At 41.0% G+C, this 60,948-nt stretch overlaps 1 protein-coding gene and 1 non-coding gene across 3 annotated transcripts; one reads left to right on the top strand and one right to left on the bottom strand.

The window, feature by feature from the left end:
* Positions 1–254: 254 nt before the first annotated feature.
* PECR (peroxisomal trans-2-enoyl-CoA reductase) lies at positions 255–51,123 on the top strand. Of its 2 annotated transcripts, XM_052635674.1 has the most exons (8): positions 255–392; positions 15,839–15,972; positions 17,946–18,111; positions 27,341–27,422; positions 34,866–34,962; positions 38,183–38,293; positions 47,548–47,659; positions 50,740–51,123. In XM_052635674.1, the coding sequence occupies exons 1-8, from the start codon at positions 269–271 to the stop codon at positions 50,823–50,825; spliced, it is 912 nt and encodes a 303-aa protein (XP_052491634.1). In that variant the 5' UTR covers positions 255–268; the 3' UTR covers positions 50,826–51,123. The 2 variants fall into 2 exon arrangements, with proteins under 2 accessions (XP_052491634.1, XP_052491635.1); XM_052635675.1 differs by lacking the exon at positions 38,183–38,293.
* Positions 51,124–54,786: 3,663 nt separating this feature from the next.
* On the bottom strand, positions 54,787–54,909 carry LOC128044068 (small nucleolar RNA SNORA40). The gene has a single exon (XR_008199046.1). It is a non-coding gene; the product is annotated as a small nucleolar RNA SNORA40 (small nucleolar RNA).
* Positions 54,910–60,948: the final 6,039 nt, after the last annotated feature.

The following is a 60,948-nucleotide window of genomic DNA, read 5'->3' as shown; positions in this document are numbered from 1 at the left end:
GGGGACCCGGGCAGGCGGAGAGCACTGAGCGTCAGGATGCAGCCGCTGGGGAACTGTTCTGCACTGGAAAGACGGAGACCCACTGCGGCGGGCGTGCCAGGTTGGTGATTGGGGTGGGGCGGGGTGACGGAGAGGGGCGGGGCGACGGTGAGGGGGCGGGGCGACGCGGGCCACCGAGCGTGTTCGGGGCGGGGCCCTGGAGGTCACGTGGGCGGGACCTCAGTGGCTTAGCTTGCCCTGCTCTCCATTGCTCAAACGCGTTACGGCCATGAATTCTTGGGTTAAGGGCAAAAGCTGCTTAGCACCAGGCTTGCTGCAGCACCAGGTGGCCATCGTCACCGGTGGGGGCACGGGCATCGGGAAGGCCATCGTGAACGAGCTCCTGCATCTGGGTGCGTGAGCAGGTCCCTGGGCTAGGGTATCCAGAGGGAGGGGTCCTCGGAGGCTTGTTTAATCGGGAGCGGGTCGGGCAGCGGGCAGGGGGCGGGGGCGGTCGGGAGCCAGCGGATGGTAGCGGATGGAGAGCGTTGCGTTGCAAAGCAAAGGAAGTGTAGCTGTGGGTGGAATTAGAACCGCGAGCGCGAGTGGGGAGAGAATTCTTTCTAAAAAGTTATGGACAAGCATTGGATGGACTATTTGTAAACTAAAGGGGAATTTTCGAGCCAAAGATACAGTGCCCGAGGTGGGGATTAAGGAAATGTGTGGAAGCTTGCTATGGAATTAATTATGAAACTGTTATCACTATTAATATGTAATTATGGAGTCGTTATGGTCAATTAATTATTCATATGGAATTGGTTATGTATTTTGAATTAATTCTAGGGAATTTCCTGACGGTCCAGTGGTTAGGATTCAGCGCTTTCACTGCAGTGGGCCCAGGTTCAATACGTGGTCAGGGAACTAATATCCCGCAAACCATGCAACTGTGGCCAAAAAACCCCCTGTTTTTTTTCATTCTATTTATTGCCTGATGAATGATTAGGAAATTTGGAAAGACTACTGGAAAAGTTTTTAACATGTGAAGAGGCTCCTATCATATAATCTTGAATCTCTTAATATTTACCTTGACTTTGGGGTTAAGTGGGCTTCCCTGGTGGCTCAGAGGTTAAAGCATCTGCCTGCAATGTGGGAGACCTGGGTTCCGTCCCTGGGTTGGGAAGATCCCCTGGAGAAGGAAATGGCAACCCACTCCAGTATTGTCTGGTGAATCCCATGGACGAAGGAGCCTGATGGGCTACAGTCCACAGGGTTGCAAAGAGTCAGACACGACTGAGCCACTTCACTTCACTTCACTTTTGGAGTTAAGTAGGTGGTAATGGCCATGAAGTTTCACCAGGGTCAGATTACGAAATGCTAATCTCGAATCAGGGACAAGCACATATATGTGTAGAAGAGTGTAATGTTCAGTAGTGAGACGTGATAAGGGAAATGAATAAATCAGTAACAATGAAATATGCTGCTATTTAAATACCTTGCTATTGAAGAATTTATGTTGTCAAGTGCATATCATATAATTTAAAAAGTAGGATTCTAAACAAAATACAGCATTCCAGTTTAATTGTTAATGAAAGATGTATATGCAGAAAAGACTGGAAAGAAGTTTACAACATTGTTAATCAGCAACTGCTTTTTCTAGAAATGATTTGAATGATGAGTGGTTAAATTGTATTCATTTTTCAGATCTTTTTAATGAACACATAAATTGTCTTTGCTTCCCATATGTTTCTAATGCTTGGCACATAGTATGAGCTTAAAAAAATGAAAAAATACATCTCAATTAGAAAAAACAAGGGAAATTAGCATTTCTTAAAAGTCCATCTAGTCAGGGCTATGGTTTTTCCAGTAGTCATGTATGGATGTGAGAGTTGGACTATAAAGAAAGCTGAGTACCGAAGAACTGATGCTTTTGAACTGTGGTGTTGGAGAAGACTCTTGAGAGTCCCTTTGTAGGAGGAAACAGACAGAACAGGCTCCGTCTTGAAAGCAGGACTCCATTTTGGCCTGGACTGTGGACTTTGAGCTATATGCCCAGTATCTATGGAAACAACATACCAACTGGAAAACCAGACCTCCTGGATGGAAGAACCCCAGGGCTCATAGCTAGACTCTTCATTGCCTAAAAGAATACCCTAATTATCTGTGTAACCAGATAGAATCATAAATTCTATTACGCTTATTGGGGTATGACCACAGGCCTATTGATAATTGTCCACTGTTAACTACCTAGGCTTAAGGCATATGAATCACGGGTTAACTTTGATTGCATCTTTCTCTTCCTTTGTTCAGACGAGTTTCAGGGAATTTGGGGAGGTGGGTTTGGGCACGTACACTTAGGGTATATAAGGTTTTCACAAAAACTGGTTGGGGTCCTTGGCTAAGAGGAGACTCTGCCTTGGGCCCTCCGGTATAATAAACTGCACTTCACTATCTGCATCATCCTTCTGAGTTTGTTTCCAGAACGCGTGGCTACAACATTTGGTGCCTTGTCTGGGAAACTCCTCACTTTGAGGAGACCAGTCTCATTTGAGGCCACCCCGAGTCTTTGTGGCTTGAATCTCCTAGAGGGGGGAAGGCACCTTGCCCCTCTGGAAGAATTCAGCCTTTCAATGCCTGGTTTCTTCGCTTTGGCAGGTAGTGAACGGCAGCAAGGGAACTGAGCGCTCAGGTGAGGAGGAACCTACCCGTCAGGGTGGAAGAGGGGGCCTGATCACCCCCCCTGGGAGGGACTAGAAGGAGCTGGGACCCACAGGAGCCTGGAATCGACAGGCGGCAATTGCTTGGTACACAGGTTGACAAGCATGTTAGGGCGTAGGAAGGAAATTTGTGAATGTCATTTAGGAGGAGGTGTCCATGCTGTCTTAGGGAAAATTATTACCAAGCAATCGCCAGGGGATTGTTAGAAGAAACTTGGTCTTTGTGTGCTCATATTCTGCCCTCCCCAAGGAGGTGTCCCATCTGCTGTGAAACTCTTGACCCCCTCAGAATTGTCAGGCTAGAAGGTGGAGTATACGTAAGTGAATACAAATTGGCTTTTCTGAAGATGGCCTGGAATGTGAGATATTTAACCCATCTGTTTTCATCCACACCTGATCAAACCCACCAAGGCAGAACAATTTTTAAAAGTTAAGTGAGAAACAGTCTTGGACCACGTGGTGTTCTAGTTTGGCCATGCCAACTGGCAGGTGAAGACACACCGATCCCCCTTCTCCTTCTGGGATCTGACAAATAAGGCTCTTCTCACCCCAGTCAAGAAGGAGACGGAATGGCAATATAAGTGTTTCATTGAGTGGAAATGAAGTACATAGGGTACCGAGAACTTTGTAGACAGACCAAAAAGGAAAAGTAGAAGAAGGTCTGAGAAGGTAAGCAAGATGGGGGGAAGTGAATCTAAGCCAACTGTATTGGAGTGCATGATTGCCAGAGTTCAGCTCCAGCAGCCAGGGATTCAACCTGAAGGGGTGAGCGGTGTCGGTGAGAAACTGAGGCAGCCTCTCACTTTTTTTTGGACTGCCTGTTTATTTCAAGCTTATGATTCTCTTTTATACTTTTACAAAAGCATTAGGTCAGAGGTTTGATATTTTTAGCTCCCATAGACCCAGATTTATTTTTCTCCAAAAATCATTGTTGCCCCTCAGAAGGAGTTCCTTCCTCAGCGATTCTCTTATCTATTTTTTCTCATGTGTCCTTGTGAATACACTGTAACTCATGCTAATGTCTGGGCTGCATACCATGTTCCTCAGTTTAATTCTTATCTTTCTAAGTCCTGTTTGCCCCTAGTATCCTAAGCTCACTGTTTCTAAGAAAGGGCTTCTAGCTATAAATATCTCTAAAGTCCCTAATCTCTCTAAGCTATAGTAGAATATGCTAACATTACAGCATCCCTTAAATCTTTAGCTTCTAACTATTTTAATTATTCCTAAGCCCTAAATTCAGCAAACGCCTTTGCCATAAACACTTTCCTCACAAATAGGCTTCAGATAGCAATCCCTCCCATGGTTTCAAGCCTCTGTGCTCACTCTGGAACACTCTTTTGTAAAAGTTCTTGAGCAAATGTCAATGATTAACTTTATTCTTTGAGCACAGCTGCAGAAGGCTTTATGCCTTCTCAAGCTCCTCTCAAAAACAATAAGCACCTTAATATTCTCTTCAGTCAACTTAGCTGAGGAAAGGAAAAAACAAGTCAGAATCACAAAGCCTAACTCCTTTATTCTGGGTCCGTGCCTGCGGAACAAAGGGAGGGGGTTTAGGGCCGTGCTTCCATTTTGTCAGTAATGCCTAACGTGTCTCCCGACACATGATGAAAAATTTAAAGAAGGGATTTGGAGGAGACTGTGGGGTGAAGTTGACACCTAACCGCCTCCACAGACTCTGTGAGGTCGAAGCCCCCTATGGGAGTATGATGCTACCAGAGGACCCCATGAACTTAAAAACAGTGGAAGCAGTCTATACAGTAGCCACAGGAGAGCCAGAACATCTGGATCAGCATCCATATACTGACTCATGGCTGGGGTTAGCTCAAGACCTTCCTACTTGGACAAGCTTGTGTATCCAAAAGGGAAAGAAAAAAACATTAATGGCACAAAAATTGACTGGTGATAAAAAAGGAAATTCTACAGGATTTGGACAGGGCTGACCTTCCCCTCCCCCATAGTGGATAATGATGCGCCTGCCGCCCAGTGCTCTACCAGGACCGGAGGCCACCTTAATGCCTGATCCAGGGCCAGGTGAAGTCCTGCAGCAGCCGCTGCTCCTCCGCCAGCTCTCCCCAAGGTCGTAGAGCCACCACCTCGGCAGGTTCTGATCCCGATGACAGAAGCCTCTGGCCAACACTTCCAGGATCCGGCTCCAGCTGAACCGCCCAAGCTATACCTGCCTCTCCTGGTTAGTACTGACAAGAGGGGGAGGGAGACATTGGAATTAAGCAGAGACTGCGCTGTGCTAGAGAGCCGGAGGGAACGAAAGAGAACAGACGAGATTTACAATGCAAGCTGCTGGTCTGGGAAAGTCTATCTCGGGCCCACCAGGAAACCTCATCTGCCCCAGGGGCAGGACAGTTGTTCAACCGGTCCCAACGGAGGGCCTGGGCCCCATTACAGCCAAACCAGTGTGCCTGGTGCCGAGCTTTTGGCCACTGGAAGAAAGAATGCTCTAAGGCAAGGAAGGAGAAGGAAGCTCCCGCAATTGTGGGGCTTGCTGACTTGGAAATTAAATAGGGCTGCCGAGGCTCAGAGATATTAGGTCCCCGAGAACCCATGGTAACCTTAAAAGTGGGGGACCAAACATTCTTGAGTGCCCAGTACCCCTGTTGGGAAGAGACTTGCTCTCCATACTAGGAGCACAAGTGACTTTCTCCCCGGAGGAGAGGCCCACCTTCTGGATGGACACTATGACTTATTTGTTCTCTCTCTCAATACCCCCCAAGATGAGTGGAGGTTGCATGAGCCTCTGAAGGAAGAACCAGGTGGGCTGGAAAGCATGAGAGAGAGCTAACTCAATTATTCCCTGAGGTCTGGGCAGAAGACAACCCCGCCCCCCCCAACCAGGCTGGCTAAATAGAGTCCCAGGCCAGCATACTGCCCCACATCAATAGATTAAAACAAGCGGGCATTCTGGTAGAGTGCCAGTTGGCTTGGAATATACCAGTCCTGCCAGTAGAAAAGGAAGGAGGACAGGATTATAGGCCTGTACAGGATATCTCAGGCTAGTCAGCCAGGCTACTGTGATTTTACACCGCACTGTTCCAAACCCCCATACCTTACTTAGCCTCGTCCCACTGAGGACTAAAGTTTATACTTGCCTAGATCTCAAGGATGCCGCCTTCTGCATACACCTTGCCCCAGCGTCAAAGCCCATCTTTCCCTTTGAATGGGAAGATCCAATTAGGGACACCAAACCACAGCTCACCTGGACTCCCCCACAAGGGTTTAAGAATTCCCCAGCCATCTTTGGGGAAGCCTTGGCTTCTGACTTGGAGTCATTCCACCCGGAAAAGTACAGATGTTGGCTCCAACAATACGTGGATGACCTGCTGCTGGTTGCTGAGACCAAGAAAAAATGCTGGGAAGAGACAAAAACACTGCTCCAGCTGCTGATGGAAGCAGGTTACCAGGTGTTAAAGAAGGCACAGATCTGCAAGGACGACGTAAGATATCTGGGGTTTGTTTTAAAGAAGGACACACGATTCCAGACCCTAATTGGGTCCTATATACTTATGGCACTGGCCTGATAAATCAAAGACAACGGCTGTCAAGTTAGCCAAAGCAGAATTATTGGTACCAGAGAAGCTGGCACACACTCTGTTAAGCCAAACACACCAAGCAACACACCTAGGCTATGCTGCCTGCTCACAGGTTAATGCTGCCTCTTGGCACAGACAAAAACCTCTGGAGATTCAGCTGAAAGGCACGCTGCCCTTTGAACACCTGGGAGTGGACTTGACTGAAATGAAACCTCACTGACACTAGTTACCTACTGGTCATGGTATGTACGTTCTTGGGATGGGTAGAAGCTTTTCCTACTTGGACTGAAAGAGCATCAGAAGTAGCCTGGTGCCTGCTTAGGGAAATAGTTCCCAGATTTGAATTTCCTACCAGCACTGGATTGGACAATGGCCCATCTTTCGTAGCTGATTTAGTACAACAAGTAAGCAAAACTTTAAACATCAAATAGAAACTGCACACTGCATATAGGCCCAGAGTTCTGAGATGGTAGAATGAACCAACCAGACCCTTAAAGAGACTCTCCAAGTGGATCATAGAGACTGACTGCTCCTGGGTAGACTTGCTTCCTATGGCTCTGCTCAGACTCAGGATGACCCCACAGTCGCAATTGTGTATGGGAGGCCCCCTCCCATAATAAAACAGATGTCAACAAATTTGCTTCAGGTAAGGGGAGATGGGATTTCACAGCAGATGGAACTGGGTAAGGTAATAAATTGGGTAACTAAGTTTGTATAAGAAAGGGTGCCGTTCTTCCTTGGGGAACAGATTCATGATTTTGTGCCCATGGATCAGGTATAGGTCAAGGACTGGAAACACGACTCCTTGGCCCCACATTGGAAGGGTCCATATACTGCTGTTCTAACCACTCCTACGGCAGTTAAAGTTGCAGGTGTCACTCTCTGGATCCTCCACATGAGGGTAAAGAGAGAATACCACGCAGACCCAGAGGACGCCGAGTGGACTATACAAAGGGACCCCACTGATCCCCGTGAAACCAAGATCATCTTAAAAAAAAACGAGGTGAAGCTCTACAATCAACTGCTGCTACAAGGACTTGCTGGTATCATCTTCAGACTAACCATAACAGCAAAAGGAGGGACCTGTGCTATAATTAATGTTGAATGTTGTGTATATATTCCCGATTTATCTGGCAATATATCAGCCACCCTAGATGACATGAAGGGTAAAAGCTATGTCTGATGATCTTTTTGGACTTTGGTCCTATCTTGGGTGAAGGGTGATTGGTGGAAAACTATATTTACCATTGTTACAGTTGCCTTGATAGTTCTGCTTTGCGTATTCTGCATTTTACAATGTATTATGAACTTTGTAACCCAGAGGTTGGTGTCATCCGGCTCCTTCTTGGGCCGGACTGTGGACTTTGAGCTATATGCCCAGTATCTATGGAAATGACATACCAACTGGAAAACCAGACCTCCTGGATGGAAGAACCCCAGGACTTATACCTAGACTCTCCACTGCCTAAAAGAATACCCTAATTATCTGTGTAACCAGATAGAATCATAAATTCTATTATGCTCATTGAGGTATGACCACAGACCCATTGATAATTGTCCACTGTTAACTACCTAGGCTTAAGGCATATGAATCATGGGTTAACTTTGATTGCATCTTTCTCTTCCTTTGTTCAGACTAGTCTCAGGGAATTTGGGAGGTGGGTTTGGGCACGTACACTTAGGGTATATAAGGTTTTCACAAAAACGGGTTGGGGTCCTTGGCTAAGAGGAGACTCTTCCTTGGGCCCTCCAGTGTAATAAACTGCACTCCACTATCTGCATCATCCTTTAAGTGAGTCTGTTTCCTGGAACACGTGTCTACAACACCTTGGATTGCAAGGAGATCCAACCAGTCAATCCTAAAGGAAATCAATCCTGAATATTCATTGGAAGGACTGATGCTGAAGCTGAGACTCCAATACTTTGGCCACCTGATGGGAAGAGCTGACTCATTTGAAAAGACCCTGATGCTGGGAAAGATTCAAGGCAGGAGGAGAAGGGGACAACAGAGGATGAGGTGGTTGGATGGCATCACCGACTCAATGGGCATGAGTTTGAGTAAACTCCGGGAGTTGATGATAGACAGGGAGGCCTGGTGTGCTGCGGTCCATGGGGTCACAAAGAGTTGGACACGACTGGGTGACTGAACTGAACTGAATCTGACCCTGTTGCAACTTCATGGCCATTACACTCTACATTACTCCCAACACCAAACTATATCCCTGTTCAGGAAAATCCCTAAGAAAAGTAGTCTCGGTTGTCATTTTCTGTGAAGGTCAGATACCAGGGCTTCACAGCAGATTCATCAGATCCTGGCTCAACCTTCCAGTGTACTTGTAAAAAACAATAGTGTTGTATTGGAAATACATTTCCTTCAATGAAAGAATATGCAAATACTTTTTACTCTGACTTGCTCAGCTTAATTTTTTTCTACCAGAATTAATGGCTGTTTCTGAAAATTGTTACAGAAACCCAAATCGGGCAAATTAAACAGTAGTCAATTCTCTTTCCAGTGAGAAGGCTACTATTTTGGGGGGTGAAATACAAGTTGGATTTTGAGGCAAGTAGTGATTATTGTGTTGTCTTTCACATCCAAATGATTTTGACTGTTCCTTTTCGGTGAGGATGGTGAAAGCCCTAGCTCACAAGAGTAAGATGTAGTGAACAGAGCTGGAACTCTCTTTCATCTATGTAACAGATGCTGTTAGACAAAAGGAGCCCTGATTCCATCAAGAAATATGAACCTAAGACCATTCACATTGAATTCAAGCCAAATCCTTGTCTCTGTCCTCAAGTTAGTCATTCCCTTTCTGTGACAGTGGCTCAGCTAGTAAAGAATCCGCCTGCAATGCAAGAGACCTGGGCTTGATCCCTGAGTTGGGAAGATCCCCTGGAGAAGGGAAAGACTACCCACTCCAGTATTCTGGCCTGGAGAATTCCATGGACTGAATAGTCCAAGGGTTCGCAAGGAGTCAGACACGACTGAGTGACTTGCACTTTCACTTTCTGTGACAGTGGATGAAATGAAAGTAGGCATTGCAAGTGGAAATTGTGGGCAAGACAGCACTTTTCGTTGCTCTGGTGACTAGGTTCTTACCAACACCTGGGACCTAGAAGGTGCCGAAATGGAGCACTCTGAGTTGAAGATTGAAAGGAATCAGTATCAACCCAGGCAAAAATCAATATATTTGGCTACAATTTCCTCAGATGTGGAAATCACTCATTATTTGCTGGTTACTTCAGTACCTTGTTCTAAGTAAGTTTATCTATGTGAGTTTGTCTTGCAACTCATATAAACAAAAATGTTCATCCAAATCGTTTAGCATAAAGGTGAGAAGGATAATATCTAATAATTTTATAAAATAAGAACATTGCAATAAATTCAGGCAGTATTGAAGTATATAAAAGAAAACTAAAATGAGCTTTCCCATTCTGCCCATCTCCTAAACCCCCTTCCTGGTGATTTTCTATAAGTCACCCACATTCACAAATATACACACGTGTCTGTATTTTTTTTATTTATAAAACCAAGACTGTAGTATTGTTGTGGTATGCATATGTAATAATTTATTTAACCATTCCTTTAATGGAATTGTAGATTTCTAGTTTTACCCACCATTGCAACATTCTGCCTTGTAATACCTTTATACCCTGGTTCAAGTTTATATACCAGTTAAAATAAATAGCCTTTTAAAGTTGTGTCCCAGGGTAGCTCTTCTAATATTAGATAAGTTTCCAGAGGCATTCAGCATTCAGATAGTAATTAGTGATAATTTGGTAATCTTCTAATTAGATAATTCCTGTGAATAATCCTAGTCACAGTTCCCTGTGTCTCTTATTTTGAGACCTTAGTCAAAGTAGACATTAATCACCTAGAGTTCCTGAGGATTTTTTTTTCTTTAATGTGGATTTAGGAAGACTTATAGATATCCAATTTCCTTACCTTGTTCAGCCTGTGCTCTACTCTGGAAACTAGAATAGATAATGCATGGCTTGAAGGCAGAAAGATTAAAGAAAGAATGGCATAGGGCAGAGGCCATGGCTGCTCCAGGGGAACTTGTTTCTCCTTTCCATTTTACTAATCAGATTCCCACATCCAAGGTAAGAGAAACCAAGGCAAACCATTCAATATCACAGTAATCCAAGTCTACGCCTCAACCAGTAATGCTGAAGAAGCTGAAGTTGAATGGTTCTATGAAGACCTACAAGACCTTTTAGAACTAACACCCCCAAAAGATGTCCTTTTCATTATAGGGGACTGGAATGCAAAAGTAGGAAGTCAAGAAACACTTGGAGTAACAAGCAAATTTGGCCTTGGAATACGGAAAGAAGCAGGGCAAAGGCTAATAGTGTTTTGCCAAGAGAATGCACTGGTCATAGCAAACACCCTCTTCCAACAACACAAGAGAAGACTCTACACATGGACATCACCAGATGGTCAATGCCAAAATCAGATTGATTTTGTTCTTTACAGCCAAAGATGGAGAAGCTCTATACACTCAGCAAAAACAAGACCAGGAGCTGACTGTGGCTCAGATCATGAACTCCTTATTGCCAAATTCAGACTTAAGTTGAAGACAGTGGGGAAAACCACTAGACAATTCAGGTATGACCTAAATCAAATCCCTTATGTTTATACAGTGGAAGTGAGAAATAGATTGAAGGGCGTAGATCTGATGGACAGAGTGCCTGATGAACTATGGATGGAGGTTCGTGACATTGTACAGGAGACAGGGATCAAGACCATCCCTATGAAAAGAAATGCAAAAAAGCAAAATGGCTGTCTGGGGAGGCCTTACAAATAGCTGTGAAAAGAAGAGAGGAGAAAAGCAAAGGAGAAAAGGAAAGATATAAGCATCTGAATGCAGAGTTCCAAAGAATAGCAAGAAGAGATAAGAAAGCTTTCCTCAGCGATCAATGCAAAGAAATAGAGGAAAACAACAGAATGGGAGAGACTAGAGATCTCTTCAGGAAAATTAGAGATACCAAGGGAACATTTCATGCAAAGATGGGCTCAATAAAGGACAGAAATGGTATGGACCTCACAGAAGCAGAAGATATTAAGAGGTGGCAAGAATACACAGAAGAACTGTACAAAAAAAGATCTTCACAACCAAGATAAGCACGATGGTGTGATCACTCACCTTCAGCCAGACATCCTGGAATGAGAAGTCAAGTGGGCCTTAGAAAGCATCACTACAAACAAAGGTAGTGGAGGTGATGGAATTCCAGTTGAGCTATTTCAAATCTTGAAAGGTGATGCTGTGAAAGTGCTGCACTCAATATGCTAGCAAATTTGGAAAACGCAGCAGTGGCCACAGGACTGGAAAAGGTCAGTTTTCATTCCCATCCCAAGGAAAGGCAATGCCAAAGAATGCTCAGACTACCGCACAATTGCATTCATCTCACATGTTAGTAAAGTAGTGCTCAAAATTCTCCAAGCCAGGCTTCAGCAATACATGAACCGTGAACTTCCAGTGTTCAAGCTGGTTTTAGAAAAGGCAGAGGAACCAGAGATCAAATTGCCAACATCCCCTGGATCATGGAAAAAGCAAGAGAGTTCCAGAAACACATCTCTTTCTGCTTTATTGACTATGCCAAAGCCTTTGACTGTGTGGATCACAATAAACTGTGGAAAATTCTGAAAGAGATGGGAATACCAGACCACCTGACCTCCTCTTGAGAAATCTGTGTGCAGGTCAGGAAGCAACAGTTAGAACTGGACATGGAACAACAGACTGGTTCCAAATAGGAAAAGGAATACGTCAAGGCTATATATTGTCACCCTGCTTATTTAACTTCTATGCAGAGTACATCATGAGAAACGCTGGGCTGGAAAAAGCACAAGCTGAATCTTGATTCAAGATTGCCGGGAGAAATATCAATAACCTCAGATATGCAGATGACACAACTCTCGTGGCAGAAAGTGAAGAGGAACTAAAATGCCTCTTGATGAAAGAGGAGAGTGAAAAAGTTGGCTTAAAGCTTGACATTCAGAAAACGAAGATCATGGCATCTGGTCCCATCACTTCGTGGAAAATAGATGGGAAAACAGTGTCAGACTTTATTTTTCTGGCCTCCAAAATCACTGCAGATGGTGACTGCAGCCATGAAATTAAAAGACGCTTACTCTTTGGAAGAAAATTTATGACCAATCTAGATAGCATATTGAAAAGCAGAGACATTACTTTGCCAACAAAGGTCCATCTAGTCAAGGCTATGGTTTTTCCTGTGGTCATATATGGATGTGAGAGTTGGACTATGAAGAAGGCTGAGTGCCGAAGAATTGATGCTCTTGAACTGTGGTGTTGGCGAAGACTCTTGAGAGTCCCTTGGACTACAAGGAGATCCAACCAAGCCATTCTGAAGATCAGCCCTGGCTGTTTTTTGGAAGGAATGATGCTAAAGCTGAAACTCCAGTACTTTGGCTACCTCATGTGAAGAGTTGACTCATTGGAAAGGACCCTGATGCTGGGAGGGATTGGGGGCAGGAGGAGAAGGGGATGACAGGATGAGATGGTTGGATGGCATCACCGACTAGATGGACGTGAGTTTGAGTGAACTCTGGGAGTTGGTGATGGACAGAGAGGCCTGGCGTGCTGCAGTTCATGGGGTTGCAAAGAGTCAGACATTACTGAGCAACTGAACTGAACTGAATCAGATTAGTTCTTCCTCCTAACTCAGGGAAACTTGGTTAGACCTGGGCTGAAAATGTGTGTTTCAATTATTTCCCCTTCTGAGAGGAGAAGTTGCCTTCTGGAGACAGAAGTAGAAAGGAATAACAGTTCTCCTAACAATATAATATATGCTTTGTTGAAAATTGCATGTCAATTTTGAGAAATTGAATTGTTTAAAGTTAGTCTTGTCTTACAAGGATTTAATGGTGAATTTAATACTTGGCTTTCTAAAGCTCTCAGATTACCTATCAGAATTTCCAAAAATTGTCCGCATTATAGAATTCACTAAATTATAACCTCAGCTTGAAAGACAGTTTTTTTTTAAGTGCCTTATTTTAATATGCAGAAACTACCTCCTCATATACAACTGCTGCTGCTGTTGCTAAGTCATTTCAGTCATGTCCGACTCTGTGCGACCCCACAGACGGCAGCCCACCAGGCTCCGCCGTCCCTGGGATTCTCCAGGCAAGAACACTGAAAAGGGTTGCCATTTCCTTCTCCAATGCATGAAAGTGAAAAGTGAAAATGAAGTTGCTCAGTCGCGTCCAACTGTTAGCGACCCCATCGACTGCAGCCTACCAGGCTCCTCCATCCATGGGATTCTCCAGGCAAGAGTACTGGAGTGGGGTGCCATTGCCTTCTCCACGTATACAACTAGTTCTGGCCAAAATGCAGAGCCATTTTACTTTTTAACCTTTCCAGATGTCATCTGTTCCATATGTTAATATGGAATTGTGGCCTGTTTGTAGTATAACAGTTATAACAATGACAGGGTCCCAGTCCTCCAGGAGACAAAAGTGAGTGGGAGGAGACTGTTAATTATCATCCAGTACAGGCTTAAATGCTCTATGAGTGTAAAGGATACAGTGGGCTTCCCAGGTAGTGCTACAGGTAAAGAACCAGCCTCCCAGTGCAGGAGACGTTCATGTAACAATTAGATGCTGTCCTTATACATTTTGTTTCTACATGTGCCTACAATACATTGATATCATTTTTGCTTTCAACAATCACCACCTTTTGCGTAATTTCAATAGAAATTAGAAAAGTCTTCATATTTATTTACTCACATAGTGACCATTTCTGGTTCTCTTTCTTCTTTTCTGTAGATTAAGATTGTCATCTGGTATCATTGCCTTTGTGCTTGAAGAACTTCCTTTAATCTTTTTGTAGTGAAGTTCTGTTTTCATGAATTCTTCTGGATATTATATATGTGAACGAATATTTTGCCATTTTTTAAAAATATTTATATTATTTATTTAATTATTTAATATATATATATACTTTAACAAAAGTGGGAACATTAATATATTTATGGGAGGAGAAAACACAATGGCAGGCAGCACATTTTTCAATCCCCAACTGATAACATCAAACAATTCAGGCTTCATTTTAGTGGATAACAGCACCATTCATTCTTCCCTGAAACTGGAATTTAAATCTATTTTCACGGGGTAAGAGTTCTAGGTTCCAAAACTCCCATCTCCTCTCCCCACCCCTGGTACTTTCAGGTACTTGGCTTGGCTTGCATTGTTTCTGAAAAGAAGTCTTCTGCCTTCTTTGTGTGTTTTGTGTTCTCTTTCTCTGGCTGCTTTTAATATTTCCACTGTATCTCTGGTTTATTTACTTATGTTGTTGGTATTATTCCTGGGTCTGTTTTTATTAATTAACGTCTCTCCTTATTCTGGGTTGTATTTCCTTGCTTCTTTATGTACCTTGTGGATTTTTAGTGGATGCCAGACATTTGAATTTTACTTTGTTGGAGGCTGTTTTTTGTTTGTTTGTTTTGTTTTTGATGTCTGATCTTATTTATTTGTTACTCTTAGAACATCTCATTTTTGACTGGACTTGGAAGTAGATGCTCCCAGAGAGGACAGCCTCCGTCTCTTGGCAGTTTGTTCCTGCCATTTTTCTTTGGCTTCCTTCAATCTCTTGACCAAAAGTTTAGCATTCTGCAGCCTCTTCCTTTTTTTTCTCGAGTACGCTGTTTCTTCAGAGCAATAAGCCTGTGTTTGTGTTTCGGAACATGGGAAGTAACAAGATGCTTAATCTTGGGTGCTTTGGTCCTAGGTAACTATGTTATTATCATTGTATGGTTATTTTTATATTCTTGCAAACATTGCTGAACTTTGTTCTGTGATGTAGTTAACTTGGTAGCAGTTTGATACTTTCGAGAGGCTTTCTTTCTGTTAAGTACTGTCCTAAACAGCCTTTAGTCTAGGATTAATTTTGCTTCACTATTGAGGCCATACCCTCTGGGTACTTTGCCCAGTACCTTGTCAGAGTTTTTTCCTAGTTGGAACACGAACTTTTGTCTAGTGCTGTACGAGTATCAGGGTTTGTTCCTTCTGCTTATTTTAGTTGGTTCTTTCCCAAGCCTCAGATTGTGTCTTTTCTCATACGTACCGATCAGTGCTCAGCTGAAGATCTGAGGGAACGCCAGAGATCTCTGGAGTTCTCCCCCTGTGTACATCCTTTCTCTCTGTGTTGCTATTTAATCTAGCTGTCTCAGCCTCCCAGACTCCCAACTTCATCTCTTCTGCCCAGGAGACTGCTGGGCTCTGAATGGATTCTTCCTGTCTATGGTGCAGTCTGAAGACTCTCTTTAGGCAGCAATCTGCAATAATAATGGGGCTCACATTTTGTTTCCTGTGTTCACTATCACTGTCCTGTGCTCCCTGATGTCCAATGCCTGGAAATCCTTGATGCATAATTTGTTCAGTGTTTTAGTTATTCTAATTGTTTTGTTTGAATTAGGATCAATTCAGTTCCTATTACCATAACAGAAGTTCTCATTCATATTTCTATTCATATTCGTATTTTCTAAACATTTTTGCTTTTAGACAAACGTGTAGACATGTAAACATGTAGACAACTAATGAAAATATATCAATATTTACTTGCTCTTTGACTCTTGTCTCCTCAGGATGTAATGTGGTCATTGCGTCCCGTAAGTTTGATAGGTTAAAATCTGCTGCCGATGAACTGAATGCCAGTCTGCCTCCCAGCATCCAGGCTCAAGTTACTCCCATAAAATGTAACATCCGCAATGAAGAGGAGGTAAAGCTAATCTCTCTTTTTTTAAAAATTGAAATATAGTTGATTTACAATGTCATGTTTAATTTTTGCTGCATAGCAAAGTGACTCAGTTATATATATGTGTGTGTGTATCCTTTTTCATATTCTTTTCCATTATGGTTCATCACAGGATATTGAATATAGTTTCATATGCTATATAGTAGGACCTTGTTGTTTATCCATCCTTTATATAATAACTTATATCTGCTAATCCCACACTCCCAATTCTTCCGTCCTCCTTGGCAACCACAAATCTGTTCTGTATATCTGTGAGTCTGTTTTTGTCTTGTAGATATGTTGATTTGTGTCATATTTTAGATTCCACATATAAGTGACATCATATAGTATTTGTTTTTCTTATTTCACATAGTATGGTATTTTCAAGGTCCAATCCATGTTGCTGAGTTCTGAGTTCAGTTGCTCAGTCATGTCCGACTCTTTGCGACCGCATGAACTGCAGCACGCCAGGCCTCCCTGTCCATCACCAACTCCCGGAGTCCACCCAAACCCATGTCCATTGTGTTGATGATGTCATCCAACCATCTCATCCTCTGTCATCCCCTTCTCCTCCTGCCCTCAATCTTTCCCAGCATCAGGGTCTTTTCAAATGAGTCAGCTCTTTGCATCAGGTGACCAAAGTATTGGAGTTTCAGCTTCAACATCAGTCCGTCCAATGAACACCCAGGACTGATCTCCTTTAGGATGGACTGATTGGATCTCCTTGCAGTCCAAGAGACTCTCAAGAGTCTTCTCCATCACCACAGTTCAAAAGCATCAATTCTTTAGCGCTCAGCAAGTAGCCTCAGGAGAAAGAGAGGAAGGGAAGACATGGAGGGAAGCTAACCAAGAACAGTTTAGTCTGGAGGCTACCTTTCATGCCTTCTGCCTTTTAACTCGTTTTGTAATGTCTATTTCATCACTCCTCAATATTCTGAGTTGGTTGTTTACAGATTCAGTTCAGTTCAGTTCAGTTACTCAGTCATATCCAACTCTTTGCGACCTCATGAACTACAGCACACCAGGCCTCCCTGTCCATCAACAACTCGCGGAGTCCACCCAAACCCATGTCCATTGAGTCGGTGATGCCATCCAACCATCTCATCCTCCGTCGTCCCCTTCTCCTACTGCCCTCAATCTTTCCCGGCATCAGGGTCTTTTCAAATGAGTCAGCTCTTTGCATTGGGTGGCCAAAGTATTGGAGTTTCAGCTTCAACATCAGTCCTTCCAGTGAACACCCAGGATATTATATATATTTACATTTTAAAGATTATTACAGATTATTGGATGAGTGATCCAAATCCTTGGATAAATCTTGTCATCAAAATTCTAAATTTAGCATATGATCTATGGGTATTGAAGCATATTGATATGAAGCATATTGAAGCATATGGGTATTTAGCATATTGATCTATGGGTGACACAGGGTTTTCAGGTTTATTCATTGTGACTACATCTTCATTTATTATGGTTCTCTGAGTTACTATTCACTGTGAAATATTGTAAGGTCTGCTACTTTCCTAAAGCAGATGATAAAGTCCAAGTAGCAAGTTAGTTATTAACCAGTTCACTCTTAAAATTTGATTTGTTTGCTGGAGTATAATTGATGTACAATATTACATAAGTTCCAGGTGTATAATATAGTGATTCATAATTTTTAAAGGTGATACTCCATTTATAGTTACCATAAAATATTTGCTGTATTCCCCATATTGTATAATATATTCATTTAACTTATTTTATACCTCATAGGCTGTAGCTCCTAATCTCTTACCGCTACATTGTTGCTCCCTGCTTCCTTCTTGACACTGGTAACCACTGGTTTATGCTCTGTCTCTATGAATCTGCTTCTTTTTTTTGTTATATTCACTAGTTTGTTGTACTTTTTAGATTCTACATATAAATGCTGTCATACCGTATTTGTCTGTAACTAGTTCACTTTTACTGTTTTTCTCTAGGTAAACAGTTTGGTCAAATCTACCTTAGATGTTTATGGTAAGATCAATTTCTTAGTAAACAATGGAGGAGGCCAGTTCTTCTCTCCTGCTGAAAAAATCAGTTCAAAGGGGTGGCATGCTGTGATTGAAACCAACCTGACGGGCACCTTCTACATGTGCAAAGCAGGCAAGTGTGATCAATAATCCAAAAAGTCAAAGTGTGTTTATGTTAAAATCATAGGGTACCCAACAATTATTGTCATCAACACTTATTGCCCTAATTTAACTTATATACAATATAGCCATGTAAATTGCTACATTTCTGGAGAATAATTTGGCAGTATTTTAAAAATATGAATTTGCTTGATCTGTTGATTTCATTTCTAGGAAGTTATCATGTTAAAATGATTAAGAATTTGTACAAAGATATAGCTACAAAGTGCTTCATTAAATTAAGGAAGACTCCATACTTATTTTGTTTTTAAGAAATGAATCTGTTAAATCTGTTGTAAGGACCTATTAATTCCATGAAACCTTCAAGGAGAATACCAGAGTCCACATTTTTTCTGACTAATAAGTAACTAGCACACATGCATAGTTTTTAGATTAAAGGTTATCTTTCATAGGTGGTCATATTCAACCCTGAAATTAGATAACTGAAGAGTTTCCTTACAAGCTATTCAAGACATTTCTATGCTGCATAATGTGAAATGAGTATAATTGTGACCCACAGGGTCTTCATCCCAACATGGATTAGGCTTTATATTCTTAGCATTTCTAAATCAAAGGTCTTACAGACATTTTCAGGCTTTATCTTTGTCTAACTGGTAATACAGAGTTCTGTATTAATTGTGATAACAGGATTGACTGCTGAAGTGTAGAGATCCAGAAGAATATAGGAGCTTGAATAAGATTTCTCCTTCACATAAAAATTCAAGGTGTATAGTCCAGGGATAGTGTGGTAGTTTCATAATCATTAGGGAATAAGGATCTTTCTACTTATTTACTGTCTTTAACATGTCCATCCCCTAGTCCAGAATGGCTGCTTCAGTTCCTGCCATCATAACTGCATTCGCGACAGCAGGAATTCAGAGAAGTATAAAACTCATTCTTTTTAACAGCAGTGTCTGGAAGTTAAAAAAAAAAAATTCAGAGAAGTGTAAAACTCATTCTTTTTAACAGCATTGTCTAGAAGTGGCTTCCCTGGTGGTTCAGTGGGTAAAGTGTCTGCCTACAATGCGGGAGACCCGGGTTCGATCCCTGGGTCGGGAAGATCCCCTGGTGAAGGAAATGGCAACCCACTCCAGTACTTTTGCCTGGAAAATCCCATGGACTGAGAAGCCTGGTAGGCTACAGTCCATGGGGTGGCAAAGAGTCGGATACGACTGAGCGACTTTCCTTTCCTTTCCTTTTCTTTTGTCTGGAAGTAGCGCCATTACATTTACTGGCATTCATAATCAACTAGAACTCAGTTAAATGATTATACCTACCTATAAGTGATACTGGGAAATAGAATCTTTAGCTATGTCCCTAAGTACAGATTCAGTTTCTTGTAAGAAGAGGAGAATGAGTACTAGGAGACAGGCTTTAGTCTCTAACTCAGCCTTCATAGTTCAGCACTTTGACATCTTCTAGCACTCAAGTCAGCAATCTCTTGCAAACCTGAAGTTCCATTAATTAGAACTTTGCAGAGTCTAGATTCAGTTATGCTGCTTATTAGCCAGAACTGAATTAAAGAATCCAAGGCCTATAGTTTTTATTTTGTTTTTACTTTAAACAATGGGACCTAGCTTTTGGTTTTGACAGCAAGGACTATGGGACATACATTTTTCTATACCAGAATAATAATAGTGAAAAACTGAAAACCATTTAAATATTTTAAAGTAAAATATTAGTTGAGTGAAGTTTTATACATCTATAGGATAAAGTACTATGCAGCCACTAAAAATATAGGTACAAAAGTCTACTTCTCAGTGTGAAAAAATAGTCCTAGATATCACTGAGTGGGAAAAAAAAAAGGTTTAAAACACTCTATCCAGTGTGATCACATTTCTGCAAAAAACAGTATGTATTTATTATATGGCTGTATATAAATAGACATAATTCTGAAAGAATTTCTAATAAAACATTGACATCTCTGGGAGGTAAAATTACATATTATTTTCATCTTTTTCTTTTTGCTTCTCTGCTTTTTCTAATTTTTCTAAATGGAATGTGTATTGTTTATGTAATTAAGATGATTTAAGTCATGACTGCCCTGAAGTTTCAGCTTCTTCAGCTTGTACTCTTTGACACCATATGTGGCTGTTAAAGAACTGTGTAAAGATCCACATTTAAATTTCTGGTGAATTTAGACTTTTCTATAACCTTTAATTATTCATTTTACTAATGTAGAAATTTTTTTCTCTCCATTTATTTTTGGAAAAATTTTGAATATATGAAAAAGTTAAAGAAATAATGCAATGAACTCTTCTAAGGCATACCTTGTTTTATTATGTTTTGTTTTATTGCTCATTGAGCAAATCTGTCAGCGATGTTGTTCTAACAGCTTTTGCTTACTTTGGGTCTCTGTGTCATATTTTGGTAATGAGCACAATATTTCAAATTTTTTCATTATTATATTTGTTATGATGATATGTGATCAGTGATCTTTGATGTTACCATTGCAAAAAGATTATGACTTGCTGAAGGCTCAGGTGATGGTTAGCATTTTTTAGTTATCAGAGATGTTATGGGGAGGGAGGTGGGAGGGGGGTTCATGTTTGGGAACACATGTAAGAATTAAAGATTTTAAAATTAAAAAAATAAAAAACTATTAAAAAGAATAAAAAAATTAAGTTTGTACTTTTTTTTTTAGACATAATGCTGTTGTATATTTAATAGACTATAGTATAGTGTAAATATAACTTTTATATGCACTGGGAAAGAAAAAAATTTGTGTGATTCACTTTATTACAATATTGCATTATTGTGGTGGTCTGGAACTGAACTTACCGTCTCTCTGAGCCCTGCCTGTATACCTTTCATTTAGATTCACCAGGTGCTGACATTTTGCTGCATTTGCATTCTCTAATCTCTGTGTCTTTCCCCCTCTCATCCTCGCTCCCTTTCTATCTCACCTCAACCCCCCACACCCTTTTCACGAATAATTTAAAAGTGAATTGCATACATCATCACACTTTTACTTACATTTTTAAAGAATAAAGAAATGTTTCCTATGCAATTGCAATACCATTATCACACCAAAGGAAATATACAGTAATTCAGTAAGATCAATTATCACATAATCATATTGGAATTTCCCTTAAAATCTAGTAGTGTTGGTGATATTATTCCGAGACTTATGGTGTGTAGTGTGGGCTAAAGCGAGTAAATCCGTTCAGTTCAGTTCAGTTGCTCAGTCGTGTCTGACTCTTTGTGACCTCATGGACTGCAGCATGCCAGGCCTCCTGTCTCTGTAAATTAGTTATTTTAGTACAATTGAGAACCAAGATTTTTGGCATTGGCAAAAGGAGAAGTGAATGTAGACGGATGAGGCTGAATAAAGACCCCTGTAGTCCAGGATTTAATTAGAAACATTAGCATGGACTCAAGATATATTTTTTCTTTAAAATAAAATATATATTCCCTGGCTTTGTCCCCCGAAAAGAAACAGTTATTAATTCAGCGACAGTGTGTCCTCCTAGCATCCTTTATGTGATCTCTGAATGTTATTTCCAATTAAAAGGAACTGGGATTCCTTAGTGAAACAGCTTATTACAGGTCTGGGGGAGGAAATGTGCACGATAAGCCTAGAATATTTTGTTCCAGCAGAAATTTAGGAAGCTATATGGATATGTTACTGAACCAAACTTGGGTCTGCTCACTTGCATGTGGTGAAGCCAGTCAACCGAATGTTGGGTTGCCGTGAAGGAAAGTATGGGGAGAGTGAGCAGCTTATGCTCAAAAGATGGGAACTCCCTACCAGCTTTCAGGGAAGGGTTTTGTGGGTTTTTCCCGTAACTTTGTTGATTTATTTATTTTACTTTTGGCTGTCCTGGGTCTTGTTGCTGCTCCGACTTTTCTGTAGTGTGGAGAGCGGGGCCTACTCTAGTTGCAGTGGGAAGGCTTCTCATTGCAGTGGCTTCTCTTATTGTAGAGCACAGGCTCCAGGGCAGGCGAGCTTCAGTGGTTGCAGCACCTGGGCTCAGCAGTTGAGGCGCCTGGGCTCTAGAGCACAGGCTCAGTAGTTGTGGCGTGCCAGCTTTAGTTGCTCTGCAGCCCGTGGGATCTTCACAGATGGGAGATGGAATCCCTGTGTCCTTCGTTGGCATGCAGACTCTTTATCACTGAGCCACCAGGGAAGCCCCAAGGGAGAGGTTTTAACCTCAGTGTTAGGGAGGGAGCTGCAGGGCAGGTGATCAGCTCGTGCACAATGTTCAGCTTGGTTGGCGTCCAGGTGAAGTTTTGAGCGTCAGTGATCTTTTGGTTTCAACTGGTCTAGTGTATGCGTGCTTGCAGTCAGCAGTTTTCATCTGGTGAGGGTCTTCCTGTAAAAACAACTTAGGAATGTGTGTCAGGCCTTTATCTGTATCTTTCAGGGAACTGGAAGTTTGATGACTCTGCTATGTGTCTGATTTATAAGTTTTTACCAGTTTCCCAGCCCAACAGCCATTCTTTGTTTCTACATCTTCACACTTCCTAATTATTAATTCTTTTTTTAAAAATTGTTTAGTTCTTTATTTGGCTGCATTGGGTCTCAGTTGTGGCAAGTAGGATCTTCGAGTTACGGCACGTGGAATCTAGTTCCCTGACCAGGGATCGAACCCAGGCCCCTTGCATTGGGAGCATGCAGTTTTAGCTGTTGGACCAGTTGCTTAGTCATGTCCAACTCTCTGCAACCCATGGACTATAGCTCACCAGGCTCCTCTGTCCATGGAATTCTCCAGACAAGAATACTGGAGTGGGTTGCCATTCCCTTCTCCAGGGGATCTTCCCAACCCAGGGATCGAACCTGGGTCTCTTGCATTGTAGGCAAATTCTTTACTGTCTGAGCCACCAGGGAAGCCCCGCAGAAAGTCTATATAGGGTAATTTAAATAAATTTATTTTCATTTCTTTTGCTAATAGCCAATAATTTTATGATTAAAAACATATTTGATACATGTATACTGCTTTATTTTCATTTCCAAACTTTTCTTGGCTATTCACGACCATTTATTGTATTCAGATGAATTTTATATATTCATACTTCTTCAAAAATCCTGTTGGGAATTTGATTAAAATTGTATTAAATTTATTAGTCATGTGGAAATAATTAGCATATTTTAGTATTGTCTCATTATAACATGTCTTTTCATTGATGGACTCATATATTTTGGCAAAGGTTTGTGGTTCTTACTGTATAGATCTCATATGCTTGTTTTTATTAAGGTTGAAAAGTGAGTGTTAGTCACTCAGTCTTGTCTGAATCTTTTTGACCCCATGGACTGTAGCCCACCAGGCTCCTCTGTCCATGGAATTCTCAAGTAAGAGTGCTAGAGTGGGTAGCCATTCTCTTCTCCAGGATCTTCCCTACTCAGGGATCGAACCTGGTCCCCTGCATTGCAGGCAGATTCTCTGCTGTCTGAGTCCACCAGGGAAGGCTAGGTGTTTTTGATCACTGTTGCTATCTTGAACGGGCTCTTTTTTTTTCCCAGTTATTTTCAACTGGATTATTGTTGGTTTACAGAAGAATTTTTCAAATTTATTTTGTTGCTTTATATAATGGCTTGTCAAATTAGTCTGTTGGGTTTTCTAGGTATGTAATCAGGCTGTCTAAAAATAACTACTGTGCTATTTCTTAGAGTCAAAGATGTAGCCAATTGTGAAACGCATCATCATTTTACATACTAAGAAAGTAAAAACAATGTAATTGTAATTGTAAGATGTCACCAACAGTAAGACATAACCTAATTTCAGCAGTTTGAAAACAGTATGAAAAAATTGTCTTAGATTTAAAAAATATTCAATTTTATGTTTTCTTGTGGTTTTATCTCCTTTTTTTCTGTCATAACACGATTTGGCGAGAATTCGCTAGAAAGCATTAAATAATAGTGGGTAGACAAGCTTACTTTTGCTCAAGCTTTTAACAGAAATAGGTATTGAATTATTCCCTGGTCTTTCCATTCTAAAAATTGGACTTCCACTGAAGTGACCCCGATGTACATCTCTAATATTGCCTTGATTTGTGTGAATAGAAAGTTTGCCTAAATTTCAAATTGCCCTCAAAAAAGATAAAATATTTACAAATAAAGTTAGCAGAATAGTATAAGGTTTATATGCCAACAACTGCAAAACATTGCTGAGAAATGTGAGATGTAGATAAATGGAAAGACATTCTGTGTTTATGAATTGAAAGACTCAATATTTTTAAGATGGTAGTTCTTTCCAAATTGATCTGTTGGTTCGATGCAGTCCTTATCAATCCTTTTGCAAAAATTGACAAACTGATATGGCCATGCAAAGGACTCAAAATAGCCAAAGAAATTTTACAAAAGAAGAAATACTTCTTGATTTCAAAACTGTTTATTGATTTTAAGATGAGACAGTATAATACTGGTATAAGAATAGATGTATAGATCAATGAAACAGAATTGAGGATCCAGAAGTAAATTCTTATATTTATGTTCAATTGATTTTCATCAGATGTGCCGAGGCAGTTCTATGGGGAAATGATAGTGTCATCAACAAATGGTGCTGGGAGAGTTGGATATCCACATGCAAAAGAGTCTTAACTCACATAATAAATAAAAGTTAACTGAAAGTCCAAAATTAGGATCATGGACCTACATGCAGGAAGTAAAATTATAAAACTTTTAGAAGCAAGTAAGGGAGAAAATCTTTATGACTTTGGGTTAGGCAGAATCCTAAGATACCCACCAAAAATACATCCATTAAATAAAAAATTGTAATTGGACTAATAAAAATTAAACATGTTTGTGCTTCAAATGACACCAATAAGAAAATGAAAAAATAAACCACAGACTGGGAGGAACGTTTTACAAATCACATATCTGATAACAGACATATCCAGAATATACAAAAAGTCTTACAAAAGCAACCCAAATTTTAAAAAAAAGGCAAAAGATTTGAATAGGTAGGTCACCAAATAAGATATAAATGGTGAATAAGCACATGAGAAGATTCTTAACACCATTTAAGTCATTGCTGCTGCTGCTGCTAAGTCGCTTCAGTCGTATCCGACTCTGTGTGACCCCATAGACGGCAGCCCACCAGGCTCCCCCGTCCCTGGGATTCTCCAGGCAAGAACACTGGAGTGGGTTGCCATTTCCTTCTCCAATGCATGAAAGTGAAAAGTGAAAGTGAAGTCGCTTGGTCGTGTCTGACTCTGTGCAACCCCGTAGATGGCAGCCCACCAGGCTCCTCCATCCATGGGATTCTCCAGGCAAGAGTACTGGAGTGGGGTGCCATTGCTTTCTCCGGTTTAAGACATTAAGAAAATGCAAATCAAAGTCTCAGTAAAATAGCACTCTATGCCCATTAGAATGGCTTTAACCAAACAGCCAGATAATTTTGTGGAGAAACTGTAACCCTCCTGCATTTCTGATGAGAATGTAAAATAGTGAAAACACTTTGGAAAACAGTTAAGCAGTTTCTTAAAAAGTTAAGCATGGATTTAACATGTATGTGTGTTTATTAGTCGCTCAGTTGTGTCAGACTATTTGCGACCCCATGGACTGTAGCCCTCCAGGCTCCTCTGTCAGTGGAATTTTCCAGGCACGAATACTGGTTGTTACTGTTCAGTCACTCAGTTGTGTCCAGCTCTTTGCAATCTCATGGACTGCAGCATGCCAGGTTTCCCTCTCCGTCACCATCCACCAGAGCTTGCTCAAACTCATGTCCGTTGAGTTGGTGATGCCATCTAACCATCTCATTCTGTTGTCCCCTTCTCCTCCTGCCTTCTGTCTTTCCCAGCATCAGGGTCTTTTTCTAATGAGTCAGCTCTTTACATCAGGTGGCCAAATTATTGGAGCTTCAGCTTCAGCATCAGTCCTTCCAGTGAATATTCAGGATTAATTTCCTTTAGGATTGACTGGTTTGATCTCCTTGCAGTCCAAGGGACTCTCAAGAGTCTTCTCCAGTAACACGGTTCAAAATCATCAATTCTTCAGTGCCTTAATAAATATTTTATAAAAAGAAAATATAAATTACAATTTAAAAAATATATAAGCAGCAAGCTGGAATGGTATCAGGGAAGAGTCAAGTACTATTTAATTGGGCTTCCCTTGTGGCTCAGCTGTTAAAGAATCTGCCTGCAATGTGGGAGACCTGGGTTCCATCCCTGGGTTGGGAAGATCCCCTGGAGAAGGGAAAGGTTACCCACTCCAGTATTCTGGCCTGGGGAATTCCATGGACTGTATAGTCCATGGGGTCACAGAGAGTCGAACACAACCGAGCCACTTTCACTTTCTTTTCACTTCAATGCTCAGCCTTCCCTATGGTCCAACTCTCACATCCATACATGACTGCAGGAAAAACCATGGACGTTTGTTAGCAAAGTAATGTCTCTGCTTTTTAATATGCTGTTTAGGTTTGTCATTGCTTTTCTTCCAAGGAGCAAGTGTCTTTTAATTTCATGGCTGCAGTCACCATCTGCAGTGATTTTGGAGCCCAGGAATACTGGAGTAGGTAGCTATTTACTTCTCCAGGGGATCTTCCTAACCCAGGGATTGAACCAGGGTCTCCTGCATTGCAGGTAGCTTTTTTTTACCATCTGAGCTACCAGATCATATGCAGATTTAGCATATGACAGAGCAATTCCACTCGTAGGTATCTCCCTACTAGAAGTAAAAGCATATGTCCACACAAAGACTTGTATTCATAATCACCCAAAAGTGGAAAGTTTCCAGTTCATCAGTTGGTGAATGGGTAAATAAAATATGGAATGTACACACAATAGAATACTATATAGCAATAAAAAGTAACACTTTTATTTTCGTGTGTTGCAATATGGATGAACCTCCCCCAAACTATTCTGAGTTAAAGAAGGCAGACACAAATGACCAAATAAATGAAATATTCAGAAAGGGCAAATCTACAGAAAGAGAATGTAGATGAATGTTTGCTTGGGGATGAGTTGGACTGCAAATGGTCACAAAGGGACTCTTTGGAGTAAAGGAAATATTTGAAAACTGGATTGTGATGTGTATTTATTAAAAACCATTAAGTCATACACAGAAAATGGATGAATCTTGTTATCTATATGTGCTGCCAAAGCAAGCACAAAATTTTATGATATGTAAATTGTACCTCAATATTTTTATTAAAAAATATAAATTAGAATTTTAAAAATATCATATAAGCAGCAAGCTGGAGCACAGTTTCAGGGAAGAGTCAGGGCACTATTTAATAGGATTGTCTTTCTGTCTCCTGCAGTTTACAACTCCTGGATGAAAGAACATGGAGGCTCTATTGTCAATATCACTGTACTTACTAAAAATGGATTTCCGGGAGCTGTGTAAGCACTTACATTTTTTCCTCCTACGTCTTTGGGTTTGTCTTACATTTTTTCCTCCTACGTCTTTGGGTTTGTGCGTTGAATAGCTGGGGAGTAGGTAGAGCGATTTTCTTAAATAGAGATCATTAACCCCTTTAATGCATCGTGACTTCAATGCTTAAAATTCGCTTTATTGAACTTTGAAAGGTACTTCTAAAACATTACCATTCATATTAGGATTACCCAATTTTCCAAGGAAATAAAAACAGTAATAGGCCCAGTTAAATAATTTTTTTTATCAGTATGTCCCAAATATCTCATGGAGCATTCCTGTTGTTTTTGTTTGTTTTGGCTACACAGTGTGCACTTGAGGGTTTTTAATTCTCTCACCAGGGATAGAACCCATGCCCTCCTGCAGTGGAAGGGTGGAGTCCTAACCACTGGACTGCCAGGGAATTTCCTCATGGGGCATGCTTATGCTAAAAATGATTTGTTGTCTCCTGTAAAAATTCACATTTAACTGAATGTCTTGTATTTTATCTGGCAGTCCTAATCCAGATGTAACTAAATGTGTCTGGAGACATCTTTTTGGTTAAAATGAGGAAATGAAACTAATCTATGCTAATTTAGTTTTGAGCATTGTGAATATACCTATCCAGATTTAAATAGAACTGCTAGTAAATTCGGAGAAGGCAATGGCACCCCACTGCAGTACTCTTGCCTGGAAAATCCCATGGACAGAAGAACCTGGTAGGCTGCGGTCCATGGGGTCGCGAAGAGTCGGACACGACTGAGTGACTTCCCTTTCACTTTTCACTTTCATGCATTGGAGAAGGAAATGGCAACCCACTCCAGTGTTCTTGCCTGGAGAATCCCAGGGACAGGGGAGCCTGGTGGGCTGCCATCTATGGGGTCACATAGAGTCGGACACGACTGAAGTGACTTAGCAGCAGCAGCAGCTAGTAAATTATTGTTCCATAATAGAATTTGACCTATTTGACTCTGATTCTGATTTTGATAAATTTTTATTTTGGAAACTGATTTTTAAAATTTTTTTAAACTTTTTTATTTTATATTGGTTTATAGTTGGTTAACATTTCTTTTTAAAGAAAGTGAATTAACAGCCTACTGGCACAGTAGATTCTTTCATAATAGCTAAAAGGCTACTCAAAACAGAAAGTTGCAAAACAACATACCAGGAAGCTACTTGACCAAGTTTAATAGTTAAAGAGTATGATTTTAAAAAAAAAATGAGTTATGCTGATTTCTTTTATATCTTGTAAGCTCTGATTCTTTCCATTTTTAAATTAAAATTTTATAAAAAAAACTTTGCAACATAGAATTTCTGTTTTTGTGAAGTAGACCTATCTTAGTATTAAATTATGCATGCTAGTTTAAACAAACGTTTAAACAAACAACTATATAATGTAGAAAGTCAGGTCCTCTGTACTCTTTCATCCCAGAGATAACCTGTTGAGTAAGATGGTGATCTTAATCCCTCTACAATTAGTAAGTAATTGATAAGGCAATAATTTGGTACTGTGTTAATATTGTTTGCCGCCATGATTTTAGCAACCATTGTTGACCCTTTTGTGAATTACTCATTACCGTGGGGCTGTGAAAATGTTGGTTTTTCTGATTTCATAATTGCTTCTATGCTTTTTAGTTGATGGTACAGTGCTTAGTCAGTCATGTCCGACTCTTTGCAATCCCATGGACTGTAGCCCACCAGGCTCCTCTGTTCATGGGATTCTCTAGGCAAGAATACTGGAATGCATTTCCTTCTCCAGGGGATCTTTCCAACTTAGGGACTGAACCTAGGTCTCCTGCATTACAGGCAGATTCTTTAGCTGATACTCTTCTGTAGAAAGACTTTTATTTACATTACAGCCATCACTTCTTTAATATATGTTATGATTATTATTAACTTTTTTGGTATACCACTATGAAGTCACAGACTTCATTTCAAATTGATTGTTTCAAATGCACACATTGTCTCAAATTTAATATAAATTTGTGTTGTTTCCATATTTTGCTATTACAGATAATTCTGCAATGAATAACATTATAAATACTTCTTTCATATTTGCAGAAGTATATCTTCAGGGTGGGCTTCCCAGGTGGTGCTAGTTGTAAAGAACCCATCTGCAGATACAGGAGACATAAGAGATACTGGTTCCATCCTTGGGTCAGGAAGATCCCCTGGAGAAGGGCATGACAACCCACTCCAATATTCTTACCTGGAGAATCCCATGAACAGAGAAGCCTGGTGGGCTACAGTCCATAGAGCTGCAGAGAGTCGGACATGACTGAAGCGACTTAGCAACAGCAGCAGCAGCATCTTCAGGGTACATCCCCGAAGTTGGATTGCTGGGTGAAGAGTAAAGGCATCCTCTTAGGCATTTGCAAGTTTCTTTGCATTTTGCTGTCCCATCAGCAATGAATGAGAGTGCCTATTCCTCAGAGCCTCACGAAAAATGTGTCTTGTCAATTTCTGGACAACTCTGATGGGCAAGATATAGTATCTCAGTGGATCATCTATTCATTTGTTAAAAGGCTACCTGAGTAGCTCTTGTTTGTGTGTTTGAATTGCACTGTTGTTTTCACACATGTTTCTCTGGTTCTGATCATTTCCTGACATTTTCGGTGTCGTCTAAGAGTAGGCCAATTTCCATTACAGTCTATGCAAAGGAGCTTAGACTGACCTGCTGATCTTTTGGGTCATTGTCAATAATTACAAGGGCAAGAGACAGGCCAAACAGCAACTTGGTATCACTCATAGAGAGAGAATTTATGGCCCAAATACCTATCAATGAATGAATGAATAAACAAATTATGGTATAGCTATATAATGTGTCCCTCAGAAATGAGAAGTGAACTATTGATTCATACATCAGTGTGGATAAATCTGAAAATAAATATTCTGAGTGAAAGAAGCCAGATGGGAAAGATCATGTATGTATGGTTTCATTTATATGTTTTAAGTTTTAGAAGGATTTAAAAGTTTTGTTAGTGCTAGATTCACTGGGAGTTGTATATTATTCTACCTCCTATTCATAAATTACAGGAAGGAAATGAAGCAGTGTGATAGCCTTTAAGGTGGTTTATCACTCATAATCTCTTTCTACACAGATTGATAGACATTTTAAATCACATCTGATACAGAAATAAGGCCTTAGTATTTCAGAAAATGTTCTCAGTGAAAGAATGGCTATGAGGTTTGTTATTCAGGTGGTGAAATGAAATCTCATAGAACTTGTAGTCCAGATAAATGCCCTTCCCTTCCTTCTCTCTGGGCTTTTGCTTTAAAAGAAGAGTGGCTGGAACAATGCCCATATAACATGGTCACCAACCTGCAGCTGAATTGTCCGCCATCTGTTCTGTTTTGATGGGGGTCACTTTCCCTTCCTGGAAAGGGTGTTTTTATAAACCCCGTGGTCCATTCAGGTGTCTCACGCACCTGGAACTCCCAGCAACGCCAGCCAGAATCAAATCCTTCAGAACACAGGACTGCTGGTGATGCCGCCAAAATCTTACTTTCCTCTGCCCATTGAAGCTGAAGAAAAAAATACAGAGAGTTTAGAGGAAATAGAAAGATGGCTTTAATCCTCAGCCAGTGGAGGGGTGAACACAGTAGGCTTGTGCCTCAAGAGCTGTGCCCCCGCCTTCCTAGAGGAGTCTGGAGGGTTATATAGATGAGGGCTAGCAGCCAGGGATCGGAGATGAGGAATAAAGGTATAAGGATCTTGTATTCTTCTTCCTCTTGCACTGTTTCAAAAACAGTCATAGGCTGGTGTCAGATAGCCCAGTAATTGGGTCTGGTAGTCCAGTAGCCTGGTGGTCGGATCCATTGTCTTTTATGAACTGTACTCCGGCCCTCTTTCTATAATGCAAAAGAGAAAAATCACAAGGGGTGGTTTGCCAAGAGACTTCTGTACAAGTGGCACCAAATTCAGGATGTAATTAGCACAGAGTTAAAGGACAGTAGGTGCAGAATGTAGTCCATTCAGAGTTAGGGGGCAGAACAGCTTAGGAGCAGTTAAAGTAAAAACGAGGAGTAACCAGGTCTGCTCACTGTTCTCTCCATCTTCTTTGTTCTCAGGAAAGGAAAGAAAAACTCACTTTTTCTTTTCCCCGCTTTTCACTGCAACACTAGATAAGTAGTAAATCTCTCTGGATAAACTCTCCGCTTTTTCTTCACAAATGTCTCCTCTTTTTTTTTTTTTTTTTTTTTAATCCCCAGAAACAGATTAGGATGTGCTGTTTCAAGAACCAGCTGCTAAGTCACTTCAGTTGTGTCCGACTCTGTGCGACCCCATAGAGAGCAGCCTACCAAGCTCCCCGGTCTCTGGGATTCTCCAGGCAAGAACACTGGAGTGGGTTGCCATTTCCTTCTCCAGTGCATGAAAGTGAAAAGTGAAAGTGAAGTCCCTCAGTTGTGTCTGACTCTTAGCGACCCCATGGACTGCAGCCCACCAGGCTCCTCCGTCCATGGGATTTTCCAGGCAAGAGTACTGGAGTGCGGTGCCATTGCCTTCTCCAAATTCAAGATCCAGAGTAACTGTCAATTTCTGTGTAATTTTCTTCAGTGCCAAATACTGCAGAGGAAGGGCATATCCTTTCTTCCTTATGGAACAAACAGAGAGCTGGGGGCTTCAGGCTGTCATACCTGTCATAAGTGGTCTCACCACCCAGCAGCAGTTTCCCTTCTGACATCACACTCTTCTCTGCCAACCTCTTCAGTAGATCTTTGAGTGTGAAGATGTAGTCTGAAGATGCGATTGTGTTTGCACTGAATCTTTATTAAATGTCCTTCTCTTCATCAGCTAACCTTGAGAGAACTATGCAGGAGAGGAAAAATAATTTTCCCTCTGCCCTTCTGAGGTCTTAGCTGAGACCCCTGTAGTAAAAGACAGATGGGCAAGAGAAGTACCTCATGTATACATGGGAGATACCCAGGGAAAAATGAGTAACTGCCTGTTGGGGCTTTGAATTTAGGATTAAACACTATCTTAGTAGGGAATCGGCTTCTCTGATATCTCAGTTGGTAAAGAACCCACCTGAAATGCAGGAGACCCTGGTTGGATTCCTGAGTCGGGAAGAGCCACTGGAGAAGGGAGAGGCTACCCACTCCAGTATTGTTGGGCTTCCTTCATGGCTTAGCTGGTGAAGAATCTGCCTGCAATGTAGAGACCTAGGTTCAATCCCCGGAGAAGGCAATGGCACCCCACTCCAGTACTCTTGCCTGGAAAATCCCATGGGCGGAGCAGCCTGATAGGCTGCAGTCCATGGGGTCGCTAAGAGCCGGACACAACTGAGCAACTTCACTTTCACTTTTCACTTTCATGCATTGGAGAAGGAAATGGCAACCCACTCCAGTGTTCTTGCCTGAAGAATCCCAGGGACGGGGGAGCCTGGTGGGCTGCCGTCTATGGGGTCGCACAGAGTCGGATACGACTGAAGTGACTTAGCAAAAGCAGGTTCAATCCCTGGGTTGGGAAGATCCCCTGGAGAAGGGAAAGGCTACCCACTCCAGTATTCTGGCCTAAAGAATTCCATGGACTGTATAGTCCATGGGGTTGCCAAGAATCGGACATGACTGACTTTCACTTTCACTTAATAGGGAATGGGGAGAGGGGTTATAGGCCTCTTGGGGTGGGGAGTTCTTGATCTTTAGGAAAGATGGATGGGCCCTTTGAAGAATAGATGGGAGATATGATAGTCGGTGACGGTGTTTGTTCGGACGTGATGTTGACCTCTAGTCTCCCATCCCGTGACAACAGTCAGCCTTCCCTGGTTGATGAGACTCCCGGGGAGGGGATTTATGACATTCAGTTCCATTTGGCCAATAAAGGGAGTTCAGAGAAAGCTTCTCTCTGCATCTGCTGTTTTTTCAAGGGACCCCAGCTGAAAACGATCGCTCCACCAGGGCAGCAGCATACTTCGGGGGGTGTATTCCGCTACCCTTCAGCCGCCCCTTGCTCACATTCTGCAGACTGCTTCCCGTGGGCGTATTCCGCTACCCTTCAGCCGCCCCTTGCTCACATTCTGCAGACTGCTTCCCGTAGGCACATTCTGCTGCCCTTGAGCCGCCCCTTGCTCACATTCTGCAGACTGCTTCCCATGCTGAAATTGAGAGAGTACTTTCTGTCTCTGGTCTTCCACCTGCTTCTCTCTCTCCTCCAAACCCCCACACGCCTCTCTCTCAGTTTCAGGGGGCTGTTCGAGAGTCTGGACCTCATGTGGTGGCCCTGGTGGTCAGGGGATGAGGACAAGGGGACAAGCACCTCCAGGTCCTCCTCGCAGAAGAGGGCCCAGACTTGACTGTGCGTCCTGCAGACGCTCATCTGTTTTGTTCCCACCTCTTGCTTCCAGTAGTGTAAAGCAACGCATTAACCCTGTGACCTTGCCTAGTTGGGAGGTACTCCAGAAGGGCCCCTCCTAGCATTGGTGTCAAGCAAGGAAACCTGTCATGTGAATTCCCCCCGGGATGGGTGGATGTAGTGTGACACAGGTGTTGGCTGCATTTGATGGTGATGAGGTTGCTCAGGTAACTCTGGCAGATGGGAGCGATTGGCTTCTGCCTGGAGTCCTGCTAGGGCTTTTGCAGCCGACACTGGGGCGGGAGTGGGCTTTCATCAGGAAATTGGGGCTCTAGGGGTAATCTCTAGTGAGGAGTGGTTACATGCTTGGTTCTGAGGCTTCATAATTGGAAATTCTAAACCATAGTATGTCTCTACCTTTTGCACTATATGGGTGCAGACCAAAATATTTTGAACCTCTTCCCTGGAAATATCTTAACATTTATTTAAATTTTGGTATGTCTAGAAGTTCTTTTGATATTATTTCTAGCTTGACAAATCAATTTCATATACCTTATTACCTAAAATTGATTTAAAGAATAACCACACTTGTAACCCTCCAAATTACCAATTTGTTTATTTTCTTTCATAATCAAAAGTTCCTCAAAATATTCCTGTTTTTCACATGGTGATTTGGGGGGACCTTGTGTGGGCCTTGGGGCTTCCCAGGTGGCACAATGGTAAAGAATCCACCTGCCAGTGCAGGAGATGCAAGAGACGCAGGTTCATTCCCTGGATCAGGATGATCCCCTGGAGTAGGAAATGGCAACCCACTCCAGTATTGTTGCCTGGAAAATTCCCTGGACAGAGGAGCCTGGAGGGCTACAGTCCATGGGACCTCAAAAGAGTTGCACATGTCGGAGCATGCATGCAGACAGGGAGATGTGGGCCTTGACTTATGTGAGATTTGTTTGACTAGCAGATGGCTATGGTTTCACTTTAATGTTGAAGGACCTGGTTCTTTTTTATGGCTCAGACAGGGACTCATAAGAAGAATGTTCTTGTGGGACTCTGACAGGTCACTGGTACACCTATCAGTTAAGGTAATATGAGACATATTCAATAGAAGCTGATGGTGATGTTTGTATTTTGTCTTTTAAAGGCATAGCGGAGCTGCCAGAGAAGGTGTTTACAACCTCACCAAGTCCTTAGCTGTGGAATGGGCCAGCAGTGGAGTAAGGATCAATAGCGTTGCCCCTGTACGTAAATATTCAATATGAAAGCTATTGACAAATTGTGATTTTCTGATTTCATTTGGGTTGTTCATGGAGGTATTTGTTAATATGCATGTGTACTAGAAAAGACTGGCTTTTAAAAATAGATAAAATCAGAAAGAAGTATTCTTTGATTTACAACCAGATTGTCAAGAAGGTTAAATAAAATCAATGATTCTCAATCCTGGCAGTATATGAGAATTATTTGTGAAATAGTTACAAAATAGTGATATATAAGCTTGAAACGCTGGGCTGGGTGAAGCACAAGCTGGAATCAAGATTGCCAGGAGAAATATTAGTAACTTCAGATATTCAGATGACACAACCCTTATGGCAGAAAGTGAAGAAAAACTAGAGAGCCTCTTGATGAAAGTGAAAGAGGAGAGTGAAAAAGTTGACTTAAAACATTCAGAAAACTAAGATCATGGCATCCAGTCCCATCACTTCATGGCAAACAGATGGAGAAACAATGGCAGACTTTATTTTGGGGGGCTCCAAAATCACTGCAGATGGTGACTGCAGCCATGAAATTAAAAGACGCTTACTCCTTGGAAGGAAAGTTATGACCAACCTAGACAGCATATTGAAAAGCAGAGACATTACTTTGCCAAGAAAGGTCCGTCTAGTCAAGGCTATGGTTTTTCCAGTAGTCATATATGGATGTGAGAGCTGGACTATAAAGAAAGTTGAGCACCAAAGAATTGATGCTTTTGAACTGTGGTGTTGGAGAAGACTCTTGAGAGTCCCTTGGACTGCAAGGAGATCCAACCAGTCCATTCTAAAGGAGATCAGTCCTGGGTGTTCAATGGAGGGACTGATGTTGAAGCTGAAACTTCAGTACTTTGGCCACCTGATGTAAAGAGCTGACTCACTGGAAAAGACCCTGATACTGGGAAAAATTGAAGGTGGGAGGAGAGGGGACGACAGGATGAGAGGGTTGGACGGCATCACCGACTTAATGGACATGAGTTTGAGTAAACTCAGGGAGTTGGTGATGGACAGGGAAGCCTGGCGTGTTGCAGTCCATGGAGTTGCAAACAGTCGGACACGACTGAGAGACTGAACTGAACTGAACCCAACTATGGAAACCAGGTATTGGTGCTTTTAAAAGCTGGTTCAGTTTCTCAGTGAAGAAAATACAGATTCAGTGAAGGTTGAGAATCGCTGCTTTAAGGAATGAATTTTCCTAGATTATCTTGTTATTTCTTGGTGTGTCATTAATTCTTTATTAGGAGAGAGAGAAACTTCAAGTCAAAGTTCTAGGAAGGATTTTCCAGTTGAAGGTCAACTAAAAGTCAAGGCAACACTTCTCTGAAACATAATGTAAACAATAGGGGAAGAAAATTACCATATGTTCAGCTTCAGAAGCTGTCACATTCTGTTGGGCTTCCCTGATAGTTCAGTTGGTAAAGAATCCACCTGCAGTGCAGGAGACCCCGGTTCGATTCCTGGGTCGGGAAGATCTCCTGGAGAAGGGATAGGCTACCCACTCCAGTATTCTTTGGCTTCCCTTGGGGCTCAGCTGGTAAAGAATCCACCTGCAATGTGGGAGACCTGGGTTCGATTCCTGGGTTGGGAAGATCCCCTGGATAAGAGAAAGGTTACCCATTCCAGTATTCTGGCCTGGAGAATTGCATGGACTGTATAGTCCATGGGGTCACAAAGAGTCAGACATGACTGAGTGACTTTCACATTCATAAGACATAACTTACACAGTGAAGATCCTGCATTCTGTAGCTAAGACTCAATGCAGCCAAAATAAATAAATAGTTTTTTTTTTTTTTAATATAACTTTAAGCTTCCTTGGTCCTTACATGTCAACCACATAATCCAAGAGGGATAATAAATGAGACTTCGCACATATCCTGCAAAACTCAGATCAAATTCACTTCTCTGTGATGATTCCTGGTCATTGCTAAGAGAGTCATCATCCCCCAGTCTGGGGGTATTACCTATGGATCTATTAATATCTATATAGTTACAGATAATATATATATGTAGATAATATATATAGATAATATTTATAGATATTATTATATGTGCTACTCAGTGGGAACTAAGCATGAGCTGACTTGTGGTTGTTAGATCTTATCTTTAACAAATGCAGGTTCCTAGCCCCTTTTAATCCTTTGGGGCTGATATTACCTTTTCTGCTGCTGCTGCTAAGTCGCTTCAGTCATGTCCGACTCTGTGCAACCCCATAGATGGCAGCCCACCCGGCTCCCCCATCCCTGGGATTCTCCAGGCAAGAACTTCTACCTATTCTCAAATATTTACAGGACAGATTGGATAGATTTCCATTCTGAATGTTGATTCTTTGGAATGTTGGTCTCCACATACACATTTCTGGACAACCTTTAATGATGTGTTGATGCTGTAACCATAATACTAAAGTCACATTTGTCCTCCAGAGATGTTTTGGGGTTTAATGTCTAAACCTTAATACCTCTGGAAGATTCCATCCTCTTTAAATGAAAGCCTGAGAAATTGTTTAATCAGAAACCAGTATATCACCCCAGTATTGTTTGGAGTAATTAATACTGCCAAGTTTCTTCCTCATATTCTCATCCCTCCTGTCTTCTCCCCTCCTTCGAATAATCTTTCTAGTTATGAGCCAATAACAAGCAGTTTTATCCTGTGTTAAAACAGTTTTTGAGTAATTTTTTTCTTTATAAACCATTGACAGCTACTAAAAGTTGAATAAAAGAATTCTTAAACAATTAAAATTTTAATTTATCTATATTGGATTCAAATTTTTTGTTTGTGATTTCTTTCTAGGTAAAAAGCCATAAAAATATTGTATTTTCTAAGTCCCACTTAACCGTAGGCCAGTTTTCCATCGTAAAACATAGAAGCCTTAGTGGAAGACAGAATAGACTACCCTGTCCCATTGTCCCCAGTTCAGGGCTTCTCTGACATGCTCATATGATTATGCTTTCAGAAGCCAGGTCTTTTATGAAAACATCCTGAGCTTGGCTGGTTATTAGGGGAGGGGAGGTCACAAAATGAGCATTCAGATTATCCTTTTCTAGTAGAGGTTGACTGTTTTTCTTTGACCATATTGAGAAAAATTAACATTGCAAATGTGAACTTAAACCGCTATTAAACCGCTTAATTGTTGGTGTTGGATGACAGACTGCCTTGTCTTTCCAATTAAAATTTAATTTTATGTACTTTACTTTTTCCTGTTTTATTTTAAACATAGGGAACCATTTATTCTGAGACTGCTTTTAGCAACTATGATCATTTGACAAAAGGCCTGCTTAACAAGTACATTCACAAGATCCCAGCTAAAAGATTTGGATTTCCTGAGGAGGTAATGTGTATTTCCAACATTGATGAATTACTTTGTTTTATACTTTGGAGATGTGTAACATTTTAGTGTCCCTTTCACATAGTCTGATTGGTTAATAGAGAAGATTGCTCCCATGCCCTCAAACTATGTTCCCTGTGCTTTCTGGCTGCCAGGAATACTGTGCTAGTGGTGCCTTGAATCCTCACAGCAGTATTTATTCTGGAATGAATGCAGTGTCGGTTAAGAGCAGCATGTTTTTATTGTTTCATTGCACTTTTCAGCTCTTTGTTGTTTGATAGTACACAGAATCTCAAATATACAGATGACACCACCCTTATGGCAGAAAGTGAAGAGGAACTAAAAAGCCTCTTGATGAAAGTCAAAGAGGAGAGTGAAACCGTTGGCTTAAAGCTCAACATTCAGAGAACTAAGATGATTGCATCCAGTCCCATCACTTCATGGCAATAGATGGGGAAAGAGTGGGAACAGTGGCAGACTTTATTTTTGGGGGCTCCAAAATCACTGCAGATGGTGACTGCAGCCATGAAATTAAAAGATGTGTGCTACTTGGAAGAAAAGTTATGACCAACCTAGACAGCATATTAAAAAGTAGAGTCGTTACTTTGCCAACAAAGGTCTATCTAGTCAAGGCTATGGTTTTTCCAGTAGTCATGTATGGTGTGGGAGTTGGACTGTAAAGAAAGCTAAGTGGTGAAGAATTGATGCTTTTGAACTGTGGTGTTGGAGAAGACTCTTGAGAGTCCCTTGGACTGCAAGGAGATACAGTCAGTCCGTCCTATAGGAGATCAGTCCTGGGTGTTCATTGGAAGGACTGATGGTGAAGCTGAAACTCCAATACTTTGGCCACCTGATGTGAAGAGCTGACTCATTAGAAAAGACCCTGATGCTGGGAAAGATTGAAGGCGGGAGGAGAGGGGGATGACAGAGGATGAGATGGTTGGATGGCATCACCGACTCAGTGGACATGAGTTTGGGTAAACTCAGGGAGTTGGTGATGGACAAGGAGGCCTGGCATGCTGTGGTCCATGGGGTCGCAAAGAGTCGGACACGAGTGAGCGACTAAACTGAACTGAACACAGAATCTAAGCAAGTCAGACAATTATGACAAAATGAAGTTCTGTACCTGATTTCTGTAAGATGACCAGTTTTAAGTCTGTAAAAATCAATAGCTTTCTTAAATGCCAGCAAGATCAGTCTTAAAATGTAATTTTTTAAAAAAGCATATATATTCCCCAATAGGAAAAGGAGTACGTCAAGGCTGTATATTGTCACCCTGCTTATTTAACTTATATGCAGAGTTGGGCTGTGAAGAAGGCTGAGGGCCGAAGAATTGATGCTTTTGGACTGTGGTGATGGAGAAGACTTTTGAGAGTCCCTTGGACTGCAAGGAGATCCAACCAGTCCATTCTGAAGGAGATCAGCCCTGGGATTTCTTTGGAAGGAATGATGCTGAAGCTGAAACTCCAGTACTTTGGCCACCTCATGCGAAGAGTTGACTCATTGGAAAAGACTCCGAGGCTGGGAAGGATTGGGGGCAGGAGGAGAAGGGAATGACAGAGGATGAGATGGCTGGATGGCATCACGGACTCGATGAACGTGAATCTGAGTGAACTCCGGGAAATAGTGATGGACAGGGAGGCCTGGCGTGCTGCAATTCATGAGGTCACAAAGAGTCGGACACGATTGAGCAACTGAACTGAACTGAACTGAACTGAACTGAATAAGAATAAAAACTAAAAAACCCAAAGTGAACTTAACTCTAACCAAAAAAAGTTTATTACTGAAGAACAGAAAAAAACGACCAGAATAAATAGAGACATGCCATTTTCCTCAACGGAGAGATTCAATTTTACTAAAACCAAGTTTCCCTAAATCACACATACACATTTAATATATCTTTGGAATTAATATATTGATTCTAAAGTTTTCCCTAGAAAAATATTTATGCCAAAATGCCCAAAATGTTTTGAATAAGAATAATGAGGGGATTTGACCTTCCTGCTGTCAGAACATACTGTAAGGCTTCCCTGGCACCTCAGTGGTAAGGAGTCTATCTGCCAGTTCAGGAGACGTGGATTCGATCTCTAGTCCGGGATAGTCTCACATGCTACAGGTAGCTAAACCTATGTGCCACAGCGACTGAGCCTGCGCTCTGGAGCCCAGGAGCCACAGCTGCTGAAGCCCATATGCCTTAGAGCCCTGGGCTCTGCAACCAGAGAAGTCACTGCAGTGAGAAGCCTGCTCACCATAGCCGGAGGGTGGCCCCTGTTTGCCACAACTAGAGAAAAACCCACACAGCAGTGAAGACCCAGCATGGCCAAAAAGAAACAAAATTATTTAACCACCCCCTCAAAATGCATACTGTAAAGCTTCAGTTGTTTCCTACATTTGGGGCTGGTGCTGGAAGAGATTAAAAGTAGTGGGATAGAATGGACTCTCATATCCGTACTGCACACACACACACAGTTTATAGGATAAGAGTAACATTTCAAATCTACAAGGAAAGAATATTCAGCAAAAGTCTTGCAGCAGTTGACTTCATTTAGAAATAAATTAGACTCACCCGTCTCATATCACATACAAAATAATTTTCAGATATATTAAAATGCTTAATATAAAAGCAATGCTATAGAACTCTAAGAGAAAAATGTGTTCTAATTCCTAGAGCTAGCTTTCATTATCACTTTAATGTATATCTTTCCAGAAATTTACTGTGTATGCTTAAAGATATTTCTATTTGCTGACTTTTTTTTTTTTTTTTTTTTTTAGAAAAATGGGATTCTATTGTATGTTTTTCTGCAACTTGCTATGGCTGTAGCATTAGACCCTGTTGCTACACATTGAGATTTTATTAATTTTTTTATATTGTAATAATTCTGCAGTGAACATTCTTGACTATAGTCATGAACTCTTATGTGGAGGGTAGCTTTCTAGAAGTAGAAGTCCTGAACTAAAATAGACTTGCATATTAAATTTTAGAAGATACTGTTAAATTCAACATTTGATGAGCTATTTTGAGCAAGGTGCCAGATTTTTATTTGGAAAACTGAGAGTGATTTTGAAAGGATTTTAATCAAGGGATTTGTCTGATTAAGCTTTTATTTTAGAGAGGAGCCTCCTTATGTTTTCTGAACAATTATATATTGTCTATATGCTGTGCTGTGCTTAGTCATTCAGTTGTGTTCAGCTCTTTGAGACCCCATGGACTGTAGCCCACCAGGATCCTGTGTCCATGGTCTGTAGTTACTGTATTAAAATTTGACATTGAGAAAATCAAGAAATATTTATGAATTCATTTAAAATAATCTCAATAAAACCATGGATGTTAGAGTTGGACCATAAAGAAGGCTGAGTGCCAAAGAACTGATACTTTTGAACTGTGGTGTTGGAGAAGACTCTTGAGAGTCCCTTGGGCTGCAAGGAGATCCAACCAGTCCATCCTAAAGGAAATCAATCGCGAATATTCACTGGAGGGATTGATGCTGAAGCTGAAGCTCCAGTACTTTGGCCACCTGATAGGAAGAGCCAACTCATTAGAAAAGACTCTGATTCTGGGAAAGATTGAAGGCGAGTGAAGGGGACGACAGAGGATGAGATGGTTGGATGGCATTACCAACTCAATGGATGTGAGTTTGAGCAAGCTCTGAAAGATGGTGAAGGACAGGGAAGCCTGACATGCTGCAGTCCATGGGGTTGCAAAGAGTTGGATACAACTGAGCAATTGAACAACAAATAAAGGCATTGAATACTATAATATTTTTAATGAAAAATAGCTGCATTTTAAAATACAAAAATGAACAATTGTTGCTTTGTTTTACATGCTTTACACAGTTCTTTAATGCATGGCTTAATAGAAAACAGCTGGACTCTCACATCTGCTTCTGCTTTCAGTCGGTTACAATATGTTTTGGTAAAGCATGCGAAGAAAATCTGGCTTCATGCCAGTTAAAATAAAAGGAGGAGTATTTTAGCAGTCTTTTTGAATAACTGTGGACATTCTTTAATATTCAACAAGTGACAGTTTCTTTTTTTTTCCTATTGCTGTGTATTTTGTGTATTAAATGACCTGCCCCACTGCAATGTATTGGTACATACATGGTGCTTCCAAGGTGGCACTAGCAGGAAAGAACCTCCCTGCCAATGCAGGAGACATAAGAGATGCAGGTTCTATCCCTGGGTCAGGAAGATCCCCCTGGAGGAGGGCATGGCAACCCACTCTAGTATCCTTGCCTGGAAAATCCCATGGACAGAGTTTTCTGGTGAACTACATAGGGTCACAAAGAGTCCAACATGACTGAAGCGACTTAGAACACACAGTACGTACTTGATGTATGTACTAACGATACATTCTGTATATAATCATATCACTTACTTCATGCATGAGGACAAAGTATGACTATTACATAATCATATCACTTACTTCATGCATGAGGACAAAGTATGACTATTACATAATCATATCACTTACTTCATGCATGAGGACAAAGTATGACTATTACATAATCATATCACTTACTTCATGCATGAGGACAAAGTATGACTATTACATAATCATATCACTTCATGCATGAGGACAAAGTATGACTATTACATAATCATATCACTTACTTCATGCATGAGGACAAAGTATGACTATTACATAATCATATCACTTCATGCATGAGGACAAAGTATGACTATTACATAATCATATCACTTACTTCATGCATGAGGACAAAGTATGACTATTACATAATCATATCACTTACTTCATGCATGAGGACAAAGTATGACTATTACATAATCATATCACTTACTTCATGCATGAGGACAAAGTATGACTATTACATAATCATATCACTTACTTCATGCATGAGGACAAAGTATGACTATTACATAATCATATCACTTCATGCATGAGGACAAAGTATGACTATTACATAATCATATCACTTACTTCATGCATGAGGACAAAGTATGACTATTACATAATTACATAGAACAAAATGCTATTTGTACAAATTGCATTAAGTCAGATCAACTCTAGTCTCCATACTTACCACAACCAACGACTTTCCTGAATCCCAAGTTTTGAGAAACCCACAGCTCATCCATAAACATGCCTCTCTTCTTGCTTTGGGCCCATAGCATGTGGTGGGTTCTAGACCTGAACTTTATCTGACATCTAGTTCTTACTTTTAAAAATATTTCTGTTTACTGACATTTTTACAAAAATGAGGTTCTACTGTATGTTCTTTTCTGCGAATTGCTAAGGATGTAGCATAGTGTATTTAATTAGACCGTGTTGTTGCACATTGGGATTTTATGTGTATTTTTATATAAATATATGTTTATGTTTCATAAATATAAATTTATATTTCTTAAAATCTATCAGTTTTTCCTCACTAAACAAGACATCTTGTTGGACTAATGACTAATCAGCTCATGTGCACACACAACTATGGTGTCATACATTTTAATTTTTAAAAATCTGTGGGCAACTCTGGCCATCTGAGGTCTTAGCACAGTCAAACAACAGGTAGTTGAGCCTATACAGAGTATTGTTTTCCAGTGTCAACAACCATAAGGTGTAAGTCAATGCTTAAAATACATAAGAAAATTGACCTCAAAGTGTGTATATATATGTATAGATAGATAGATAGATAGATAATATTTAATGTCCAGTCTTAACAAATGGCAGTTTCTTAAAGATTAATTGCAGTGTGGAATCTGAAGCCATTCAGTGAACTTTTTGTGTTCCATTACATTAAAATTCCTTAGTATTCCTTGCACTTTTACTGAGTCTTTCATGCATAGATGATTTTGTAACACCAGACATTGGTCTTTTGGAAAATATTGATTCACTGAGTTATAGACATCTTCTGAATGTTGATACACAATTCATGATACAATACCAGATGGTCACACTTATGAATGTCACCACTGATCTCTTCCAAAACTCTTTGGGTATTGGGAAACTGTCAAGGTCATGATGACATGTATTGATGCAACTTTTCCAAAATTCTAGTTTTCACTTGAAAGCTCAAATCTTATCATTGACAACAAATGCTGTCAGTTTTCAGCTGCTTGAAGTGGCAGTGTCACTTGGTTCATTTTTGGAAAAATGTCTGCCAGATACCCAAGTGTGAACAACTGTAGTTTGTTAGTCATTCTCTCATGCAGAAAACAAACAAAAAAATGTTTTGTGAAAAAAATGACTAGTTTGGTTTGCAGCTCAAGCACATGTTCTTTTCCTTGAGACAGCCTTTATACTTCCATATATAGCGCAAGAGCTGAAGGTGTAATTCCCACTTCATCACACAGGATATTAAAAAGATGTGTACCCAGTAGTCAAGATTAATATGATTAATAATTTTAGTGCTCATTGAGGACATTTGAAAGTGAAACAGACTCTCCCCTCCCATTCCCAGGAGTACTTGCTGGTGAAAAATATTGTTGACTGTTAGTATGATGCTTCATGTTTGTTTTCCTGCCATGACTTGTGCTGAGGCATTTTTCCCATCATTGCTTTGGCACCATTAGTACAAATGTCAACACAGTGAAAAAGACAGATAAGGACTCAGTATTGTTATAGAACAGTGTGACTTCACAGATCCCCTGAAAAGATCTTAGGTATGCCCAGGGTTTTGCCAACCATACTGTGACTAATTGGGAAGGTGAGACGATGGATTGCAATAAGCTGCAGAATAAGGAGAGAGTTTCAGTCTCTGTCTTACAGGGTCCTAGCATCGCCAGGTCATGTTTTCAAGATCCTCTGGTGGCCCCAGCTAATCACTAATGTCACTTTTGGGGCTGAGCTTTGACAATACGCTATTGGTGGACTGTTCAGAACTGCTTATCAATGAGTTGTCTTCTTTTAAGTAATAGTTATTGGGATTGAGTTACGAGGGTGAATGTAGCTGTAGTTTTAAAAGGAACTGCTGGAGCTCCTACGGTGTCCCTCCACACCTCTTGGAGACGGAATGCAGCACTTGGCCGACCCCTAAATGGCATGTACTTGTACTCTATACTGATTTTACAGACTAGGAAACCAAGAGCCACTGATGTTCAGTAATTTGCCTAAAGCCATGCGTAAGTCATGTGGGCCTCCCAGGTGGTCTAGTGGTCAAGAAGCCATCTACCAGTGCAGGAGATGCAAGAGACAAGGGTTCGTGTCTTTTCTGAGTTAGGCAATGGAAAATCCCTTTATTTGAAGGGCAGAGATGCAGGAAGATTCCTTCACTCTGTAAACACTTAATAAGTAGTTACTTTATTGTAAATACTGTCAAAGGATGAGGCCACCACTCGATATTTGAAACAGAACTCAGCACTAAAGCACATTGATTCCTGGTCAGGCGCAGTCTCTTGGAGTAGACTTTTGAGTTTTCTTTTTTCCCTTGGGGAAAGTATGGTTTTAGAGATTTGCAGACTTCGAGTGAGAGGGTCGTTGTTTGGCTGACACTCAGAAAGGAACTTATTGGCATGAGTCTTCCTGATTGGCTAACTTACAGGGTCAAGGAACTTTCACTGATTGGTTGACTAACAAAACAGTGTTCACAGGGTGAGTTGTCATTGATTGATTACACAGGATAAAGCTAGTTCTGATTGTTACTTGTTCCCAGGCCCCATCAGCCCTTTCTCAGGAATGTGGGAACTTTTAAATTATAATTCCACACCAACTCTGTCCAGTAGAAATGTGATAATAATCACATATGTAATCTTAAACTTTGTAATAGCCACGTTAAGAAAAGGTTTAAGAAGAGATGAAATTAGTTTGAAAAATAAATCTTATTTAACTTAGTATACCTAAAACATTATCATTTTAACAATTATTAATGAGACTATTTTACATTTTTCTTTTCCAAGAAGAAAAAGTCTTCTGAATCTGGTGTGTGGTTTTATACTTACAGTGCCTCTCAATTCAGACTAGTTGTGTGGGAATGTTGTGTGTTTTGGTTGTGTCATACGGTTAGTGGCCTGCTTTTTGGACAGTGCAGTCCTATACTACCTGCCCGGGACACAAGGATGGAGGGAAGGCTATGCCCGCCTTCTCTCAGGTCTCAGAGCCTCAAAGAGGCACAGCCCTATGAACACACACGCTATAGTGCTCCATACAGGATCAGGACTGGGGTGAGACAAGCAAGGCACAAGCAGTATTTAGGGACTCGCTTGCTTTCAGTGTTGCTCAGGTGCAGGGTCCACCCGCCCCCCCAGAGCGAGTACCTCCTTAACTGACGCATCCCAAGCTCCTCATTAGTTTCACCCTTGTCTCAGCCCTGGTTGGCAGCGTGATAAAACCCAGATGATCTCAAGTGCAAGATGTTGGAGTCTGGAGTTTCAGTAAGCAGCCCTAGGGATTCTGATGTAGGAGCTTAAGATCACCCTTTGAGAAACTCTGCTTGTGTTAACAGCCTCATGTGAGACTCCGTTTACATCCAGTGAAATATTTCCATCTTTTTCTTTGGTTTTGGGAGTGGTTGTTGCTGAAGTCGCCAGTCACCTATCTATTTCTCAGGGCTGCAGCGGGATTCTGAAGTCCTCCTGATAGAAAACTCCCGTACTCTGAGACCCTGGGCTTTGGGCCTGCGAGGACCGTGGACTACCCAAGCTAGAATGCCAGTTTATTGTTACACAGACACAGTGACCGTTTCAGGGAGAAACCTATAAAAGGCATGTGATGGTGTTGAAAACAATGAGGATCATGGAAGGAATTGAATTATTTGATGGCAGAGAGCAGACACAGCACTGCTTTCACTTTGGGTTCCTTCATGTTGTTTTATTTATTTTAAAAAAGATTTAAAAAAATGTTTTGGCCACATGACCCTGCCTACAGGTTCCTAGTTCCTTGGCCAGAGATTGAACCCCAAACCCCCTGCAGTGGAAGCATGGAGTCTTAACCACTGGACCACCGGGAAAGTCCCTTAACTACTTCACATTGTGTGATTCATTTCACACTGGAGGACAAAGAAGCCTGGCATGTCACAGTCCCTGGTATTGCAAAGAGTCAAACACGACTTAGTAACTGAACAACCACCAAAACGGCTCTTTTTATTTTGCCTTCACCCTAGTCACATCCCTGACTTTAATGATGCTCAAATAGAAAAAGGCATCTGTTATATACCTTCAGATTATAGTACACGCAGCCTGGCATTCTAGGCTGCAGGCTTCACGTTACAGTGCTGTAGTTTCAGATGTGATGTGTCTACTCGGAAATGGGAAGCAGCCAAAAGTGAGGAGTGTCTAATCTGTGAGCATGTGTGTGCTTCTGTTTCCAGATCTCCTCCTTGGTATGCTTCCTGCTGTCTCCTGCTGCTTCTTTTGTCACCGGACAGTTGGTGTATGTGGATGGAGGCCAGTCTCTGTACTCACAGTTATTTGAGGTACCAGGTGAGTGGCCAAGAAATGAGTCTGTCCCTCATTTTGTGCCTTTTCCTGTTCAGGTTTTCAAAATTTCCCTAAGTACTTAAGAAATAAGGGTTTTTTGTTTTGTTTTGTTTTCTTCTTCTTGTAGAACATCAGAAAAAATGGACGAAATATTTATAGTCATCATATGATTTTTAAAGGCAATATTCCTAGTGCAGCAAATATCTAAATATCTTTCTTACAGCACACAGCTTTACCTGTTTAAAAAGTTGTTTGCACTTGCATAGGCTAGTGGAATTTTAACCTTGAAAAATATTCTCAGTGTGAGTATATATGTACAAGAAAGAGACAAGAACAGAGGCAGGAAGGTGCCATACTTTTGATATTTAACTTCTCTTTGTTTATCCAGTTAGTGGCTTGTGTATATGAGGGGGAGAATCAGACCTGTTAGATGGGGAGGGGTGGTATGGTGCTATTTTACAGTATCTTCGGGTTATAGATTGAGGGAAACCATAGGAATATGCTATATTCATTCATTTTTGATGTACAAAACAATTTTATATCTCTCAGTCTAATGTAGATATTGCATGCAAATGTGTGTATGTGTGTATCTTACGACTAGACCATCAAACTTTGGAGTTGAAAGTATCCTAAAAAATTAGTCAGGTATCACAGTTTTATCATACATGACAAAACACATCCATGAAATAAGGCGTGTCCAAGCTAATCACTCCCAAAATGTAGAAAAGGATATGAAATTCAAATGTGTCCAAACTGTTGCCAAAGATAGTTGATTAAATGATTGCCAGTGAACTAAAGGGCTTCTCTGGTGGCACAGTGATAAAGAATCTGCCTGCCAGTGCAGGAGACACGGGAGACCTGGGTTCAATCCCTGATTTGGGAAGATCCCCTGGAGTAGGAAGTGGCAACCCACTTCAGTATTCTAGACTTGAAGATCCCACGGACAGAGAAGCCTGGTGGGATATAGTCCATGGGGTTGCAAAGAGTCAAACGCAACTGAACGCACACACAAAATTAAAATGTAGTTGATGTAGCATATACGTACTTGAATTTGCTGTTCAGGACTTATTCTTTTCATCCTACTCTTCCATGTGCTAATAGTCTAGTTGACGATTCAACCCTTGTTTGCATTAATCATTGATTGGTTTGGAGCTATAATATTACTCATTATTCCCCCCCAGTATAATTTTTTACTAACAGTACCATTGTAGTAATGTGTATGAGATTCTGTTTCTTTAAGGATCTCGTTTGGAAACATAGAAATGCCTGCATGGTTATACAATATTGTTTTCTGATAGTATTAAAGTAACAAAGGTGGAGGGAGAATCTTTCCACTCCTTCACCAGTGGAGTTGAGTCAGTGTTTGTTAAAGCGAGGTACATCCCTTTTCATTTTTAGAGGGGGGAAAAAACCCCTCTAGGTGACTACTTCTCCAGGCCTCCATTGAAATGGTTTTCCTTTGTCATTATAACACTGTGTTTTTTTTAAACAGTACAAAAAACTATTTTTTAAGTTTTTGAAGAAAGCGGCCTCATCCACCTTTTAAGAATATGTGCATGTTTGATCGATCAATTGTGTCCAGCTCCTTGCGACCCTGTGGACTGTAGCCTGCCAGGCTCCTCTATCCATGGGATTTCCCAGGCAAGAATACTGGAGTGGGTTGCCATTTCCTTCTCCAGGGGATTTGCAACCTGCATCTCTTGCGTTGCCTGCTTTGGCGGGCAGATGCTTTTCCACTATGCCACCTGGACTTACCTTTAAGAATATACTCTCCTAAAATAATGTGTGGAAATATTCAGCTGTTCGTTCTGAAGTTTTAAGATTGCCAGTCCTGCAGTGAGAATGTCTGGGATGAAAGCTAAGCTATACCCTTATTAGCTGATGTTCTTGAGGAAATTTATTTCTGTATGCCTTCATTTTCTTTTCTATAAAGTGAGGTCCCTTACAGTATTCATTTCATCAGCTGTTGGGAGGATTAGATTAGTTAATGCACATTAAAGGTACTGTATCAGATAGAATGCTTTTAGTTACAACTTAGACTGTCTCAAGCAAATGCAGGAATTTATTGTCTCAAATAACAGGTGAGTCTTCACTCTGCAGCTCACTGATTTCATCGAGGGCATTTTTTCCCCTTTTCCCTCTCTTTTTGCTGCTCTTTTTAATGTTGGCCATATCTTAACATGGACTCTCCTGGTGCCTGCCACTCCTGAAGCTCCATACTTCTTTGTTCATGCCCATCTGGAGAGAGACAGAGGGGAGGGGATGACTTTTTCTCAGCATTTCTAACCAAATTCTGAGATTCTCTCTGCTTGGTACTAGCTTATGCAAGTGTCCATGCTTGACCAGTAACCTCAGCAAGGGAAATAGAGTGCACTTACTTAGATCAATCAGTGATCCAAGGATCACTTCTCCAGAACCTCATGGTTTTCTGAGTGGAAAGAAGAGATGGGAGACTGGATGCCGGGAGAGGGCAACTCTAAGTGTCTGGTACAAACTAAGCATGTTTCAGAAGGTACTGTTACTAAGGAAGTATGATTGGTTGAATGTCTACTTATGTCCAGTGCTATATGCAGGGATCATATGGACTCTCTCAGCTTTAACAGAGAGGTATTGTTATCTCCTCTAATAGATGGGGATTTCCCTGGTGGATCAGCTGGTTAAGAATCCACCTGCAATGCAGGAGACCAGCGTTCAATCCCTGGATAAGGAAGATTCCCTGGAGAAGGGAATGGCAAACTGCTCAGTTTTCTTGCCTGGAGAATTTCATGGAGGAGCCAGGCAGGCTACAGTCCATGGTGTCGCAAAGTGAATGACTAACACTTACTTAGTAGATGAGGAAACTGAGGCTCAGCAAGAGTCACTTCTCCAAACCTGTAGAAGTAACTTCTACAAAGTTACTAAGTGGCAGAGATGGGATTCAAATGGAGATTTTTCTCAAAACCTTTGCCACCTGTCCCAGTGATTTCTTTTTTCTTGCTAAGAAAAGGGTGATCCAGGGAAAATGACAGATGGGTTTGGTGGGAACTAAGAGAACTGATGAGGTTAATAGATTCGTGTCTGACCTGAGGTTTTCCATTTAACAGATCATGACAACTGGCCTGAGGGAAGAGGGGACCCTTCTTTTGTCAAAAGCATAAAAGAGTCTTCTAACCATAAAGCCAAGCTGTAAGCTAAAGAAACATGGAAGTGTCCTTTGTCCCCAAGTGCCTTAACAATGCACTTCTGTACTTTACAGGAACTTATAATCTGTATGGGAAACTCACATTCTGATTTTTTAATGTTAATCAATTACATCTATGCAAAAGTTATTCCTGAAATAAATACATTAAGTGCCAACCAATGTCCTTTAACTCGTGATAAAAAAAATTTAGGAGTGGAAATTAACATAATTTATGATTATATTTTTAATTCTAGGAAAGGTCTTTGAAAAATGAAATAGTTTCAAGTTAATGATAGTGATATTATGATTTCCCAGAAGGTTCTAATATCTCCTTGTAAATATTACAATAAATCTAAATTGTGGCATCATTATGATTTTTATAACAATGACTCATTTTTGATGGCAAATACTTTTGGATCAATAAAGCTTTATATAATTATTCATGTGTGGTTTGTTCATGAAGTCATATTTGTACAAACCCTGTTAATAAAAAAGAAAAATGAAGTCATAACTGGTATTTTTTTCCGTCCTTTGCTTGATATGTGTCTTGATTTCTTAGCCAAAGTATTCCCCTTTCTCCATGTTTCTCCTGTTATATGCAAAAATATTTTTAATTAAAATCTATGCAGCTGTATTAGAGTTCAGTATTCTTCCTTCCGTTGATCCTTTCTGTCCATTGATCTTGATTTGTGGATTGTCATCTACAAACTGTATATGTTCTTTTTTTTTTCTCTTCATCAATGAAACCTGTTTGACTTATTCCCTGTTGAAGTGAAGTAGTTTCTTTAACAGTAACACTCAGTTCAAAGCATATGATTGACCAAACCCAGAGCGGGGTGGGGCAGGACGGGTGTCAGCTGCAGAAATTGCAGAATCTGCAATTTTATCAGCATCCCAAGCAGGTCCGGGACTAGAATGAGGCTAATGAACCACTGTGGGTGCCGCATGTAAGGAGGTGCTCACTCTTGGGTGTGAACTGGGGAGGGTCGCCCTTGAGAGTGAGCCCAAGCTCCCTTTAACATTGTGTGCATGCTATGTATGTAGCAGAAATCTTTTCCTCCTAGACTACATTTTAATAGTAGCCTTCTGAAGGTGATAACTTCATAGCTCCTAAGAATTACAAGTTGACTTAAAGGGCAGGGTGGCCCCAGCACAGGTTGGTGCAGAAAATGAAAGAAGCAGGGCTTGCTTTTCAAATTACCTCTTGTTGATGGTTGATGACCTCTTACATCTCCCTAGGTTGAGATTTGCTTATTTCTATCTAACACATGGAGCCTGCCCTATGTAGCACTAAACTTAGCTCCAACTCCTTATTAGATCTTCTTGTTTGACCATGACTGTATAGCTGGTCACTATCTGTGTTCTAGAATTAGAAGTCCGCACTCCAGGATCTCTGTGTGTCATAACAGTGCCTTGTCAATAATGTTCTTCTGCGACTGCTTGGTAAATTTTGCTGTAGACTGGATGTTCCTGAATGGAACTCATTCATTCAGCTAATAATTTGGTGCCCATTCTGTGTGCTCAACATTATGGTAGGAGTTCGACGTTCAGTGGTGAAAAAGAAAATATATATATATATATATATAAAAAATACAGAAATATAAATTTTAAGTTTTGATTTATCTTTTTATTGAAGTGTGGTTGATTTATAATGTATTAGTTTCAGGTGTATAGCAAAGTGATTCTCACACACACTGCCCCCACACACATATACATATTCTTTTTCAGATTCTTTTCCATTGTGGGTTATCACAAGACACTGAATATAGTTCCCTGTATTATACAGTGGGTCCTTATTTATCTATTTTGTAATAGTAGTATATATCTATTAATTCCAGACTCCTAATTAATCCCCCCTTTCTGCTTTGTTAACCATAAATTTATTTTCTATGTGAGTCTGTTTCTGTGTTGTAAATAGGTTCGGTTGTATTATTAAGATTCCATATATAAGTGATATTTGTCTTTGTCTGACATTTCACATAGTATGATAATCTCTAGGTCTATCCATATTGTTACAAATGGCATTATGTCACTCTTTTTATGACTGAGTAGTATTCCATTGTATACATGTACCATATTTTCTCTGTCAATAGACATTTAGGTTGCTTCCATATCTTGACTATTATAAATAGTGCTGCTGTGAACATTGGGGTGAATGTATCTTTTTGAATTAGAGTTTTCCTCTTTTCCAGATATATGCCCAGGAGTGGGATTGTTGGATCATGTGGCAACTCTATTTTTAGTTTTTAAGGAACCTCCATACTGTTTTCCATAGTGGCTGTACCAGTTTACATTCCCACCAGCACGATAGGAGGGTTCCCTTTTCTCTGCACCCTCTCTAGCATAAAATTCTCCATTATTTTAAGTGCTAACAAGGATAAGGTCATGGTACTAAAGGCATGTAAGAAAGAAAGGAAGAAAAGGACATCTAAGGGGGGAAAAAAAAAGACATTTCTATAGTTACTCATGTCAAAAGAGGTTGTTGATAAGATGACCTTTGTGGGTGTTATCACCTCTCTCTCTCTCTCTCTGTCACACACGCACACAGGTCTTTAGTTCGTGGCTTGTGTTAGTTGAGGTTCTCAGAGAAGAAGGTGCCAAGACACAGTAAAACGTGCATGAGATGTCTGGAGAATGTGCCCATGAAGGATAAAGGGCAGGGAGCCCAAGAAGGCATCCATAGCCTTCAGACCACAGTGGTGTCTAACACCTGTAGAAGAGGGATGGGGAGAGGAATGGGCAGGAAATACCTCGGGTTACCGCCAGAGTTGCCACATGGGTGAGATCAGTCACAGTGGGGCAGAAGGGCATCTGGCCATATGTGCCCTTCCGCCCTCTCCCCACTCTGTAAAAGCTGTGATTCCTCCTGCTGGTGACGGCAATGCCTTTTCTCATCAGCTTGGAAACAGTGTCAGACTTTATTTTTTGGGCTCCAAAATCACTGCAGATGGTGATTGCAGCCATGAAATTAAAAGACGCTTTCTGCTTGGAAGAAAAGTTATGACCAACCTAGATAGCATATTCAAAAGCAGAGACATTACTTTGCCGACTAAGGTCCATCTAGTCAAGGCTATGGTTTTTCCAGTAGTCATGTATGGATGTGAGAGTTGGACTGTGAAGAAGGCTGAGCACCGAAGAATTGATGCTTTTGGACTGTGGTGTTGGAGAAGACTCTCGAGAGTCCCTTGGACTGCAAGGAGCTCATCAAACCAGTCAATCCTATAGGAAATCATTTCTGAATAGTCATTGGAAGGACTGATGCTGAAACTGAAGCTTCAGTACTTTGGCTGCCTGATGTGAATAGCTGACTCATGAGAAAAGAACCTGATGCTGGGAAAGACTTGAAGGCAGGAGGAGAAGGGGACGACAAAGGACAAAATTGTTGGATGGCATCACTGACTCGATAGACATGAGTCTGAGCAAGCTCCAGGAGATGGTGAAGGACAGGGAAGTCTGGCGTGCTGTAGTCCTTGGGGTCACAAAGAGTTGGGCATGACTGAGTGACTGACCAACAGATGGTAAAGAATCTGCCTGCAGTGTGGGAGACCTGGGTTCAGTCCCTGGATTGGGAAGATCCCCTGGAGAAGGAAATGGCAACCCACTCCAGTATTCTTGCCTGGAGAATCCCATGGACAGAAGAGCCTGGCAGGCTACAGTCCACGGGGTTGCAAAGAGTCAGACACAAATGAGTGACTAACACATACATACTTTGCTTTCCAATGGAATACAGACACACTTCAAAGCTACCCTTTTAAAAGCCTTTTAAAAATCAAATACGGTGTTCTTAAGATAAAAGCCTAAACAAAGAAGCCATCTTTGTTTCATGTCAACATTAAAATTATAGTACTAAATCAATACAACTGATAATTTAAAAGCGTAAGATACGAGGAAAGAGTATCAGCTCTATACTCCTGGAAGCAAACTTTATGTTCACCGATATACCCCCATCACTTGAATCTCTTTTCAGTGTCATGTTCCTTCTTATCTGTATCAAAACTCACACTGAGCAAAGAGTTATGGGTTGCAAAAGAGGATTTCTTTTTGCACCTATCTATAAGTCTTTGTCTATAAATTAAAAACAAACAGAAGTGCTATCCCATTTAACACTACCAGGTGCTTGGCTCAAAAGTGTCCCCTTGTGGTTAATGGTGGAACACCAGCCTGTCTGAGCAGCACCTTTTTGGGTTTCTAAGATCTGGCGGCAGAGCTCCAACTTGAGCTGTGGTTTCTCCTCTCAGGATTTCGTCTCCACTCCTAGTTTACAAGGGTTCCGCTTCACCAAGTGGCTGTTTATTGAAATAAGAGGGAAGGTTTGAACCACATTCAAAAAAGTCATATTAGATCAAAAGCTAGTGATTAAATCACTAGTTAGCGTGTTAGATCAAAAGCTAGCCCTTGTTTTGACTAGCCCAGTCATCTAAAAGGATACTTATCTCCAGTTATCTAAAGGGATAGTTTGAATCATGTGGACAACACTGTTTATGACTTGTATGGCAACTAAATCCATCTGTTGGTTAGCCCAGTCATGCCCCTCTGAGTAAGAGGCATGCCTGCCCTCTGCCCTAGTAGGAGTTCAGATTGTGGAGACCTGCCAGGTCCTGATGCTTTCATCATCAGCACTGCATTCCAGGAGATCTCCTGATTCCTCCTCTGCCCTCTCACCTGGTTCTCAAGAGTGAGCCTCCTCACCTTTGTTCAGCCTCCACACCTACTCTCCTGGAGGCTGTCAGTTCTCTAAAAGGAGACATTTCAAAAGTCCCTTCTGATTGAAGCCACTTGGCTGAGGTTGCCAATAAGTGAAAGTGTTATTTGCTCAGTCATATCCGACTCTTTGTGACCCCATGGACTGTAGCCTGCCAGGTTCCTCTGTTGATGGAATTCTCCAGGCAAGAGTACTGGAGTGGCTAACCATTTCCTTCTCCAGGGGATCTTCCCAACCCAGGAACTGAGCCTGAGTCTCCTACATTGGCAGACGGGGTCTTTACCACTGAGCCACCAGGGAAGCCCTGAGGTTATTAATAACTTTTATGCTTATTGCTTCCTTGTATCATCTCCGCCTTCTTATTTTGTCCTTTACTGTCCATTTCTGCAGAGCTCTTGGTGGGCTCTCTTTCCATGAGTTATGGATTTTAGAGTCTGCCGGAGTCCCAACTGCCTGGGTTCAAATCCTAGCTTCTACCACTTAATTACTCTGGTGACAGCTTTGAGATAATTGACAAATTTAAATGTGGATTGGTTATTAGTAGGTAATGTCAAATAATTACTGGTCATTTAGTTAGATTTGCTAACGGTATGGCAGTTACATTTTTTAAAAAGCCTTTACCCATTAGGGAAGAAATATTGGTATTGGGATTTGCCTTAAAATACTCCAGTTTAGGAAAAGATGGTGGTGGGGAGGCAGGAAGCAGATGAAACAACATTGGAAGCATGGCAGTAATTGTTAAAGCAAGGTGACAGATACTCTATATGCTATATATGTATATATATACAGTATATGGCTGATCCTACTAGTCTCTCCGCATCTGGATAAGTTTAGAAATTCCCCAAATAAAAAATTGTATATAGATGCTCTTATTTGCAGGGCAGAAATAGAGACACAGATGTAGGGAACAAAGTATGGACACCAAGGGGGAAAGAAGGGTGGGATTAATTGGGAGATTGGGATTGACATATACACACTTGATACTATGTATAAGGTGGCTCAGTGGTACAGAGTCTGCCTGCAATGCAGGGGACCTGGGTTTGATCCCTGAGTCTGGAAGATCCCCTCGAGGAGGGCATGGCAAACCACTCCAATATTCTTGCCTGGAGAATCCCATGGACAGAGGAGTGTGGCAGGCTACAGTCCATGGGGTCGTGGAGTCAGACATGACTGAAGTGACTTAGCATGCCTGGGTGCATAAATTAGATAACTAATGAGAACCTACTGCATAGCACAGGAAACGACTCAGTGTTGACCTAAATGAGAAGAATATCCAAAAAAGAGGGGCTATATGTATGCACAGAGCTGATTCACTTTGCTGTACAGTAGAAGCTAATACAACATTGTAAAGCAGTTATGCTCCAATAAAATTTTAAAAAACAAACAACTAGAAAATAAAAATGATCTCATTAATTACTTGGATAGAGGGTGACATGGGCAAGAGTTAATTGGTTATAAATAAGGGTTATTTGGGAGAAACAGGCGGACTTTTCACTGGACAGCTAGTGGTTTATGTGACAGAGGGCATGGGAGACCAATTCCAAATGGAATATGTATTTGGTGATTCAAAGCCATTGCTTCTTAAACTGAATTCTGCCCTGTAGACCTTGGATGTAACCCATCCAAGCTCCTGGCCAGCCTCCCATACTGGCTTAGTCAACATGACCAGTTAGTTCTAATATAAGCCAGTTGAGTAAATATGAAGGGTTGCAAGAGATGGACTCCATCTGATATTCTGATAACGCTGATATACCTGAGTTCATATATTTGAATGGAGACATGATGTCCAGTTGGTAAAAATGGAAAAACTCAAATCAGCAAGTAAAAACAATATTCCTGATTTCTCTTGCATATTTTGAATCATTCTGTTTCTTTTTTCATCTGTCCTGACTGAATCACACATTTATTTAGAGTTTGTAGTTCTAAGTATGACTCAACAGAATCACCTTCTTTCAAATGCTACTAATTACCATGGACTTAAATAGCAAAGATTTTTTTAAAAAGTCATTTCTATGGATGATTCAGAGTAGAAGTTAATCAGAATTCCTTACCCTGTAATTTTAACACGCTGAAGTAAGAGCTATACATTAAATCTTTGCTTTGTTAGGTTTCTTCAGTTCCCTGTTAGGCTTCTACAGCTTCTTCTTAAACCAAGAAGTATGCTGTGAAAAGAAGAGAAGGGAAAAGCAAAGGAGAAAAGGAAAGATACAAGCATCTGAATGCAGAGTTCCAAAGAATAGCAAGAAGAGATAAGAAAGCCTTCCTCAGCGATCAATGCAAAGAAATAGAGGAAAACAAAAGAATGGGAAAGACTAGAGATCTCTTCAAGAAAATTAGAGGGAACATTTCATGCAAAGATGGGCTCGATAAAGGACAGAAATTGTATGGACCTAACAGAAGCAGAAGATATTAAGAAGAGGTGGCAAGAATACACAGAAGAACTGTACAAAAAAGATCTTCACGACCAAGATAATCACGATGGTGTGATCACTCATCTAGAGCCAAACATCCTGCAATGTGAAGTCAAGTGGGCCTTAGAAAGCATCACTATGAACAAAGCTAGTGGAGGTGATGGAATTCCAGTGGAGCTATTTCAAATCCTGAAAGATGATGCTGTGAAAGTGCTGCACTCAATATGCCAGCAAATTTGTAAAACTCAGCAGTGGTCACAGGACTGGAAAAGGTCAGTTTTCATTCCAATCCCAAAGAAAGGCAATGCCAAAGAATGCTCAAACTACCACACAATTGCACTCATCTCACATGCTAGTAAAGTAATGCTCAAGATTCTCCAAGCCAGGCTTCAGCAATATGTGAACTGTGAACTTCCAGATGTTCAAACTGGTTTTAGAAAAGGCAGAGGAATCAGAGATCAAATTGCCAACATCCGCTGGATCATGGAAAAAGCAAGAGAGTTCTAGAAAAACATCTATTTCTGCTTTATTGACTATGCCAAAGCCTTTGACTGTGTGGATCACAATAAACTGTGGAAAATTCTGAAAGAGATGGGAAAACCAGACCACCTGATCTGCCTGTTGAGAAATCTGTATGCAGGTCAGGAAACAACAGTTAGGACTGGACATGGAACAACAGACTGGTTCCAAATAGGAAAAGAAGTACATCAAGGCTGTGTATTGTCACCCTGCTTATTTAACTTATTTAACTTATATGCAGAGTACATCATGAGAAACGCTGGGCTGGAAGAAGCACAAGCTGGAATCAAGATTGCTGGGAGAAATATCAATAACCTCAGATATGCAGATGACACCACCCTTATGGCAGAAAGGGAAGGGGAACTAAAAAGCCTCTTGATGAAAGTGAAAGAGGAGAGTGAAAAATTTGGCTTAAAGCTCAACATTCAGAAGATGAAGATCATGGCATCCGGTCCCATCACTTCATGGGAAATAGATGGGGAAACAGTGGAAACAATGTCAAACTTTATTTTTGGGGGCTCCAAAATCACTGCAGATGGTGACTGCAGCCATGAAATTAAAAGCTTACTCCTTGGAAGAAAAGTTATGACCAACCTAGACAACATATTGAAAAGCAGAGACATTACTTTGCCAACAAATGTCCGTCTAGTCAAGGCTATGGTTTTTCCAGTGGTCATGTATGGATGTGAGAGTTGGACTGTGAAGAAAGCTCAGCCCCGAAGAATTGATGCTTTCGAACTGTGGTGTTGGAGAAGACTCTTGAGAGTCCCTTGGACTGCAAGGAGATGCAACCAGACCATTCTAAAGGAGATCAGCCCTGGGTATTCTTTGGAAGGAATGATGCTAAAGCTTAAACTTCAGTACTTTGGCCACCTCATGCGAACAGTTGACTCATTGGAAAAGACTCTGATGCTGGGAGGGATTGGGGGCAGGAGGAGAAGGGGACGACAGAGGATGAGATGGCTGGATGGCATCACCGACTCGATGGATATGAGTTTGAGTGAAGTCCGGGAGATGGTGATGGACAGGGAGGCCTGGTGTGCTGCGATTCATGGGGTCGCAAAGAGTCGGACACGACTGAGCGACTGAACTGAACTGAACTGATAATCTATTTCTTCCTGCAAGAAGATTCACTTGTGAGGCATTGAGTGTGGATTTGGGGTTAGTGGGATTGACTGTGGTGAGAAGGAAAGAGAGATGGAGCAGCCTTCTCTTCTACATTGTTGAGATGGAGATTAGGGGACCTCAGAGGGTGGCTACCTTTATCCGATATTTACTAATTAGTTCTTACCATTTCATTTGGAGGAATGAAACTAGAGAGATTTCAGTGGATACAGAAGAGTACATTTTGCTGATCAAGCAAAGTGTGTGTGGTGGGGGGGCGGGGGGTGGGTGGGCAGGGAATGGGCCTTGTAGTTTGCTTTTGAGCTCAAATTGGAGAATAGAAAATACATTGCCCACAAACTACAGAATCACTAATGATGGATAATAATAACTAGCATTTATTGAGTGATTACTATATGCCAGACAATGCCCAGCACCTTCCATGAATGATCTTATTTTAACCATTCAAAAACCATGTGAGGTAGGTTTCATCAGTAACAGTATTTTACAGTGAGGAAACTGGCATAAACAATCAAGTAACTTGTTTAAGATCTCAGCAAATGGCAGAAGTAAAATTTCAATGAAAGGAGTTTAGCTTTAGAGCCTGTGACCAATGCAATATACTGAGAATGACTGGAACCAAGACATCAAGAAATAATTTTGAAATAAGATTTTGAAAAAATTTTAATAAAACTATTTGTACACACGTTAAAGAGAATAATATCATCATGCCCCAACCCAGTTTTAGTAATGATCTATATTTTTCCAAATTTTTATTTCTCTCCTACTTGATTTTTAAGAGTTTTAGGGCAAATTCCAAATGTCCTGTCATTTCTCAGAAAGTTAATTTTAATCTAATTGAAAATATTAATGTGAACAGAAAAAAACATAGATCATTCTCAAAAGTGGGACAGTGATTCACCATGGTAGCATAAGAAAAACCCACGTGGCCAGCAACAGTAGTGCTCACCTACCACTGCCCATAAGACACACACCCCCTCCTTGGGCTGCAAATGTCTGCTTTGCTCGGTGTCTTAATGGTGTATACATCCCTCTTTTGCAGAAGGATACATCAGACTCTCAGTGCTAAATTAAACCACTTCCCTTTCCCCCAAAACCATGTCCAAAAATAAATAAATTTTGATTTTCTGGGCCGCTTTGATAAACGGAACTAATGGGCTGGTCTGGCGTATAGGAATTTTCAGCCAGCTTGAGAGTTGTGTGTACGTCTAGGCTACATCCTTCACTTCTGGTGAGTTGGTGAGCATGATTCAGCACCCCTGAATTCTGAGAACTCTGGAGAGACAGATATGAGTTTAAGTTTCTAGATCTGCAAACAGGTTTGTTACTAGACCTGGAGTGCCAGCCTTTGGGCAGTGGGCAGTGTTCATCACAC

The sequence above is a fragment of the Budorcas taxicolor genome, chromosome 2 (genome assembly GCF_023091745.1).
Source record: "Budorcas taxicolor isolate Tak-1 chromosome 2, Takin1.1, whole genome shotgun sequence".
Classification (NCBI taxonomy): Eukaryota; Metazoa; Chordata; class Mammalia; order Artiodactyla; family Bovidae; genus Budorcas; species Budorcas taxicolor.
This window is presented reverse-complemented; position numbering and strand designations above follow the sequence as displayed.

What these genes read in the sequence shown, in the direction of transcription:
- PECR (XM_052635674.1), top strand. Translation starts at nt 269, where the DNA reads ATGAATTCTTGGGTTAAGGGCAAAAGCTGCTTAGCACCAGGCTTGCTG. An exon ending in GATTTGGATTTCCTGAGGAG is followed by an intron (nt 38,294 to 47,547) that starts GTAATGTGTATT and finishes TTCTGTTTCCAG; the next exon opens with ATCTCCTCCTTGGTATGCTT. An exon ending in ACAGTTATTTGAGGTACCAG is followed by an intron (nt 47,660 to 50,739) that starts GTGAGTGGCCAA and finishes TCCATTTAACAG; the next exon opens with ATCATGACAACTGGCCTGAG.